The sequence below is a fragment of the Mustela nivalis genome, assembly GCF_964662115.1.
Source record: "Mustela nivalis genome assembly, chromosome: 1".
Taxonomy (NCBI): Eukaryota; Metazoa; Chordata; class Mammalia; order Carnivora; family Mustelidae; genus Mustela; species Mustela nivalis.
The window spans coordinates 19,391,668-19,463,756 of record NC_139020.1 but is presented as its reverse complement, the minus strand read 5'-3'; positions in this window follow the sequence as shown (position 1 = coordinate 19,463,756).

The following is a 72,089-nucleotide window of genomic DNA, read 5'->3' as shown; positions in this document are numbered from 1 at the left end:
CAGAATAGTGTTCGAACATAAATAATATCATTTTTGTGGCACCAGCATTCTAGATCTTCAAGTATTCTAGCATTATAAAATGATTCCTACAAAATTAGAATTGAATTAGTACCAGCAAGGAAGAACTACCTAGGCTCATAATTGTATTTGCATAGATTAACTTGATTTTTTCAAGAATACGTTTATGATGTGTCCCAATCTTTACTTATTTTTATTAAGATATGATTTTTTTTTCTTGCTGAGACTCTCAACATGGATGCACTATAAAGTGTTTGTCAATTGTCTAAGATATTTAATGTCATTTTAGTAATTATTTATTGGGGCAGGGATTTTCTGTAGATTTCTATAATTTTATACAGTTACCATATTTCACTAATTAATACAGCTACTAATGTATCAAACACAGCAGGACTAAAAATGAAAAGAGATAAAGCAAATTTTCTGGCACAGTCAGACAAAGGTTTTTCGATCAAGGAGATAATTTTTTTTTTAAATAAGTTTTCTTGGAATTTATGAAAATAGTCTTTTTGAAACAATTAGGCATAGTTATAAAATATTTGCTTCACACAGGACACATTTGCTTTCAGTGTGCAATAAAGCTCACATTTAAATCTTGCTGGTAAGTTTTGCTTCTATTTATTGCAGTAGTGTTGCCTAATTCTTGATTTCCAATGACTCCCTGCTAAAGATACATGTATACATTATTTAATATACTTTATATATACGTATATGTATATGTGTATATATATGTATATGTATATAAACACATTTCAATGTTGTTTTATGTTCTTTGTCATTTCTTTGTTTTCCTTTTTTCTTTTGTTTTTACCAAGAACTGTGCTCATTTTTTTCTGTTTTTACTCAGCATAAGAAAAAGAAGAGAAACAGAGGAAAAGATCTTAGTTTTTCTACTTTTATGGGTTTTTTTTCTAGATTCACCGTAAAGCCCAGGATTAAAGATCTCTATAATTAACATACTTTGTATTTCATTTTATATCAAAGAAAATACATCATCTTAAATTTCTTAGCTTTTATTCACATCATGGCAGTATTTTCTTTGCAACCATAAGTTGGACAGCTGGAGACCATTTTTCCCCCTTTAAAGAATTTTGAGCAGTATCACTCATCCTGTTGAATACTCACTAGCCAAGCTTCACAGTGAAATCAAAAGAAGACCCCTTGTGCATTAGAGTGGCAGTCCTGATGAGATCATTCAGTTCTTAAAGGATTAAGCATGTTTCCATCTGAGACTATTTCTATAAGAATGATAAAAATTAGCTGTGTGGCATAAAATGTGATATTAAAACTCAATGAATAAAAACAGATTTATACAATATTCTTTTATCCTAAGATGACTAAATAAGGATTTTCTGGCTTGTTAACAAGACTGTTTTGACAATTAAATAATGCTTTAAAAATTTAGCTAGAAATCAAGAATCATTAAATATTTTTAAAATGTGATTTTTGTGGAGAAGTAAAGTTTATAAACAACACAAAATCATTTTTATTTTTAATCCACATAATTTTGAAGTCCCTTTTTTCTAATAATATTAAAAAATAAGGAGAATAACTAAAACAAAGTAGTTTATTTAAGTCCAATAAATCCATACCCTGGGTAATTACTAAATTGTGCTTCTCTATGCAGAGAAACAGGGATTTAAATCTTCTCTGTACTTCTCTACCCAGACCTGAGACTTAAATTCACTTCTCCTTAATTTTGCCTTCTGAAAAACTCAGGAGTGCAATCTTGTGGAATTTTGTGATAATTATGTATAAAGCTGTATCTTGGCACATAGTTGATCCTCAATAAACTACTATTATTTTCACTTGTGTTATAGTATTTCTTAAAATTAATGGAGTTAAAATTTTATTTAAATTGTATTTTATAATATTAGAAATACATTTTGCTGACTAAATTTTAGTACCTATTATTGAATTCATCAGTCATTACTTATTCTATGTTTGATAATTTTGATGACCATTGTATGACATTTAGATCAATTTTTTTTCTTAATAATTACATTTTCTTTTCTTTCCACACTTACTCAAATTTAAATATGGTTAACTTTATTAAAAAGGGGGGTGGGAGGTTGGGGTACCAGGTGGTAGGTATTATGGAGGGCACAGATTGCATGGAGCACTGGGTGTGGTGAAAAAACAATGAATACTATTTTTCTGAAAATAAATAAATTGAAAAAATTAAAAAAAAAGAACATAGTAAAAAAAATATTTTGGGGACATTGAGTGGCATTTCAAAATACTTATGTCAGCAGCTTTTATAGATTTATAGCATTTACACTGTCAAGGATGTTTTCTTAATATTAAAGATTTATAGAATAATTTAGACATAAGATATTATTATGTTTGGCTGCATTTAAAATATCTTAAAAATTAATTTTGATGTCACTATACTATTGCCTATGGCAAAGATGTACCTCCCCTTATCTCTGACATGACACTATAAAATAAATGGAGTGTTTAGGTTGAGTCTTAACCTTTTATCAAATGACAGTAATTATATGCTTGAATTTTTATTTCATTTAAATTTGCATGAACTTTTAAGTGATTACCCATCTACTGTCTCTTGACAGATAAAATTAAAGACAATACATAGAAAACTTGTCTGACCCTCTTGCATGATTGACAGTTAAAGTCAAAATGCAACATTTACTTTCCAAAAGGCAAGTATTTAGACTGCAATATTATCAATTTATAGATTTTGTATCAGTATGGTATTTTTTTTCAGTATGGTATTTTTATAGAAACATTCTCTAAAGCAAAAGTTCAGTACATGTATACATTCAAGAACATATAATTACTTCTAAATTTTCTTTATATATACATTTAGCTCAAGAGAGGGCAACAGTTTTCATTAAATAGTCAAAGGAGTCTGTAGCCCCAATCAAGTTACTGATCACTTTTCTTAAGACAATTTAGAGCACTTGGGAAACAGATGAATAATCAAGTGATTTTGCAATGATGTCACTCCACAGTGAAAATATATGAAAGAATTACAGCAAAAGTATCTAAGGTATTTTCAGAATACCATTTTCTAATTCATGTATCTTAAATGTATTTATCTTAGTTTAGTAGCATGGAATCCTTTTCACATCATTAATGTAATAGCCTGCTGCCCAACTGAGATTTTTTTTTTTAAGACTTTATTTGAGAGAAAGCAAGAGAGATCACAGAGGAAGAGGGAGAGGCAGAAGAAGCAGACTTGCCGCTGAGTGGAGAGCTGAATTTGGGGCTCAATCCCAGGACTACGGCATCCTGCCCTAAGCAGATGCTTAACCGACTGAGCCATACGTGTGCCACTTAAATTCTTCTTGTAAATTAATGTCATTTCCCTTTAACATTCCTGAAGTTTACTTAATACTCAAAGGATGAGAGGTGGACTATTGGGCATTAGTGTAAATTTTTCCCTAGGTCGTCTTCACTGATGGAAGAAATGTGCAAAATATACTGGCATAATCACATCTCCCTCCCACTGCAGACAGAAACACAATTATCAACAGATAGAAATGGTCTGAGGAGTATTCCTTCTGGTTGCAATGGGGGTTTTCAGAGTACATGAAGCCATTTCAGTTTCACTGAAATGTGTAAATACACTACCTCCTAGCTTTCTTTCCACCATTTACAAAAATTCAGCTCTGTATTCTCTCCCACACACAAAAAGTACAGTCATGTATTCCTCATACACCATTCCAACTATCTTCTTTCTGCATTTAGTGTACTGCCATAATGTTCATCACTCAGACTCTGAGTATTTGGAATTAGATGTAAAGCATGTGGTTTTCATTGAGCTTGGTAAAAAACAAAATCGGATGTACAGATTGTGTGTGTCCTTTTTTTAAATCACTATATCCTGCTTTGTCGAAGATTAGTTGACTGTATAGTTGAGGGTCTATTTTTATATCCTAAAAACCTAGAACAATACTGCAGACATTAATAGATATCTGTAGAAGCTCAACAGTTATTTTTTTTAAATGGATGTTAATGATAATGTTAATGAATGAAATACCACAAACATTTAACTCTTTATATCCATTTTTGATTTTGCATTATACCATTAATACATTTAATTATTTATATGGATTTTTCAGTGATTATTGATTACTTATTTTTTCAAATACTAATTTCTTCTCAAGCTCAGAGTAAAAGCAATAAGCAAAGCATCATGCATCCTGGTTCCCAAGATCCATACTCAGAGTTTTAATGACAAATGCACATGCACACACACACACACACACACTCAAAACACCACAGTGCACATACAAATCTCTTTTAGTTGTTATGTCAGTAACTGAAAAAAAAAGTAAAAATACAGAATGTCAGAAATTTAAAAAATAAATAAATGAAGGATGAAAAAAAGTACATATACAAGACATACCTACATTATATGAACTTGATAAGATAGTTACTTGATGTATCAGAGAAGATTTCAATAAGAAGCATTTCCTCCTGATTGTGCAAATAAAGAGAGAAATGAAAGTACACTTTCCTGAGCTGTGTGAAGGGATAAGGGAACTAACAATGGATAGTGAGATGCCCAGATGGTGAGACCCCACAAATTGGGAGAAACCATTCCTATCCCTTGGCTCAAAGCGACAAGGGTGGAGGGTATCAGTAAAAAGTTGTCATCATGGGAAAAAAAAATGAAGTAGTCGTCATGAAAGACAAAACAGGGAAGGGACAGGAAAAACTGCCCTCACCCTCTCCCCTCTTATTCTTCCATTTAGTGCTGGCGCAAAGAGAAGACACCCAGAGGGTCTAGGTAGTGCAAACCAAGGGAGTCAGTCTGCTAGACATAGAGCAGGCCAGAAAAGTGTACTGAATGGATTTGAAGAATAACCAGCACACTTGAGTCTATCCTCTTAAAAGTATGTGTGTGTGCATTATTGCATTCATTCATATCCATTTGTTTTTTTAAAAATCTATTGAGGTTCTACTGATCTATTGATTTACTGATCTATTGATGCAGCCATCTATTGATGACTGCAGTACTGTCTAGGTTTTTAGGATGCAGTGCCAGAAACACACACACGCACACATACACACGGAGGACTATGGACCTACAAAGCCTACATTCCAGTGAGGGTCAGTTTCAGATAACAATGAGCAAATAAACAGATGGAGGGCAATATGTGCTCTGAAGATGATTGCAAAAGGACAATAGAATGTGGTTTTCATTGAGCTATTAATACTGAGGAAGTAACATTTAAGCTGAAGTGTAAAAGGTAAGTAGGAGGCAGCCTGGGAAGTACAGAGAGTAGAACCTTGCAAGCAGAAAGAAAAGGTGGAAGTATAAAGGCTCTGAGAGTTCAGCTTCTGGGCCCAGGAGAAATGAATCAAGATGGCGAACTAGGGAAAGATGGTGGAGGGTAAACAGGGCCAACTGCACAGATGTTAAGTGCAGTTTAGTAACACCATAGGAGAGTTTTAAGCCCTATGGGTTGGTGAGGATGAAATGGTATGGTATGATATGTGGTTCTACATAGATCTCTTTGGCTGTGAAGAACATTACAATTGTCTATAAGAGAGTCCTGGGGACTGGCACTGGAGTTGTTGCCATTGCTGTAGAGAAACAAGGACAGATTGGAGCTGGGTTTGGAGGGTTTCAGGGGGCAGAGAAGAGGAATGAAGGGTGATTTAAATGTGTTCTAATAATTCTTTATATTATGTGGCACTACTTCAAATAAGCCTTATTAAAATCTCCACAGGAGAACCCTGGAAAAAAAATAAAAATAAAAAGTAAAGCACAGATTTATTGTACCATTAAAAGCATTTTTCTGTAAAAGAGGGTATGGTATAAAACATGTCTATCTTTCACTTTCATTTAGCTTCTACAACACCTGAAGGCTCTAAGGATCAGGTTACCTCACTTGTCAGGGGCTGTCATGGCAGAGATTTCAAGTGCAGACACAGGAAGGACAAGAGTATGGAGTGAAGATTGCCATCGATGACCTACTTTCCACCCCCGTTGAGCTGACACAACGCTACTAGATAAAAACACTAAGGTTAATTGTAAGTTTAGCAATCCCCCTCCACCCATATCAGCACACAGCCAGTGGAAGAGAAGGAATTATGAACTAGAAATGGTTATGGATGTGTTAGGTACACTCATTTCTAGTGGCATGCTCTGTCTCTAAAATCCCAGCATCCAGACATTATTACTAATAACATTCTTCTGCCTTTATTTCCAATAGATTTTATGCACACATACGATGTTTTCTCAGTAAAAGAAGAATCATGTTACATTTAATTGCACAGAATTTTAATATATAATATTATATCATGATCACACTCCTATATTAGCAAAGGATTCAAAAATATTTTAATAGCTACAAATGGTGAGACTGTTCTCATTAAAAAATGAGGTTTAATTTACAAATCATAAAATGCACAGATTTCAAGCATTATGTCTGATCAGTGTTAAAAAACATATACACTTAATATCCTGTATTTGTATCCTTGTAGAACGTTCCTTCTGTGCTTCTCTCTGATCTATTTCCATCACCTAGAAAACAACCCCTGTTCTCATTACTATTATCAAAACTGAGCTTTGTCTGTACTACAGGTTCACAAATGGAAATATGCTTATGCACTCTTTTTGTGTCTTCATCTTTCACTCAGAATAATGCTTTGAGTTCTACCTATGTTGTTGTGTGTATTTGTGGGTTGTTCTTTTTTATTGTTGACACATAATTTTATAGTTGACTGATTGATCCACTTTCTACTGGCCCTGTAATGCTATCCCATCTTCCCTTAACTCTTGACCTCTACTCTGGTAGTTAGGACCAGCAGCAATCTTCAAGAAGAGTCCCTTCAGAGGCAGGGAAATCTCTAAGATATAGTTTGTTTTCACCTCTGTCCAGTTCTTAATGCCAATTTCATTTACTGTTTGTTTAAACTCTTCTATCTTATTATTATTCTTGTAATGGTTTACTATGCATACCCCGTCCCTGAATCATAAAAAATCTTATTCTCTTTTCATTAGTGAGGGTACCCCACAGGGGGGAAAAAGAGCGTATGTGAAACAGGTGGTAGATGCTGGACAGAGAGATATTAAAGAATTGGTTCACTTGATTTTAGGGATTGGAATGTCTAAAATGTGTCAGCATGCCTGTAGGCTGGAAACTGCAGCAGGGTTTCTATTTTACAGTTTTGAGGTAACCAACTGATTGGATACGACACATCGACATTACAGAAGGTAGTATTCTTCACTTAAAGTCAAATGATTGTAGATATTAATGATATCTACAAAATACCTTGACATCTAAATCTAACATCTAAGTTAGTATTTAATTGAATAACTGGGTATCATAGCCTAAGTTGAAATATAAGACTAACCATTACAAAACTTTATACTACTGCTGTATAAATTATAAAATCTTAATGTCAAAATATTATGTTTAAATACTTTGCATTTTCACTAAAACCTATAGGTTTAACATTTTCTCATAAATATTATTGCACAGAAGTTCATCATTTAATATACGAATTTGCTAACTTTATTCTCACACACAGACACATACAAAATCCCAGGCCATTTTTTAAAAGATTTATTTATTTATTTGACAGAGAGAGATCACAAGTAGGCAGAGAGGCAAGCAGAGAGTGAGATGGAAGCAGGCTCCCTGCGGAGCAGAGAGCCCCATGCGGGGCTTGATCCCAGGACCCTGAGCCAAAGGCAGAGCCTTAACCCACTGAACCACCCAGGTACCCCAACCCCAGGCCATTTTATAAAAGAATTGGGTGAAGCTTTTAATTAAGAGGACACAATTTTGGTTATATGTAAACTTCTTTCTTTCATGATTTAAAAGGAAAAAAAAAAAAAACTCTCTGGAATTATTAGTAGGGATAACTCTTTAAAAATTTCCTTACTGCGTACTTCCCCATATTTAATTATCTATCTATGTGCATTAGTATCTTTTTAAAGCTAATTGTTACACCTTTATTTTAAGAAGGATAAAATTCAACTTATTTCTGTATTTTCCCTCTTTGTTTCTCTGCTCGTGGATCTCTCTCTGGATATGGACATCTATGTGTTTGAATCTGGGCTTTCAGTGCCCCAACTCCTCTGAGGTCCATTTCTGAGCAACTGCAAATCATTGAGATATTATCCTCTACCAGGGCTTATTGGGACTATGACAATATGAGAGAAAATATTTTGACAGATGTAGCATCAAACCCAGACCAAACAGAGTTCTTTAAGTCAGTGTTACTTTGTAACCGAAAACTAAAATTTGAGGCCATGACTCTCTGCCCAGTTTCACTACCATTAGCTCTGATCATTGTACTTCAGTAGGAGGCAAAGTCTCAGCTCCAAACATGTAGCATGACCGTCCGCATTTAAAATGCTCTCACTCAACATGATGCTGAAATAGTCCTATACAAAGAATGAAAGAAAAGATCCCCAAAGAGTAGTTTTGTGGCGAGTCATAGGCCAATAATTTTGAACAGCAAGAGGAAGATTCTTCTGAGATTCACTAGGACTTAGTTTGTATCTGTATTTGAATGAAAGGGTGGGAGAAATTATAGTTAACAGATGAAGTTGGCATCCAAATTCTGGTTATTGAATTGCCCTAACTGTGCAAAATCTTTTGAAGACTAAACCCAAAGTCTGTGAAGAAATGTCCACTATTCTAATGTAGCTGATATAAACTCACATTTCCAATGTGAAAACTTTGGTCATCATCATGTCAACCAGGAATATGAAGGATATCAGCACTGCCCATGTATGTGTGTATCACTTCTGAATAATGGGTAAGAAGGGTAAGAAGAGAGTGGACTGGTAGGTATTTCTGGATAAACTAACACAGACATAACACAACTTTTGTTCTCCATCTATGGAAAAACATTCTTATATTTTAGTACTGAGAATAATGTTAAAATCAGGTAACAATAGCATTTCAAGTTCTTACTTTATTAAAAAAAATGTGCTGGAATGCCATAAGACTAAATGGGTTATTATTAAAAAGACTGAGAAAACAACTGTGTATTTGACCCCACAAATATGCAAGCACAACTAAATTTGTGTGCTTGTTTATCTTTGTTGTAAATTAGAAGAGATATGTAATATAGAAAGCGATATAATATAATCTCACCTCATGTGAATATTATATTAGATCTTCCAGGACATAGCAATCTTATGGGCTAAGAGAACTACAGACCTGTGACAACATTGATTACTATATGGAAAGTATTTTATCACATCCACGTAGGCCAGTTGGCTATGAAATTTGCTTCTAGTAAATATTTGTCCTATTAGTACTAAACCATTAGTCCACAAATGTCTAAATTGGTTTTGGTAGTCTTTAAAAAGATATGTTGAAAATATTCTTCTAAATTATTTATTTTTATATGATGTTGGCAAATAATAGTTTAAGCAATTTCTCAGAGTAAAAAATAAAATCAAGTTCTAAATTTATTCTAAAATATGGTATATTATTATGAGATCCTTACTGTAGACCTAATTATTAAAAAAGAAAAGAAAGACAACAACTCTATTTCCTGAAAAGAAAGAAAACTAAACAGAATACCTTACTTGTATTTGTATAAACTTTCACTTTCTTCCCCTTTGGCACAATTAGTGTAAATGAGCCTCTATATCTGTGTTGAAAGAATACTAGTAGCCTCTCTGACAACTCACAAAACATAAAATACAGTAAATCAGTCATCATTTTTTTTCTTTCTTTTTTTTTTTTTTTGTATACAGATCTTAGCAATTGTAGCTATGACTCACAGTTCAGGGAAGTGGTAAAAACCTATATATGACACATTTTTGTAAATTTGCTTGATTGAGATTATTGCAATATCAGATCATGCATTCGAAGACAGTTGTCAAAAGAACTATAGGGGAAATGTCTATTGTGTTTAGAATAAATGTGTTTATTTCTATCTGCTGCATCCCTATGATCTTCTGGGAAAAGTTTCTGTTAAATCCTAACTAGCTCCATAACAAGAGTGCCTCTTTAAAAACAAAAGACTGCTCAGATTTTAGAGAGAGCAGCTGGAAAGGAGAGCTTGCCTGCTATTTTAAGATTCAACATCATTTTCTAGAATTTAAATAAAAGCATACATTTGAAAGGGAGGAAGTAGGAACGTCAGTGCCAAAATCTGACAGGTGAAAATGTATATCCTAACAAGAATGTTGCTCTACAATGTCAATTTTGAGAAACATTAGGAACCAAATACAGTAGCCCAAGGAGTGTTTGTGCTTTCCATGCACTGTTTTTAATGAACAGAAAGTGTTATTAGATTCAGTGTAATTGAAAGGACACACTTCTCAGATAATGGTTAAAATGATTTTTTAAAAGAACTGTAATACAGCATGCATTTTTTTATTGAACTAATATTTTTGTTCACATATTTTATTGTTATCTTATACTCTTTGATTTATTTTCATATGATTTACCCACTCTTGCTAAACCCTAACCATGGAAGAAGGCAACACTTTGCCTTGGTAGTTGTGACTACTGCTTGAATAAGTCATTTGGTGGCTTTCAAGCACCAAAATACTGTAAGGTATTTGCCCCATTTGAGAACTCAATACTGTTTCACCTATCCTATTCTCTTTTATCGGAAGCTCATTTTGGTGATCTCCACTACAATATATTCACACATTCTCCTTTCCTAAATCTCGGAATACCACCTTTGCCTTTCCCTCCGAGTCCTACCCCCAACTTACAAACACAGGCTCACTTCTTATTTAAAAACAAGGCATCTCCTCAACTCTATGGTCAACGAATCTTCAACAAAGCAGGAAAGAATATCCAATGGAGAAAAGAAAGTCTCTTCAACAATGGTGTTGGGAAAATTGGACAGCCACAAATGGAAGAATGAAAGTGAAACATTCTCTTACACCCAACACAAAAATAGATTCAAAATGGATGAAAGACCTCAATGTGAGGCAGGAATCTATCATAATCCTAAAGGAAAACACAGGCAGCAGCCTCTGTGACCTTGACCACAGCAACTTCTTGCTAGAAATGTCTCCAAAGGAAAGGGAAACAAAGGCAAAAATGAATGGTTGGGACTTCATGAGGATAAAAAACTGGCACAAAAAATGAAAGAGCCGACAAAACCAAAAGACAATCGACGGAATGGGAGAAGATATTTGCAAATGATGTATAGGATAAAGGGCTAGTATCCAAAATCTATGAAGAATTTATCAAACTCAATACCCAAAAAACAAATAACCCAATAAAAAATGGGCAGAAGACATAAATAGGTATTTCTCTAAAGGAGACATACTGTGTGGTGACTAATATAACATAGTAAAATTTACTAAAATTTAAAAACAGACATTATTTGGCAAAAAACATCAGAGAAAATATATTTCAGAAATGTGTTCCATGTAAACTTATTCTTTACATGTATTTTTAAAGATTATCAGCCACATGTTGCACATATCTGTATAACTAAAAAATAAAATATGTACAAAAAAAGGAGAAGACATACAAATGGCCAACAGACACAGTAACTCTCATTTTGAATAGTAGATCAAGAAATTTAAAAATGAGCTGAGAAGAATGTTTTAATCTCTCAAAATATTTCCCCGTATGCTTTTCAACCATAAGCTATATGCTTCTATGCATCATTCCCAATTACAAGAATATTATTCTCTGCTCCACATATGAGCATACACACACATGTGTGACACATTTGCAAAAACCAATTCTACTCATCTCAAACATAATTAAGAAAAATTCTGCAAAAAATTGCATTGCCTAAGCCTTTGCAACATTAATTTTACATTCCTTCAGAAAAAAATAACAAATATTTCATGGTATCTTAAAGTATTCTATATATTCTCTCACTTTAATTTCTAGTTGGTTTTAGCCTACCTGCCATGTATTCTTACTTGATGCCCACACCTATGAGAAATTATTAAGCTTTTTTGTATCCTTGTTAACTTTCTACTACTTCTATCAGCTGCTGAGGGTGGGGAGTTGAAGTTCTCAATTACAATTTTTTGTTTATCTGCTCGTTTCATCTCCATCAGTTTTTGCTTGATTTATTTTGAGGCTCTGTTTTAGTGCTAGGATAGTTACATTAGGATAGTTACACATTAGGATCTTTGTTGATTATCCATTTTTATTGGCATGTTATGTTCTTCTTTGTTTGTAGTAATTATTTTTTGCTCCAAGGTCTACTTTCTCTGATATTAATAATAATCACTCTTGCTTTTTATCACTGTTTAAATTATGTGTCTTATTCCATTATTTTACTTGCAGCATAACCATATCAATGAGTTTGAAATTTCTCATAAGTTAGAGTTGCTATTGTGTGTGTGTGTGTGTGTGTGTAAATGTGCTGTGCCAAACTCTTTTAATTATTTTACCATTTACATTTAGAGTAATTGTTGGTATCAGAACTTAAGTCTATCCTTAATTAATTGTTGTTGGTTTATGTACTTTAATTATTGTTTCCTTTTTTTTCCTCTACTTTTTTGGTATATTTTATTTTATTTTCAGTGTTCCAAAATTCATTGTTTAGGCACCACACCCAGTGCTCCATGCAATACGTGCCCTCCATAATACCCACCACCAGGCTCACCCAACTTCCTGCCCTCTCCTCCAAAATCCTCAGTTTGTTTCTCAGACCTCATGGTCTCTCATGGTTTGTCTTCCCCTCTGATTTCCCCCAACTCACTTCTCCTCTCCATCTCCCAACGTTCTCCATGCTATTCCTTATGCTCCACAAGTAACTGAAACTATATGATAATTGACTGTCTCTGCTTGACTTATTTCACTCAGCATAATCTCTTCCAGTCTTATCCATGTTGATACAAAAAGTTGGGTATTCACCCTTTCTGAAGGAGGCATAATACTCCATTGTTGCTTTCTTATCATTTACTTGAACATTTAGGATGCAATCTTTATTTCAGTGTGTTTGAGTATATCTTTTTTGCAAAAGTCTGTAGATATTTTCTGGACATAACAATATGTATATGTAACTAATTACAATCTATTCGTATCAACATTTTACCACCTCCCTTAGGTTCCTTTATGTTCCAAGTTTTAAATATAAAATGATTTTATAATTATTTCAAGTATTAAATATGATTTTTAAAATTTGTGAGTAAAATAGTCTATTGACTGTGCCCATATTTCTGTTCATTCTTCCTTCCTGATGTTCCAAGATTGGTTTATCATTTCCTTTTTGTTTGACAATGTTCCTTTAGTCAATCTTTAAGACGGTCTGTTGGAGATTATATATATATATCTATATATATTGCAATAACTATATGTATATATAGTTATTACAAATATAATCTATGTATAGTTTTTCTTTGTCTTCATTTCTTCATCACTTGTAAAGAATATTTTTTTTGCATAGAATTTGGGGTTGATGGTACCCTTTCGGCAACACTTGTAAACATGTTACACCATTTTCTTCTTTACTCCATGATTTCAAATGAAATATATACTGTCATTCATATTGGTATTCCCCCATGACTAATGCATTTGTTTCTGTTTGGTTGCTTCCAAGCTTTTTCTTTATCTTTTAACAGTTAAGTTATGATTCATCTTAGAATGGTTTTCTTCAGATTTATCCTAATTGGGTTTCACTCAGCTTCTTGAATCTATAGTTACATATCTGCTGTCAAATTTGGGAAGTTTCCAGCCATTTAAAAAAAAAATACTTTTTCCATTCCACTCTGCTTTTCCTTTTTTGAGGGGGAAGGGACACTGATGACACAGATATTGGGTACTTTGTTATTATCTTATATGTTTGTGAGGATCTATACATTTTTTTCCCCTGTCCATTTATCCCTCTATTATTCACACTGGAAAAACTATATTGCTCTGTCTTTAAATTCACTGATTATATCCTCTGTCAAATCCTATTTACTACTGAACTTGCATAAGAAGTTTTCATTTTTTCTGTCATATTGTTTGTTGTAGTATTTGTTTGCTTATTGTTATTTTTATAACCTTTATTTCTTTGCTCACATTCTCTGTTTTCATTTGTTTCAAGATAATTTATTATTTAAAGAATTTTTATAACAGCTTTTTAAAAATCTTGTTGGATAATTCCAATGTCTGATTCATTTCAGTATTTGTATCAGTTGATTGTTTTTCTCCATCTAATAGTGATTTTCCTTGTTCTTTATATGGTAGGTGATCTTCAATTGTGCATTTAAAATTTTGTCTGTTAGTACACTTTGAGTCCTATGTAAATGTTTTATTGTAGCATATAGTCATTTTGCTTAGGTTTAGCACACAAGTCTTTGCCTAATGTTGATTGCAGCTCAAATGGCAACTTAATCATCAGAACTTCATTTTGTTTTGTTTGGTCTGCTTTGGTTATCTGCTATTACTAGGATACCTATTAACTCAGGGTGGTCATATCTGAGGAAATAGAAATACTTCCCAGGTGTCTCTAGATGGCAAAAGGTTATTTCCCCATCCTGTGGGGATGAAGAGTGCCTTATTTGCTGGGCATCTCAGAATATGTTTGATGTGGGGTAGAGCGAAGCCTACCTTGGCCACTTCTGTTGCTATATTGGCTTTCAGAAACATCAATCTGTGTCTTCTGTTGAGCAGATAAGATGCCCTGCCATTATATTTTTCTCTCTAGTCCTAGAGTTCCTAACCAGTTCATCTTTTCTTTCTTTATTCAGAATTTCCTTTGGCTGCCTATTATATTATATCCAGAACTTTAACTCACACTTAGGAAAGAGAAGTGGAAAACAAATCTCCACCATCTTGTCTAGACCAGAGGTCAGCCTTTTTTTATATTAACATTTAATATTAGAAAATTTCTGGGGGGAGGAGTCAAGATGGCAGAGAAGTAGCAGGCTGAGACTACTTCAGCTACCAGGAGATCAGCTAGATAGCTTATCTAAAAATTGCAAACACCTGCAAATCCATCGGCAGGTCTAAGAGAAGAACAGCAATTCTGGAAAGAGAAAAACAACCACTTTCTGAAAGGTAGAACTGGCGGAGAAGTGAATCCAAAGCGATGGGAAGATAGACCTGGGGGGGAGGGGCCAGCTCCCGGCAAGCAGCGGAGCAATGGCGCACAAAATCAGGACTTTTAAAAGTCTGTTCCACTGAGGGACATCGCTCCAGAGGCTAAACCGGTGCGAAGCCCACGCGGGGTCAGCATGGCCTCAGGTCCCGCAGGGTCACAGAAGAATCGGGGGTGTCTGAGTGTCGCAGAGCTAGCGGGTACTGGAACGGGAAAGCTGGCTACAGAGAAGGGGCGACAGTAAGATCACAGCTCGGTGTTACCTTGAACCGGTCGCAGGCTCGGTGAGCTCGGAGCGTGGCTGGAGGTCAGGCAGACGGGAGTAACTGGGCGCTGTTCTCTGAGGGCACACTGAGGAGTGGGGCCCCCGGCTCTCGGCTCCTCCGGGCCGGGGACCAGGAGGCCGCCATTTGTATTCCCGTCCTCCGGAACTCTATGGAAAGCTCTCAGGGAACAAAAGCTCCTGAAAGCAAACCCAAAAGGATTAGTCACTCTGGCCCCTGGTAAGGGCGGTGCAATTCCGCCTGGGGCAAAGACACTTGAGAATCACTACACCAGGCCCCTCCCCCAGAAGATCAACAAGAAATCTAGCTGAGACCAAGTTCACCTACCAAGGAGTACGGTTTCAATACCAAGGAGAGAAGCAGAATTCCAAAGGAGGAGAAAGCAAAGCACGGAATTCATGGTTTTATCCCTGTGATTTTTTTTAGTCTTGCAGTTAATTTAATTTTTTTTCTTTTTTATTTTTTGTTTTTTTTCTCGCCTTCTGGTAAATTTTTTTTTTAACTTTTACCCTTTTCTTTTTTAACGTTTTTTAACTAGTTTATCTAATATATATAATTTTTCTTTTTTATATTTTTCTTTATTCATTTTCCTTTTTTTTAATTCTTTTCCTTTTTTATTTCTTTTTTTCTTTTTTTTTTCTTTCTCCCTTTTTGAACCTCTATTTATTCCCTATCTCCCCCCTCATGATTTGGGATCTCTTCTGATTTGGTTAAAGCATATTTTCCTGGGGTTGTTGCCACCCTTTTAGTATTTTACTTACTCCTTCATATACTCTTATCTGAATAAAATGACAAGACAGAAAAATTCACCACAAAAAAAAGAACAAGAAGCAGTACCAAAGGCTAGGGACCTAATCAATACAGACAATGGTAATATGTCAGATCTAGAGTTTAGAATGACAATTCTCAAGGTTCTAGCCGGGCTCGAAAAAGGCATGGAAGATATTAGAGAAACCCTCTCGGGAGATATAAAAGCCCTTTCTGGAGAAATGAAAGAACTAAAATCTAACCAAGTTGAAATCAAAAAAATTATTAATGAGGTGCAATAAAAAATGGAGGCTCTCACAGCTAGGATAAATGAGGCAGAAGAAAGAAATAGTGATATAGAAGACCAAATGACAGAGAATAAAGAAGCTGAGCAAAAGAGGGACAAACAGCTACTGGACCACGAGGGGAGAATTCGAGAGATAAGTGACACCATAAGAAGAAACACCATTAGAATAATTGGGATTCCAGAAGAAGAAGAAAGAGAGAGGGGAGCAGAAGGTATACTGGAGAGAATTATTGGGGAGAATTTCCCCAATATGGCAAAGGGAACGAGCATCAAAATTCAGGAGGTTCAGAGAATGCCCCTCAAAATCAATAAGAATAGGCCCACACCCCGACACCTAATAGTAAAATTTACAAGTCTCAGTGACAAAGAGAAAATCCTGAAAGCCGCCAGGGAAAAGAAGTCTGTAACATACAATGGTAAAAATATTAGATTGGCAGCTGACTTATCCACAGAGACCTGGCATGCCAGAAAGAGCTGGCATGATATTTTCAGAGCACTAAACGAGAAAAACATGCAGCCAAGAATACTATATCCAGCTAGGCTATCATTGAAAATAGAAGGAGAGATTAAAAGCTTCCAGGACAAACAAAAACTGAAAGAATTTGCAAACACCAAATCAGCTCTACAGGAAATCTTGAAAGGGGTCCTCTAAGCAAAAAGAGAGCCTACGAGTGGTAGATCAGAAAGGAACAGAGACCATATACAGTAACAGTCACCTTACAGGCAATACAATGGCACTAAATTCATATCTCTCAATAGTTACCCTGAATGTGAATGGGCTAAATGCCCCTGTCAAAAGACATGGGGGATCAGAATGGATCAAAAAACAAAACCCATTTATATGTTGCCTCCAAGAAACTCTTCTTAAGCCCGAAGACACTTCCAGATTTAAAGTGAGGGGGTGGAAAAGAATTTACCATGCTAATGGACATCAGAAGAAAGCAGGAGTGGCAATCCTTATATCAGATCAATAAGATTTTAAGCCAAAGACTATAATAAGAGATGAGGAAGGACACTATATCATACTCAAAGGGTCTGTCCAACAAGAAGATCTAACAATCTTAAATATCTATGCCCCCAACGTGGGAGCAGCCAACTATATAAACCAATTAATAACAAAATCAAAAAACACATCAACAACAATACAATAATAGTAGGGGACTTTAACACTCCCCTCACTGAAATGGACAGATCATCCAAGCAAAAGATCAGCAAGGAAATAAAGGCCTTAAATGACACACTGGACCAGATGGACATCACAGATATATTCAGAACATTTCATCCCAAAGCAACAGAATACACATTCTTCTCTAGTGCACATGGAACATTCTCCAGAATAGATCACATCCTCGGTCCTAAATCAGGACTCAACTGGTATCAAAAGATTGGGATCATTCCCTGCATATTTTCAGACCACAATGCTCTAAAGCTAGAACTCAACCACAAGAGGAAGTTTGGAAAGAACCCAAATACATGGAGACTAAACAGCATCCTTAAAGAATGAATGGGTCAGGGAAATTAAAGAAGAATTGAAAAAAATCATTGAAACAAATGATAATGAAAATACAACAGTTCAAAATCTGTGGGACACAACAAAGGTAGTCCTGAGAGGAAAATATATAGCGGTACAAGCCTTTCTCAAGAAACAAGAAAGGTCTCAGGTACACAACCTAACCCTACACCTAAAGGAGCTGGAGAAAGAACAAGAAAGAAACCCTAAGCCCAGCAGGAGAAGAGAAATCATAAAGATCAGAGCAGAAATCAATGAAATAGAAACCAAAAAAACAATAGAACAAATCAACAAAACTAGGAGCTGGTCCTTTGAAAAAATTAATAAAATTGATAAACCCCTGGCCCGACTTATCAAAAAGAAAAGAGAAAGGACCCAAATAAATAAAATCATGAATGAAAGAGGAGAGATCACAACTAACACCAAAGAAATACAAACTATTAAAAGAAGATACTATGAGCAACTCTACGCCAACAAATTTGACAATCTGGAAGAAATGGATGCATTCCTAGAAACATATAAACTAACACAACTGAACCAGGAAGAAATAGAAAGCCTGAACAGACCCATAACCAGTAAGGAGATTGAAACATTCATCAAAAATCTCCAAACAAACAAAAGCCCAGGGCCAGACGGCTTCCCGGGGGAATTCTACCAAACATTTAAAGAAGAACTAATTCCTATTCTCCTGAAACTGTTCCAAAAATAGAAATGGAAGGAAACCTTCCAAACTCATATTATGAGGCCAGCATCACCTTGATCCCAAAACGAGACAAGGATCCCACCAAAAAAGAGAGCTATAGACCAATATCCTTGATGAACACAGATGTGAAAATACTCAACAAAATACTAGCCAATAGGATTCAACAGTACATTAAAAGGATAATTCACCACGACCAATTGGGATATATTCCAGGGCTGCAAAGTTGGTTCAACATACACAAATCAGTCAATGTGATACAACACATCAATAAGAGAAAGAACAAGAACCATATGATACTCTCAATAGATGCTGAAAAAGCATTTGACAAAGTACAGCATCCCATCCTGATCAAAACTCTTCAAAGTGTAGGGATAGAGGGCACATACCTCAATATCATCAAAGCCATCTATGAAAAACCCACCGCAAATATCATTCTCAATGGAAAAAAACTGAAAGCTTTTCCACTAAGGTCAGGAACACGGCAGGGATGTCCATTATCACCACTGCTATTCAACATAGTACTAGAGGTCCTAGCCTCAGCAATCAGACAAGAAAAGGAAATTAAAGGCATCCAAATCGGCAAAGAAGAAGTCAAATTATCACTCTTCGCAGATGATATGATACTATATGTGGAAAACCCAAAAGACTCCACTCCAAAACTGCTAGAACTTATACAGGAATTCAGTAAAGTGTCAGGATATAAAATCAATGCACAGAAATCAGTGGCATATCTCTACACCAACAGCAAGACAGAAGAAAGAGAAATTATGGAGTCAATCCCATTTACAATTGCATCCAATACCATAAGATACCTAGGAATAAACCTAACTAAAGAGACACAGAATCTATACTCAGAAAACTATAAAGTACTCACGAAAGAATTTGAGGAAGACACAGAGAAATGGAAAAATGTTCCATGCTCCTGGATTGGAAGAATAAATATTGTGAAAATGTCTATGCTACCTAAAGCAATCTACACATTTAATGCAATTCCTATCAAAGTACCATCCATCTTTTTCAAAGAAATGGAACAAATAATTCTAAAATTTATATGGAACCAGAAAAGACCTCGAATAGCCAATGGGATATTGAAAAAGAAAGCCAAAGTTGGTGGCATCACAATTCCGGACTTCAAGCTCTATTACAAAGCTGTCATCATCAAGACAGCATGGTACTGGCACAAAAACATACACATAGATCAATGGAACAGAATAGAGAGCCCAGAAATAGACCCTCAATTCTACGGTCAACTAATTTTTGACAAAGCAGGAAAGAATGTCCAATGGAAAAAAGACAGCCTCTTCAATAAATGGTGCTGGGAAAATTGGACAGCCACATGCAGAAAAATGAAATTGGACCATTTCCTTACACCACACACAAAAATAGACTCATAATGGATGAAGGACCTCAATGTGAGAAAGGAATCCATCAAAATCCTTGAGGAGAACACAGGCAGCAACCTCTTCGACCTCTGCCACAGCAACATCTTCCTAGGAACAATGCCAAAGGCAAGGGAAGCAAGGGCAAAAATGAACTATTGGGATTTCATCAAGATCAAAAGCTTTTGAACAGCAAAGGAAACAGTTAACAAAATCAAAAGACAACTGACAGAATGGGAGAAGATATTTGCAAACGACATATCAGATAAAGGACTAGTGTCCAGAATCTATAAAAAATTTAGCAAACTCAACACCCAAAGAACAAATAATCCAATCAAGAAATGGGCAGAGGACATGAACAGACATTTCTGCAAAGAAGACATCCAGATGGCCAACAGACACATGAAAAAGTGCTCCATATCACTCGGCATCAGGGAAATACAAATCAAAACCACAATGAGATACCACCTCACACCAGTCAGAATGGCTAAAATCAATAAGTCAGGAAATGACAGATGCTGGAGAGGATGCAGAGAAAGGGGAACACTCCTACACTGTTGGTGGGAATGCAAGCTGGTGCAGCCACTCTGGAAAACAGCAAGGAGGTTCCTCAAAATGTTGAAAATAGAACTGCCCTATGACCCAGCAATTGCACTATTGGGTATTTACCCTAAAGATACAAACTTAGGGATCCAAAGGGGCACGTGCACCCGAATGTTTATAGCAGCAATGTCCACAATAGCCAAACTATGGAAAGAACCTAGATGTCCATCAACAGATGAATGGATCAAGAAGATGTGGTATATATACACAATGGAATACTATGCAGCCATCAAAAGAAATGAAATCTTGCCTTTTGCGACAACATGGATGGAACTAGAGCGTATCATGCTTAGCGAAATAAGTCAAGCAGAGAAAGACAACTATCATATGATATCCCTGATATGAGGAAGTGGTAATGCAACATGGGGGCTTAAGTGTGTAGAAGATGAATCAATGAAACAAGATGGAATTGGGAGGGAGACAAACCATAAGTGACTCTTAATCTCACAAAACAAACTGAGGGTTGCTGGGGGGAGGGGGGTTGGGAGAAGTGGGTGGGATTATGGACATTGGGGAGGGTATGTACTTTGGTGAGTGCTGTGAAGTGCGTAAACCTGGTGATTCACAGACCTATACCTCTGGGGATAAAAATATATGTTTATAAAAAATAAAAAATTAAAAAAAATAAATAAAACTTTATAGATTAAAAAAAAAAAAGAAAAGAAAATTCCTTAGGTTTCCTATAATCACTACTTGAAGAGAGAATCCCATTAAAAAAAAAAGAAAAAAAAATCTCTGTATCATTCATGAAGAAAACAGGATCCACTCAAGTTTTCCAATAAAGGAAATTGGTTACATGGGTTTTTCATAGCTGCAAAGAAATAGTAAAAATTGAGCTGTCAGAAATATATGAAATGAACAAAGTATTTGCTGTCACTAGAAAGGAATGAACAAAGAAAAGAGTCTGAAGTTTTATGATCTAAAATTGTGGAAGATGGGCGCCTGGGTGGCTCAGTGGGTTAAGCCGCTGCCTTCGGCTCAGGTCATGATCTCAGGATCCTGGGATCTGGGATCGAGTCCTGCATCGGGCTCTCTGCTGGGCAGGGAGCCTGCTTCCTCCTCTCTCTCTCTCTCTCTGCCTGCCTCTCTGCCTACTTGTAATCTCTCTCTCTGTCAAATAAATAAATAAAATCTTTAAAAAAATAATAAAAAAAAATAAAATTGTGGAAGGGAGCCCATGGATTTGGGATTCATATTTCTCAGGAGAGTGTTCTGCCTGGTTGTTATTGGTATAATTAGGCTAATCTTGGAAACAGTGAAAAAATGGGTAATGAAAACAACTGCTGCTCTTTTGCTGCTAAGAAAAGCATTGCTAAGACAAAGCTAAAAGAACTTAATGAATGCTTAAAGGAGTAAAGTCTTCTGCCTACTCCTACCTTTTGAATTCCCTCTAGTGCTCCCAGTCCAGCACCTACTAGGAACTCCCTGTTAACAGATAAAAGTAATTTTGCAGGATTCAAGTTCCAGACCAGCAGCACAGAACAAAGAATTATTGGTTTATTACTAAGATACAGTCACATCCTCTGATCATCTCTTAATGATTCAAACACGAATAAGTGACAATTTGTTATGGAAATTCATATCTAAAACTATCCGTCAGAGTTAAGAAATACGAAAGCCTCAAAAAAATCAAATTATGTGCAGCAATTTATTTTATGTGTCATGATAGACTGTATATGAACTAGGAAAGGAGAAGCATATCTTTCTTCACGGTTATTAATAGTTTCTTAGTTATCCAAATATTAAAGAACATATTAAAATAAATAGTAATGTTTTATCTTTTATTTTTCATTTTAAATAAATAATAAATGGATTTATTTATGAATAAACATATTTTATCAGAAGCTACAATATTACCTGAATGTACATTAAGAGGATTTTCTGACCCTGCCTTTTCTAATGTTTGATGTATAATCCTAAATAATAATAAATATCTGAGTGGCATTTTCCATTTTAAAATGCATGCAAGCTGTTTTAACATAAAAACTGATTCTCAAAATTTAATATGTAAATATAACATCCTGAATAACATAAAAACCAAATTTGATGTATTATAAAGTTTTTCAAGAGGATTTATTCAAAGAATCAAAACTTCTGGAGAATTTTCTTAGCCTTGGCTTTCCTACAAACTCAACTAGTTCTCAAGCATTCCTCAAAGAGTAATCAAACAATTGCATAAGTATTATTGGAAAATATGTGGTTCACCCAAGTCTATATTGTTATTTTCATAAAGAACTGAATGTGTTATGAACATTGGGAAGGGTATGTGATATGGTGAATGCTATGAAGTGTGTAAGCCTGATGATTCACAGACTTGTATCACTGGGGCACATAATACTTTATATGTTAATAAAAATAATTAGAAAAAACTGAGTAGTAAACTATATATGTCTCATGTTATAAAATATATGTAAAATTAATTAGTCAAGTTTATATATAGGTAATATAGATAATTGTACATAAGATATATTATCTTTGATTTAGAAAATCTAAATTTCTTAAGGATTGACCAGTCTGTGAATATTAACTAATTTATATATTAATGTTAAAGTCTGACCTTCATTCATTCTTGCAGTATATAAATCACTAGTCTTCCCTACTAAAATGCAAGCTGCATGCTAGTTGTATCCTAATCTTCCTCACTCATCAGGGTTTCCCCTTGGAAGAAGGATGCCAGATCATATATAGTGAATCCTCAGTATTTTATCTGTGGAATGAATAAATGAATAAATGAATGAATGAATCTACTGAAAGTCTTATGAGCCCAGTGAAAGAACACTTGGAAAAGCTATTTAAAAATATCGTCTTTATGAGAGATCTGAGTGGCTCAGTCAGTTAAGCATCTGCTTTTGGCCCAGATCATGATGGATTCTAGGATTGAGTCCCGCATTGGGCTTCTTGCTCAATGGGGAGACTAATTCTCGCTCTGCCTGCTGTGCCTGCCACCCCCCCCTGCTTGTGCTCTCTCTCTCTCTGCTCTCTCTCTCTCTGACAAATAAACTAAAAAAATGTTTAAAAATAAAAATATCTTCTATAAATATGGTACTTTTGTGTTTCATAAATGTTATTTGAACAGCAAATTTACTAAGATTATATTTTATTTAATATAAGCTATGACATATCCTATTTCACAAATGTAATACTGAGAATGTGGGTAGTATAGCTGTTTTTGTGTATGTGACTCATGTTGTCTCCTCTTGGCCCAAATTTACTTTTAGCACAGCGATCATGAACTATCCTTGCACAGTTAACAAGGTCTCATCTAAGACATAAATAAATAAGGGTGCTTATTCCACTCATATTTTGGCTCCAATATCCCCACATCCATTTGTGAACAATCTGCCTTGAATTCCTCCTGGATATTACCCAGAACTGCTTTATAATTTCTGTGCTTCTACTCATTGTCCTGGTTTCCTTCATCTTCCTATCATTTTGATTTAAACACCCAGGATCATCCTAACTTAATGTCATATTTGTGGCTTAAGCTTCCTTCCTGATGTAGAGGAAAAAGTGAGGTAAATGTAAACTGATAGCCACTGGATACATGGATGAGAAAATTGACCTTTAAAACTCTTTTAGATTAACTTTACACTACATGTCACTTATGTGAATACATTTTAATGAATCTTATATTCTCTTTTATACATTTTTATTTATTGTGTTGGTCTCCTCTAGCTGTACTTGGATATTGATATTAAATCAAAGCCCAAAATGTTCAATCACTGTGAAAATATAGCCAATATGACTAATTAAATCTTCCCCTTGTTTTTCAAGATCTTTTTAAATTAAAGACATGTGGACATTTTTTTTAACTTGGTAGTGTAATAAAAATTAATGTACAACCATACCCTTTTCTACTTAGTGTGCAGATAGAGAAGCCAGCATTTTCATAAATATTATAAATTGACTAACTGTTGGCAGACTTATTGTTAGATCAGTATCCTTATTCTCATCGGAAAAATGTTGTGAATGTTTAGGTCATCCTTCATTCTCTGAAAGTCAATATCCATTTCCAACTACAGATACATTTGTCAAACAAATAAGAGAAAAAATAAATTTCACCCACATGGTCTGATTCCAGATGTGTCCTCTCCATGATACCACAAAGATTATTTCTCATTTTGTTTAACATAACGTGAACCACTACTGGATTTTTGTGTTTTTATTGCTACCCTCATTGTGTTTCCACAAGGGAAAAGATAGCAGTAAAATTCATTTCTCCTTTTACTCCTAGAATTATATTCTATAACTTAATCATAAACTTATTACCTGCATATTTTAAGATAACAAAATTAAGCTACAAACAAATTTCTTAAATAGTTATTCTTTCAATTCATACTATTTGTTATACATTCCAAAAATTTCTTTATATATTTGTTGCCTAACATTTAGGACACATCTCCCTCTACTTGTTTGTATGAGAAAACTATAGAATACTCATAGATAATAGGGTGTGAAACCTGAGAGAAATGGGAAATAACCTAACCCAAGGTTCTCTTTTATTGTTATTATTGTTTTGACTGATAATGTGTGTGATACTTATATTAAGTCACCTCTCCAAGGTTAATTAGCACAACCAAATAATGACAGATCAAGGAAAAAAATCAGATCTCCTAATTATCCACTTCTTTTCCAATAACCCCATTTCAATTATCATAATGTGTAACTTCAGCCAATATTATCATCATGCTAATTAATTAATTAATCAATTATACAATAAATAAATTTGCATGCTGACTGATCTTGTTCTAGATCTGATCTTGTTCATGCTGACTGATCATGTGACAGATCTTGTTCTAGGAACTTAGCATAGAACAGTGAACAAAACAGACTAGAATTCCTGCCTTTATTTCCATTAAACATAAAAAAAATAAATTATATAGTGATTTTAAAGGTTCTATGTATTGTGCAGTAAAGAAAAACATCAGGATAAGGAGGATTTAGTGTGAAAATGATGAAGAAAAGCTGGTGGAGTCAGGAGGCTGTTGAAATTTGAAATAGGTGACCTGGATAAATTTTATTGCAAAATTACTTTTAAGCAAAAGTTGAAAGTAGCAGCAGAGTTTATTCCAGTAGATATATTGGATAACAACATTCCAGGGAGAGGAGATATCCAGTGCAGAGCCCCCGACCTATAAAGGAGGAACTCAATATTGAGGTCAATGCAATACTAGAAGAAAATTTAAGAGGAGTAACTTGTGAACCAGTCCATAAATGGGATTTTGTCTGACTTAAGGGTTTCATCTTCTACTCTGAGAAAGATGAAACACCATTGAAAGATGTTGAGTAAAAGACACAGTTCAACTTACATTTAAGAAAATAGTCTGGGGGCACCTGACTGGCTCAGTCTGTTGAGTCTCCGACTCTTGGTTTGGGCTTTGAGATCAGGTCATGATCTTTGGTTTGGGTTTTGAGATCAGGTCCTGATCTCAAGGTCCTGGGATTGAGGCCCCTGCTTTCCCCCGAAACTCCACTCTCAGTGGAGAGTCTGTTGGAGATTCTCTCTCTCTCTCTCCCTCTAGCCTTCCCCCCGGCCTCAAATAAATGATTTTTATTTTTATTTATTTACTTATTTATTTTTTAAGAAAAGAATCTGGTTTCTTCATTGAAAACTGACTGTTAGGGGGCAAATTTGAAAAACAGAAGAATTTCAGGTGCTATTGCTGTCATAGAAGGGCACTCCATGGCACTTCACAGCAAATGCCTTCATAGTTCTAAGGATGCCGGTGGTTTTATTCCAGCACAATGGCTGTGAAAAACTTACTTCCACAATTACAGTAGTAACTTGGGCTTCCATGTATCTTCAACCAATGGGAGAGTAGGAGGGATTTCTGAAAAAGTACACGGTTCTTAAAAAGGTGATTTTTGCTTCCAAAGGTGAAATGGAGGGTATCACTGGCTTCCAGTATGTTTCCCATTCTGGAAGATAGGAAATGTGGGGCATTTAAGATTCCTGAAATCTCCGCCCCAGTTAGATCCAATATACAGTAAAGCTCAAATAGGAAAGAGATAAAGAAACAATCAACTTCTTCATAATTCCTTTCTGTAAAAATGTTTTTCTTTATATATATTTCCAGTCTCTTATCAAGTATTCATTAATGGTATGAATTTTGGAATTCTGTTTTTTGTTGTTTTAATTTCAGAAATAATATGTAACATACAGCATAAAATATAGCATCATTGACAGATTCTGGAATGCAGAAGACATACTATGTAATCAAATGTGTTTGTATTTCTGCAGTAAAACATATAAATATTAACATTAAATAAAATACAGAAATTCTTTACATAACTTCTTATTGCTTAGTGTTAATTTTCCTATAAACTAATTTAATCAGGTCAGGTATTGGTGTCCAATATACAGAAAGATATTTTACATTTCAGAAGTATTCTTAAGGGCTTGCAAACCTATATTTTATCAGTATGGTCTATCTTGGTTTTTGCTAATATATGTTTATTTTAACCTAAAAAATTTTTCTTTAGGTCTAGAGAAAATAATACAAATGAAAGGAAAGGAACACGTCAAGCATAATCCTGGATCTATATTCACTGTCATCTCATCCCATGTTTTGTTGTTGTTTCATTTTGTTTTCTTTTAACAAGCAAAAATAAAATTCAAGCAGAATTTTTAGATTAAAAATATTATATTTTAAAATTAAATTTATTGTTTTGGAAAATTCAAGCATTATCTCCTGAGGGTGGTGTATGTAATTTTTTTCCAGCTTTTTTAGGATATTATTGACATATAATGTATGTAACTTTATGGTATACAATATAGTTATTTGATACATGTACATATTGCAAAATGACAACCACAATAATGTTAGTTAACATGTCTATTCCCTCACATCATTACCTTTTTCTGAGTGTGTGGTGACAACATTTAAGATCTACTTTATTAACAACTTTCAAGTATATAACACAATATTGTTATAGTGACCTGCTTGCTGTACACTAGATTTGCCAGAACTTACTCATCTTACAAAGCTTAGCATTCATACCCTTCAACCAATCTCTCTCCACCTACCTCATGCCTTTAGTCTCTGGCAAAAACCATGCTACTCTATTTCTATGAGTTTTTTTTTTTTTTTTTGATTATACATATAAGTGAGAAAAATGTATTTGTCATTCTTTGTCTGGCTTATTTCACATAACACAATGCCCTAGTAGTCAGCAAACTACAGACTGCAGACTTAACCTTGACCACTGCCTGTTTATGCAAATAAAGTATTATTAGAACATGACATATATTCATTTATTTGCATATTGCCTACAGTCATTTTCATTATATAACAGCAGAGCTGAGTAGTTGTGATACAGAGTGAATGGCACGCACAGTCTAAGATATTTACCCTCTGGCTTTTTGTAGAACTATTTCCAGATCTATCCCCAGGAACATCTATTATCCCTTGATAATTCATGTTCTGGTAAGTTCATAATATGTGAAATTCATCAAAACTAGTATATGTTCATCTTTGTCTTTGCATATGCCATTGCTTCTTCCTGAATATTCTTTCATTTTCTTGGATAACTTGACAGGGTCTATTCCTTATACAATGTCCAGCCATAATACCCCCTCTTATTTATTTTTTAAAATATTTTATTTATTCATTTATTTTAGAGAGAGACAAAGAGCAGAGAAGGAGCAAAGGGAGGGGACAAGCAGATTTCACCCTGAGCACTGAGCCTGATGTGAGGGTTGATCCCAGGACCCTGAGATCATGATCTGAGCCAAAATCAAGAGTCAGATGCTCAACCAACTGAGCTACCAGGTGCCCCCCCTTCTTTTATAATAATCTTCCCATTCTCTAACTCTACCAGAAAGAATAATCACTTATTTTTTTGTAATGTAATCATGTGTTCTTTCTTGAGTGCAATCTTATTTTTGTAGTCATCTCATTGTACTGCAATCCAGGTCCTTAGTTCTAGACCAGAATCCTCCTGAAGACAAGAATAGTGTCTCATTCACCAGAATTTTTTGTTTTTTAATTTTTTTTTTTTTTAATTCTAAAGGTCTAGTTTTATGCATGCCATGCAATGGGTTAGCAATACACAGTTTTGAGTTTAACTGAATGGAGCTATTTTAATGTTATCACTGGAGGCCTTTGGCGGGTGGGCAAAAGGAACGTAAAGGACATTCATTCTGGGACACCTGAGTGGCTCAGTGGGTTAAACATCTGTCTTTGGCTCAGGTTAATCCCAGGGTCCTGAGTCCCACATTGGGTTCCTTGCTCAGAGGGGAGGCTGTTGTTCCCTCTTGCCCTTCCCCTGCTTGTTCGCTCTCTCCAACAAATAAATAAATAAAATCTTAAAAAAAAAAAAAAAGAGAGAGAGAGAGAGAGACGGTTTATTCGTTAGTGGGGGCAGTGGAAGATGGGCTACAGACAGTATCTCCCCACACCCAGTAACAACAGTAACAATACCAGGAGCCAAATATTAAACTTCCTCAGCGATTTCTATTTCTGAAGACTTCACTTTCATTGCTTATAGACTTCATCAAAGAGTTACAAAATAATTCTAATCCTCCTAGAATAGAAATGAGACTAACTTTATGTAAAACTTTGAGCTCTCAGATAAGCATCAATCTAAATTTCAATATTGACAAATTTAAGAAGATATGGCCTATCCTTAATTTGCTTCTCCATATCAGCTGAAAAATAAAAAGCATGCAAAATATAAAGCATACTTAATTGGAGCTGTTCACAGTTTGGAAGTTTATAGAAGAAAGTGTTTCTGACAGAATGGAACTATAAAACCATACAGATATTTTGACACATTTTTATTCATTTTTATTGGTGACTTCACAATGCATATTATTCTGTCATAATTTTATGGTACTTGAGACATTTGGTTTCCATTACCTTCCTAATGAATTATTTAAAAGTTTCTGAAGAAGAAACAATTTAGTTTCTTCCAAAAAATAATTATAATTCACTGCCTTTAAATTTACTGAGGGGGAAGAAGCTGCTTATTACATGATCTTCTATTTTTTTTATGATCTATGTCATGATGTTATTAAATTTAATAAAATATCTTATAGCTAAAATGTAAAAATGAGTGAGAAAAATTTATTTATTTAATGATTAATATTTTAAGTTTAATTTGATAAATGTCATTTTTTTCTTTTCCAGTTTCAATTGACTAGTTTAATTTAATGACAAAACATTTACATTATTTATCTTCATATATTAATATAAGACAAAGTTTAAAAAGAAGAAAAAAAAGAAGAAGATGGTATTTTCCTATGAAATTTGAACAATGAGCAGCTTTATTTCAGTTTCATTACATGCTTAAGAAATTTCCCAGAGCTTTAGCTTTTCAAGAGGAAATTTTATGTTAAGGGTTTGATGCTCTTTGCAACACTACTTACATGCCAGGAAAGAAAGGGCAATACTGAATATTACAAAGGTGCACATTAGCAAGAAAGCTTAGATGTACCTATTATTTCATTGGACTCTGCCATCACATTTTTTTTCTTTTTTTCTTTTTTTTTTTTTTAAAGATTTTATTTATTTATTTGACAGACAGAGATCACAAGTAGGCAGAGAAAGAAGAGGAAGCAGGCTCCCTGCTGAGCAGAGAGCCCAAGGCTGGGCTCAATCCCAGGACCCTGAGATCATGACCTGAGCTGAAGGCAGAGGCTTTAACCCACTGAGCCACCCAGGTGCCCCTGCCATTGTATTTCTATTTAGGTATCTGGAGAGTGACTGGGGTGGAATTCCTGGGCATTTCTTTCACACATTGTGGATCTATTCATATTTATTGAGTTTGACTTTGAGTTTTTCAGACTTTCTCTTCCCTTCTATCCAACTTCTGCCCTCTAGTTAAAATTGCTTTTAGAACAGTTTACATAGGTATATAACATTGTGTATGTAAATCTATATGGATTCTGTCAGCTTTATTTTGTCAATACCTCAGTCTCAGACTTCTGGCTTTTAAAACTGTGAAAAAATAAATTTCTGTTGTTTGAGTCACTCAGCCTGTGGTACTTTGTTATGCAGCTTAGCAAACCAATACAGTAAATTTTACTGTTTTTCTCTGAACACTGAAGTTCTGCAATAGTTTTATTAAGATGTCTCTTAAGTGCAACGCTCCCGTTAGATGTACATGAGCTTTTTTACCCTATTCTGCATGGATCCTAATTTGTCTCATACCTATGCTACATGTATTATCTCTCTGTACTAGCTTCCCCGAGGTGTCCTTATATTCATCTTCTAATTGACCGACTTTCTCTTTTGGTATAACCAATACTGATTGGACTTGTCTGCTTAAGAGTTTTATTTTAGTGGTTACATTTTGTCTTCTAGAATGGTTATATTGGTTGTTCTTTTTCAAATTTAACTTCCTTTTTAATGATATCTGTTTTTCTCTATGAATTACATGTTTTCCTCCATCATTTTGAGCCCTTCAGATGAACATATTTTAAATTGCCATTTGGATCGCTCGACTGAGTCCTTGAGGTGTACATTCTGCAGTTTGTTACATCTGCAGCTCTCACAGTGATTGTGTCCCTTCTGTTTATCTACATATGTGTGCATGTGTGCCCATGTGTAGTTTTTACTTTGAACTTTTCTCAAGAGGGCACTGTTTTTCTCTAGGTATCTACAAGTGTCAGGATTGTGTACTCACGGAGTAGTATTTGTTGTGGACTATAGGAAACCCATGTCATTTTGTAATTATAGAGTAGTATATTAACTTTTCAGCTGATCAATCTCACAGGTAACAAGATTTTTGCCCAACACCCACTGTGGATACAGACATAAGGTTTGGATTTTAATGGAAATCCCTTTTCGATTCACTATCGCAAATAGATGGCCAGTTTATGTGATGATTCCTTGTCCCGATATTCTAGTCTCCATTTTCCAGATAGGACTCACTTCATAGATTTGTGAAAGAAATGCAGTTCTCTGCTGGGCCTGGGAATGATGTCATTGTCACCCCTGGGTGGACATTAGCATCCTAGTACCCAGGCCCAAGGTCAAAATCTAGTTTGAGATTTCCAAGGTTAAGTGTCTTTTGTGTCCTTCATGCCTTTCATTTAAAGGGTTCTTAACTCTGACATCTATATACTTCCTTTAGTTTGCTTTGTATGAAAAGCTTTCCCCTACACAATCTGAAATACTATCTTGTGTGAATTCTTATATGCTTAAAGCTGAAAGGATAACTTCACATATCCGCTCAGTCTGCCATAGAGATGACAAGTTTCCTTTCAAACCATGAAAAAGGAAATGTGTTTCAGTTAATTACACTTAGAGGTAGGAACTAAGAAGACCATCTACTATCACTGAATATTTATTAAATGAAAGGATTAGGTTAGAATAATAACTTGAAAAAGCGTTACGTATTTTATAAAAAATCATGGTCTACCACTATTTATTATTAAAGTTTCTTATGAATATTATAAACTTCTCCTCAAAAGAATATCAGAAAAAAATATTTGGAAACTACTAGTGAAATATCACAAGGTTACAACAGAAAATGTTTCTCCTAAAAATATAAATAATGGAGGAGGTTGGGGCACCTGAGTGGCTCAGTCGGTTAAGTGACCAACTCTTGATTTTGGCTCAGGTCATTTTCTTAAGGTCCTGGGAGGAACACTGCCTTGGGCTCTGTGCTCAGCAGGGGGTCTACTTGAGATTCTCTCTCTCCCTTTTCCTCTGCCCCTCCCGTCAACTTGTTCCCTCTCTCTCTCAAATAAATAAGTAAATCTTTAAAAATATATATAAATTATGTGAAAGTCAACCCAGAATATCAACTTATGGTTTATAATAATAAAACCCACCATCTATAAATTTATACTAGGGAGAAAAATGAAGCCTCTCTTTCTGTATTAAGTTTCTATATTAATATCCTTTTACCACTTTGTTATTCTGTATATTTTTTATTGAAGAATTTTTTTATCATTATGTTTTATTTTGAGCCAAAATCAAAATTGCCCCTAAAGTCATAGTGTAAAATGGTAAGGTTTTGGAAAACTTTCAAAAATTTCTATGTCACTTTACTAATTTTATCATAATTACATTTATGCCTTTAAATTTTCTTATCTTTCAGATTTTTATTTGAGCTGGATGGGTAGCAGGAACAAAGAAAAATAAGATGTCAGACTTCTACTCTAGAGACAGCATGTGCCTCAAATGATTCCAGTAAACTTGGAATTGATAGTATCTGTATCTTTGCTACACACCTGAAACTACTACAACATTGTATGTCAACTATATATCCATTTAAACAGGAATGAAAGAAAAAAAAAAAAAAAGAACCATGAGTTAAAACAGAGAACTTGTTATAGAAGTTGTGTTTAGTCCTCTATAACTTAGGCTTTTATCTCTTTAATTATTGTGCAGATATGACAAATATTAGAGAAATCAGCTGAGGATCAGCTGATATTAAAGACACAATATCAAAACTTAGATGACCCAGAAAAATGTATTCTTGTCTCCAATGATAAACACACGAATGAATAAATCTGCCCTTTATATTTTCTAAAAGTGGGAAGGGAGGAAGTAATATCCTATGAAAATTATAATTCCTTCAAAAGCAAAAGCAAATGGTGCTGCCCTGATGAGTTAATTTTGTGAGTCAGTTTGGCTGCGTGACAGTGCACAGACATTTGGTCAACTGTTACTCTGTGAGGGTGTTTTTGAATGAGATTTCCGTGTAAATGGTGAACTTTGAGTAAAGAATTTAAGCCTCCAATCAGTTGAAGGCCTAACTAGAACAAAAAGTGACCTTTCTTGAGCTTGAGGGAATTCAGTCTACAGATTGCTGTGGGCTTCACGGGCAATGTTGATTCTTCTTGGCTCAATAGCTGACTGGCTGTGGACAAGACCTGTCATCATTTCCTGAGTCTCCAAATTCTCTTTCTTCCATTAGATTTTGGACTCAAAATGCCTCTGCAATCATGACCTGAGCCAATTCTTTAAATCCCAGTCTCTCCCTCTCCATGTGTGTGTATGTGTGTGTGTATCTCCTATTTTTTTATTTTTTAATGTTTCTCTGGAGAACCTTGACTAGTACAGTTCTCATAACTGATTATTTCACTTTTATTATTTTCAGGGCTCAGGTCTGTCCCTGGTCTCTCATGCCATTTATCTAAGTTGTAAAGAGTGAAACTAAGATTTTTTCCATGCAGTCTTTTCACATTAATAAAAAAAAGAAACAAATAAATGTATCTAAGACATTCTAGGAGCAAGGTTCTGTTTCACAATCATCTTTGCTTTCTTTGAAGAACTCATATATCTTTAGATTTAACAGATTTGTTTTTGTTATTTTGAAATGGTAGACATAAACTATTCTAAGCTACTATGTTGCTTTACAATTTTAAGACACCATTCTTCAATTCCTCCTCACTCCCTCCCACCTTCCTTCCCTCTATTTCTTTTGCTCCTTCTCTTTTTCTCTCCACCTCTTTCTTTCTTTCTCTCCCTTTCATTCTTTCTCTCCCTTTCTTTATCTTTTGCTTCTTTTTTTTTTCTTTTCATTATCTGAGTGAAATTCTGTTTAACAGAATTAACAAATGTCTGTCCTCCTTCCCTTACCATTCACACACTATCATAATTGTAAAAGGTATGTTTTATAAATTGTAAAAACCACACAAATTATTAGCACACAGGAAAACTAATGTGATACTAAGATATTTTATATGATATAATGTTCAAATGAAGAGATCAGTATAACTACCAAATTCAAAATCGTTAAAAGTATATTCTTCTGTTTATATAGATTTCTTTGTATTTTCCAGCCTGTCTTGTATTTCCTCCAATGTGTTACCTATAATAGTCTTTAAATGAATGTTTATGACACAACAACCATATACATGGCTCTGGGGGAATAGTGGGGAAAATAAACCACTACTCAAAACTGAATATTGTTTGTGGTAGAGAACATGGGTTTTAGTGTCAGACAAGCATGAGTTTAAATAACACACCTTAGTTCTAAGTCTGTGTGTTTGCTGCTTCATCTAATAAACCTCAGTTTCCACACTGTAAACTGGGAGGTGATCATGTCACCTACACATGAAGTCACTAAGTAAATGAACAAAGTCAAGGCAGTCAGTGCACTCAGCCTGGCATCCAGTGCACCATGGATTCATTACAGCTAACTCCTCCCAGTCCGGGTCTTAAAATTTGTTGCTTTTTGTGCTGGACCATATCTGACTCTGTGTTATCCACTATCTGGCTTTGTCCACACTGTTATCATTTGCAGTTTTTATAAAGATCTATCCTGGAGATTACTGCTTTTTTAGCAGCTTGTCAAAATCAATGCTAAAATAATAGCATCCACATTACTATGAAGATTAAGAGTAAATTGAAGGCAATTTAGTCTAGCCTCAGTTAGATGGGACTTTATTTAAGTTGTTCAAAGAAAATCAATTTTAATCTTTATCTTTGTAGTATCTCCTGCTAGTGTTTTACCAGCTCTTAGAAATTTCCACCGTATCTTGCCTACATGTAAAACCTGCTCTACCCTCTGCATTACCATCTGTCTTCTCTCCATGTTGTCTTTCTTTGCCTTTTCTTTCTGATTTATATTTCAACACCATTGCATTCTTCTAAACTCTCCTTACGTTTCCCACAATAGCATTAATTTTGATTATGAAAACAAGTCAAGTCAGTGCTGAATAGAATATGAGAATCACCTTATGGTTTCTTGGTGCATGGCTCCTACTTAAGAATTCCACACTGTGTTTGCTTTCCTGAGGGCTGCATCACTGATCATGGTTAGTTTATTATCTATTACGACACTTAGCTATTCTTCTGCCACCCTTGCATTTCTTGTATTTCTTGCATTGAAAATTATTTTTCTCTTCAGATATGCCTACCCACATCTTATTTTGACTGCATTTTTTCCCATGTGTTTTTCTATTCAACAAGGTCACTTTGGTGATTTTATCTTCTACCTTCCTCTTCCCTTTGATTTAACATTATGTGCCAAGTTAATGAGTGCAGAGAATATTCCATCATTCTGATTTCATAGTGTCTTCTGTTAAATAATTCAGGGATTAGTACTAACCACACATTTCTACTAAGAATATCATTAATGTGATGGTCATTTCATTTTAATTGACTAGACTGACTGTGGGACTGAAGCTCATGGCTCTGGTATCTTTTTAGTAATGACTACTTAAAGTGCCCATACACTCTCCATTTACTAACAAATTGAGTTTAAGATGCTTTCCCTAATATTTAAAACTATTCGATTCTAATGTCTTTTGAGATTTATCTTCCACTATCTCTATAGCCTAAAAGATTAATCATAAGAATGAAGACTCAATTGTGGCATGCATGTGGAAAGGGAGAAAAATGAGTATGAATAAATAGAGGACTATGTGACATTACTTATCCTTTTATTTTTCAGATTCAAAAATATTTTGTTCAATGGGCTGACCATTCAATGATAAACAATACAGATTAGATGATGATGTTATAAAAATCACATTTCAGAGGCAAATAATTAAGAATCTAACTAAATAAAAATGTGTTATACACACTGATAAGGCAGATAATGCATTCAGATAAGGTCCATAGAAGTGGCTTCTGTTGCAGAGACAATTGTGGAGAGCATGATTAGGATGGTATTTGGAGGCAAGGACTTTAAAAAGGAATTAGGTCATGAAGGATCTCTCTTGAATGAGATTAGTGACTTACAAGAAGAGTCCAGAGATAGCTAGCCTTCTTTCAGCAAGTCTGCAGCCTGGAAAGGGGCTTTCATCAGAACCTGACTATGCAGACACTCTGATCTTAGATCTTTTGTAAGAAAAGTCTGAGAAAAGGTGGAATAATAAATGGAAATAAGAACAAAGGAATCATGGAAAAAATTATCGTGTCATCTTGAGGCCTCCATTAAATACATGGGGAGGTAACCAATTACTGTAAGACACCTTCCAATAGAAATATAAAAATTTTCAAGGGAACAACCGCAAGTCTCTAAGTTATACTGCATCTATCACCAGATAAAAGGAGTCGTATGTGCCCAGGGGTTCCAGGATGTTTGAAACAAGATTGCAGAGACTAAAGGAGAGATTAGGAAGAGTTAATATTAAGTCTTGAGAAGGGGCATCCTCCAGAGCTGCACCATGGGCCCTCAGGTCTGGTAGGAATAAGAATAACTATAATAATGACAATAATAATCATAAAATAATAGCTAATACATATATATCTCACACATTCCTGTAAATTATCTGACATAATCCTCTCTATAAAGCTATAAAAAGATATCATTATTTTCTTCATTATGCCAGTGTGTGTGTGTAGGTGGGGGACACCAGTAATAAGGACTCTAAGATAAGATAAGACACTGTGGGATCACTTTGCTGGGTATACTTGGGATATTTATGTTAATGTAAGGGCTTTAAGCTTGCCCTTCATGTCCTACCTCCCACACATAAAACCCAATCATCCCTCCTCACAAGAGACATCTCAAGAGACCCTTCCAGTCACATTTCTAGCTTGAAATTCAAAATCAGTCATTTTATCACATCCGTGCAATTTCCTTGCAAACTGACAACTAAGAAACCAAAATTCAAGTTATCATATCCAGTGACATCAGATATATAATAAGAGAAATGGAACTGGAAACCCAGCATTAAAACTCCCATTTGGGCATAAAAAAAGAAAAAATAAAGAAAAATAATAGGAAATATATGGCTGTTATTGATCCAGGCAAATTCTCAAACCCTGCAGGTAAAAATAGTGACAATTTTCTTCTCTGGCTCTTAAGTAAATCTTTGACTATGCCATCTGCTAGACTCTTATTCTATGCTGGTAGAACTGCCTTGACCAAGGTAACTCACGGTCCCTGACTTTGTTCCTGGAGGATTCTTGCCTATAGCCTCCATTAGGAGACTATGTAAAAATAAAGCTTGGGAAAACCTTAAAAAAGAGATTGTACTAAACTAGGCATAATGGTGAGAGCAGGTCTTTAAAAGAAGAATTGTAGGTCTTTTATGAAAGTGTTGAGGGGCACCTGGGTGGCTCAGTGGGTTAAGCCGCTGCCTTCGGCTCAGGTCATGATCTCAGGGTCCTGGGATCGAGTCCCGCATCGGGCTCTCTGCTCGGCAGGGAGCCTGCTTTCTCTCTCTCTCTACCTGCCTCTCCATCTACTTGTGATTTCTCTCTGTCAAATAAATAAATAAAATCTTAAAAAAAAAAAAAAAGAAAGTGTTGATTGACAGATCATAAAGATCTATTGGAAATCATCTCCAAAGAACACTGAATTAAAAGTAGCTTCCAGGGGAACTTGGGTGGCTCAGTGGAGTAAGCGACCAACTCTTGAGTTAGGCTCAGGTCATGATCTCATGGATTATGAGATCGACCCCAGGTGAGTTCCTTGCTCTATAGGGATCTGCTTGAAGATTCTTTCTCTCTGTCCCTAGTTCTGCCACCACTCATGTGCACATGGGCTAGTCCCCTCTATCTCTCTCAAATAAATAAATAATCTTTTAAAAATAGCTTTCAGATTTAAGCAAAATATGTGTGAAGATGGCAATGCCACGGACAGCAACAGAGTTCTCTACCTTTACTCTGAAGCAATTGGTCTGCATTACACCACAGTATGAGAAAGTAACTTCACTATAGGTAAATCTGACATCCAGTTCTCAAATGATTAATGCACCTAAACAATCAAAGCTACTTTGGTGGAAAATGTATTATATTCATGTATCAGTAAAATAAAGTGTGTGCATATATGTGTGCACATTCATGCATACATACCACTGTTTAAACCAATGAAAGAGTTCTAGAAGTTAAGACTTTGGGTGGATGGTGTCTCAAATTTAATTTCCCAAGTGATTAAATTATCAGTCTGAACTTCATTTAAGAGATTTCCTAATTCCTTCTCAACAAGATTAGTATTCTTGATTCTCTTTCCTTTTTGCATACGGTTAATGTTGCTTCCCTCTGCATGTTTGAGATCCATTCATTTTCGCTGTGAACCACTACGCCCCTCCTCTTTTTCTGTATCAGTACACTCTAAGTTTTTATGTTTGCCTAGGCTGTTACAAATATTAGACATTTGTATGCTTCATGGTCCAGTGAATTTAATTTAATTAGGTTTTCAGCTGGTTGGTTTACTTATCCCTTTGTATGATAGAGCTTTGGTGACTATATTTGGCTGCTGTCACAAGGGGACATCACCTGAAGGAAGTTAAGAATGACATGTGATTTAATCATTGCAATTTTATGGATTGTCAGTTCTGTTTGTTTGGGAGGCTAGATTTTTTTTCCCCCTTCTCCCAGTAGTTCTCTTTGGGTCCTATTTAAGCACTAAAGCCATTCCATTTTCACTGCTTCTGGGAATGTTTGTGACACAGAAGAAGATAAGAGCCATCAATAGCCTCACGCCTTTCCCATGACAAAGAATCTACCCAGTTTTGCTCCGGCCTTAAACCCTGGAGTGAAAATAACTGTATGTTTCTTCTGGAAGAAACAGCAGAGGTAAAAAAAGGATCAGATAGATCAGGGGCTATCTACACAGATGAGTGACAGAAGTCTCAGAGGATTTCCATATGGACGGATTATTTGAAAGATGAATGGACCTTAGCAAACCCTAATCATCTCCCAAACTATTGAAAAATGTTGGAGTAAAGAAAGGGACCCCAAATTGAGTGACCTGAGAAGAATGGAGGTTTAAATTAAAAATTAATTTTAGCTATTAAAAATGTATCTTAAATACTTAAATGTATGTCTAGTTTCTTATCCATTTTGTGTGTGTGTGTTTGTGAGAGAGAGAAAGAGAGAGTGATATAAGAAGCCCCACGGTTATTCAACTTATTTTCGTTCTCCTATTTTAGTCTATATATTTGATTTGTTGATTCACTGTTCATTGAGAAAATAATAACCTAGCAATGACCAAATTCAGTTGCATACAAGAGATTAATAAGTGAGGCTGGAAGGCATGAAGAATTTAAAGTGATAGCAGTGCTTCCATGTTTGTAGGTGTGGGGAGGGCTTAAGAATGAAAATTCCTTCTAATCCGGTTTACTTTACAGTGGTAACTTTGCTCCCGCCGGTTATTGCATTATGAGAATGCAAGCCATGTATGGCTTTTGCTTGCTTGCTTCCTTCCTTTTTTGAGAAGCTGGAAATGCAGCCTCTTTCTGTCTAAATTGACAATATTAGAAAAAAAAAAAAAAAAACCAGAACTATCATGTTTGTAGTTTACCCTTGCTTTTGCATGCCCTTTTGTGTCCTCTGCCTCAAATTTTCAAACTTATAAATGACATGGGAAATTTTCACAAATCTTGTAAGGAAGCCAAATAAGAATAACCAAGAATGTGTCTCCTTTAAGTGTGAAAGGGGAGGTCAATGGTCCAAATTCCCCATAGCTTTCCTGACACGACTGCGAATCTCCAAGGAACAAAGATGGAGGGTCACTAGCTAAAAGAATTTCATGTCGTTTTTTGAGAAGCCAAACTACTAAGTCTTTAGACTGAACAGCTCTCCAATCAAGGGATGGGAAAAGTAGTCTAGAAACGCTTGAACATTCAATAGCTTCAATGAATGCTCAGCTGAAAAATTAGTTTGAGAAATGTGACTATTCACTGAATACAAACTAGCTACTTGTGAAATATCAAATTTCTTTAAGATTGAAACAAAAATAAGTAAATATATACACTTTAGCAAATATCAGTACTAAGAAATTCTATCAAAACCCTTAAAAATTACTAAGTGTGAAAGAAAAATGAAATTCTGCTTTATTCTCTAATACTTGTTTTCATTATTTTTGACAGATCTTGCACTTGATTTTTTTTATCATTTCAAAAAAAAATTTTCTTGGCTTATGCTGTTTAATCCTCATCACATCTTGAGTGAAAAGACAAAAATCTGTATTTCCATTTCATTTTTAGTTTTCCTTTTCTTCTTTGCCTCTGTCCAGGGACATGAGAAACTTCATCATTTCCTGAATTGATTAAGAATCTCAGTTTCCTCACTATGAGGAAACTTCACACTCAAAACAGTCTGTTTTGTTCCTATATACTTTTTCTCCTTTGAAAATTGGTCATTGTTGATCTAATTCTATTACAAATTAATATAAAAATTAACTAATATTTTTAATCAATTGAAATAAATGAATCACTGTGATCTCAGAAGCTATTGTCCCAGGAGCTATTTGGAGGCCATGTCCTTCAAGCAACACCAATGAAAGGAATTTCAAGCTGTGACATATGAACAAATCATCTAGCATTTTAGCTTTGGTAGTACATAGATCACCCATACCCAGTATATGCTTGATCAGAGCTCTGAATTCAAGACCATTTCATTAGAAAAGAGCAGGAGTTCTTGCCATAACAAATCAAAAACTACACCCTTTGAAGTACCACATTGCCATGGTAATAGAACACTACGGGTCATGAGATGAAGTATTCTCTCTGTTCACCTAACTGATATAATTTGCTTAACTCAAGTAATGTAAAATCTACATGATTAGAATAGAAAAAAAATGATTTTTTCACTGTGATCTCATTTTATAGCATATGTAAAACAATGTCAAAATTTAACCTCTCATTTGTTTCTCTTGTATTGTCAACTGTATGGATGGTTCACTGGTTTAATTCATTCATCATGCTGTAACAAAATACCACAAAATAGGTCACCTATAATCAATAGGAGTTTGTTTTTCATAGTTACAAAGGCTAGGAAATACAAGGTCAAGATACCAGCAGATTCAGTGCCTGGTGAGATCTCATTTCCTGGTTCATAGATGGTCATCTTTTCATTGTATCTTCACATGGTAGAAGGATAAGAGAGCTCTTTGGAGTCTCTTTCCTAAGCACACTAATCTTATTCATAAGGGTTCTGCATTCATGACCTACTTCCCACAGTCCCTATTTCCAAATACCACTACATGGGAGATTATGTTTCAACATATTAATTTTGAGGAGATAAAAATATCCCATCAATGGTATTCACCATAACATAATTGATTTGCAAACCTATCTAATCTTTTGTAAACCTGTTTAGTCTTTTGAATTGCATCAAATATATATCTCTTAAAAACATAGTGATTCAGCTGTTTTATGAGTATTATGTTAGAAAGCATTATAAAAGGCAGAGAAAAAATATTTTTTTAAGATTTTATTTATTTATTTGACAGACAGAGACAAGTAGACAGAGAGGCAGGCAGAGAGAGAGGGGGAAGCAGGCTCCCTGCTGAGCAGAGAGCCTGATGCGGGGCTTGATCCCAGGACCCTGGGATCATGACCTGAGCCGAAGGCAGAGGCTTAACCCACTGAGCCATCCAGGCACCCCCAGAAGAGAATATTCTAATTTGGATAATAACTGAAATCTTTTTGTTTAAAATTAATTTTTTATTATGGCATTCTTCAATTATCTAAGTTCTCACTCTAGACATAGTTTAGCTTTACTAATTATTTTACTTAATCATTATCAAAGAAAATGCTTTTTTTCTGCAGAAATATTTGATTTTGTGAAAGCATAATAAAAATTTAACACATTCTTCCTTTCTTTTTATTTTTAAGATTTTATTTATTTATTTGTCAGAGAGAGGGAGGGCACAAGCCGAGGGAGTGGCAAGCAGAGGGAGAAGCAGGCTCCCCACTGAACAAGAAACAGGATGCGGACTTGATCCCAGGACTCTGGGATCATGACCTGAGCCAAATATAGACACTTAACTGACTGAGCTACTCAGGCGTCCCTACATTCCTCCTCTTATTCATTGGTTGAAAAGTAATTATTGAGCTCTTACTATGTGCAAGGCATTAAATATTGACAGCCCCTCTCCATAGAAAGAAGAATAAGTCACTGTCCCTAACCTGAAGAAAATCATTACCTAGTGAAGGAGGCAAATATGTGTGTCAATAGATAACAGCGCAGGCTCTTAGTGAGAAGAGGGGGTAATTGCAGTGACATGATTGCTCCGTGAAAGAAAGGCTGATACATACCTGGGAAATCACTCTTAATGGGATAATAACATCAACAAATAAAAAAAGTGGTGAAGGGCATTCAAAGTAAAGTAGATCAAAGACACACAAAAGGTTAAATATCATCATGCGTTCAGAGAACTGTGAGCACTTTGACATCACTCTGGGGCAGCCTATGGGCTTAGAAATCTAAGTAGAATCACATTTTCAAGAGCCTTGTATGTCAAATCACATTTTACCTTGTAGCTAATAGCAAACCATTAAGCTAGTGGCTCCCCATGTGGGATATGCACTGATTCACCTTCAGGAAGTAATGTAATTAGATATTCATTTTAGGAAGTTTATTCTAGTATCTATATCAACAATGTATTGTAAGAGAATCAACATTAAAGGCCAGAAGACCAAATAAAAGCTCTTTTAATTGACCAGGCCCGAAGTAAGAAGTATTAACCAAAGCCTGGGAATTGGAATTGCAAAATAAAGAGACTTATAAAGATAGTATCTATAAAACATATGCTTCTTTAAATGTCAGAAATCCATGGAAGTACTAATTTAAGATAGTCTACATTTCTGACCTGGGCAACTGGAAAATTAAATATGCAAAAATTAATATAATTTGGAAATAATTAATTAATTGGAAACTGGCATGTTTTAAAGACTTCATTTCTGTTACTTAATTAGATGTGTATGTTTGCCGCAAGTGATAAATGGGAATTACTAATTAGGGGCTTTCTTCAAAAGAAAACTTAGATTTCCAAAACAACTAATAATTATCAAATATTAATTTACATTGTCTAATTAGTGAAATCTAGATTTGTAAGTCCGTGGGCTCAATGAACTGAGTGTGCATTTGATTAAGACAACACAGGGGCCAACACAGAAGATCATACAGAAATATAGGTAACAGTGTCTCTCTTAAATACTTGAAGAGAAAAGATGTAGATTCACAAACTATTAACAACATATAGTCTATAACGAAGAAGGAAAGAATTTGGTGAGGCAGCCATTTCCATTTGAGGCAAAGAGTGCTTTGGAATTCCATTACCCATAGACAGTGGTATCTAAGTAACGATTTTCACCATAAACAATTTCTGGGCACTCGCTTGCACAACAAGAGTCAGATTTGTCTCAATATCTGAAATGTTTTCTAAGTCTCTGCAACTGGCTTTTCATGGTTTGAAATATACATATATATTTCAAGTGTATACATTTCACTTCAATAAAGATTTATCCTGATACTAATCGAAATCGGTGGAGAAATGACTCCCTAGTTAATTCTTACTTGCTCTACCCCAAGGGGATAAATGTTATTTAAAATATCACAAAGTTCAGACTAAGAAAAGCAGCTCAAAAATATTTCTATATGTCCGCACTGTCTTTTCTAACACTTTATTTCACTTTCTTAGGACACCATTCTTTTACAGATAAGAAGCATTCTTCCTTTTCTTTTTCTAGCTTGCTACTAAATATTTAAATTAGGTCACAGAATATAGAGTGAAATAATTTTTCCATCAATTATCTTCCATAAAATTATAATATTTTATCTCACCTAAAAGTCATTTTAAAATGGTCGATATTATATAAGGTTTAGATATATTGAATGAATACCTAAGTTGATGCATATATTAATATAGAGAATTTAAAAGCAAATCATGTCTAAATTCTTTAGAATTTTCCATTTTTGCAACATTTTGGATGAAAATACAAAAAAAGGTATTTCCAAAATGAATTAATGGTAAGTATTTTTAATCCAAAAACTATATTCATTAAAATGTTAGGACAAGGATAAAAAAGAAACTTTCTGTATTAGGTTAACAGGAGTTAATAAGGAAGAAAGGGAATTCTACTATCAATTAAATATAATATCCTCCATAAATCACATCTACATTATTTTTCTCTAAGAGATTGCATGTATATATGGAATCTTACATAGCTTTATTTGAAAAATATGCAGAACATGCACATTTTTTCTAATGCCTAAAGGCACTGAGATAGAAACCTCATATTTTCTACCGACTGGTCTTTCTCTGTAAATTGTAGCTATCACAGGTTTGCATTAAACATAAAAAAATCCAAAATAAGATCCATAATGAGTTAAAATAGTGCATTTTCAGTATAATAGTTTTAATGGATTAATCTCAAACTCCCTGTAGGAGGGCAAGTGTTTTTTCCCCTTCAAGTCTTTCTGAAATGGTTTAATCTCAGTGGTACATTCACGGGCACATCTGGCAGCAAACTGCCCATGCACTGAATCCCTCAATATGCTTTCCCTGCACACTGAGCAATGGAGCAGGTCAGGGGATGATGACAAATCTCTCTGCCAGGCTTCAGGATAGTCAGTGGTTGTTACCAGAATTAGGTATCTTTGGACTAACAGGGTTCTGCATCAGAAGAAACATTTAGTGCTAACTTTCACTGGAAGGACATTATCTGCAAAAACTAACTGGCAAGTTTAAGCTGTTCATACCTCTCCCACAAGTACACATTTTACAAGTACAATTCTGTGTGCCAGGATTCCAATCTCATGTGCACCATGGTGATTGTATGAATGGTAATTTTTGACAGATTTCCATTCTTTATGCAAATAATTAATGAAAATAATTTCTCCAGTATTATGGTTAGTATCACATGGCTCTTTTTATTTATGTAAAGGGAAGCAACTGGGAAGCAACAAAACCAAAAATAATATGTAGCATTTTGTGGATTTAAGAAATGTACCTTTATTTCTTATGTCTAATCCCTTTATTTTTCATGTGCCATATATCTATACTGAATAAATGTTACTAACCTGCCTTAATATTTGACTCTAATCTCCCAAACATTTCATGCTTGGGAGATTATCTTCATCCTAAAGACAAATGAACAAACAAAAACCAAAACAAAACTCTAACATTCACATGATACAAACAAGATGTTTAAAGTGAAGTATAAGGCACCTGGATGGCTCAGTTGGTTAAGCAACTGCCTTTGGCTCAGGTCACAATCCCGGAGTTCTCGGATCTAGTTCCACATCAGGCTCCCAGCTCCATGGGGAGTCTGCTTCTTTCTCTGACCTCTCCTCTCATGCTCTCTCTCACTCTGCCTCTATGTCTTAAATTAATAAATATAATCTTAAAAAAGTAAAGTGCGATATGAACTGACTGGAGGTATTCCCAAATTATGATCAATTTCTTATCAGTGTCACTATTTTTAAAACAGTATTCACACGTGGTATATTTACAAGAACATTAAAAAGCAGAGTGTGGTGATTAGATCTCCATAGTTTGTTTTAAGATTGATTTATTTGGCACAGAAAGAGAGAGAGAGCACAAACAGGGGAAGCAGTAAGGAGAGGGAGAAGTAGACTCCCTTCTGAGTAGAGAGTCAGACATGGAGCTCAATCCCAGGGCCCTGAGATCATGACCTGACCTGAGGGCACATACTTAATTGACTGAGCCACCCAGTCACCTCTTAATAATTTTTTCTTTTTAATGACTTTACTTATTTAATCTTCAGAGAGAAAGAGAGTACAAGCAGGGTGAGGGACAGAAGGAGAAGCAGGCTCCCCCCTGAGCAGGGAGCCCCAATGCTGAACTCAGTCCCAGGACCATGGGATCATGACCTGAGATGAAGGCACCCAGGTGTCCCTAGATATTCAATACTTTTTTAAAAAATTGTTTTTATGCTTAATAGGCAGACCAGAACACAAGTCCTTTGATCAAATATATAACAGGACAGACCTAATTACTTAATTAAATTGTGCTTTACAAATAAATATATTGTGTGTGTGTGTGTGTGTGTGTGTGTGTTTCTTTTGTAGATAGTTCCTGAATTCAGTGTCTGAAAACCTGGAAGAAATTTTCTGATTTTACAAAGTATACTTAAAAATACACTTGTAAATTCTTATAATAAACTCCTAAGGTTAGTTTCCCATTGTTGTATTTGTGATAATCACTTTCTAACATTGTGATGGTCCTTATGAAGAATACAATATAGGTTTCCTTTCTTCTTTATTATTCCTATATTTAACACTAAAGAGTTGTGAACGAGACATGAAGTAGGATCTTGAAAAGAATGAAAATATAATAGAACATATATTTTAAATACAAACTTCATAGTCAAGCTAGACATTGCATTCTTTATATCTTGTCTATTCGTATTACCTTCTAAGGGAAACTACTGACTTATTGCCTCTTTACCACTCTGTTTTCCCACATGGCTGGTTTCCTCAAAGGCCAGATTATACATCATTTAACCCAGACCTTCACATTCATAATCACAGGACTCAAACCAGAAGGCAGATACATTACTAAGGGTGTATGGTCCTTAGAGATTACAACTAATCCATTGTACTCCAATGAGGTTTTCACCCATGTAGATTTTCTTAATCAGGAATTTTCACTAATAACAGATGAAAAACTTGTCTCCCAGTGGTGAAGAAGCTTCTGGAAACTTCTTCAGTTAGCATAAAGGAGACAATTATGAGACACATGCCCCTGAAAATTGGGAGATTACTTTGCTCCCTGGTAGGATCCTGAGTGGTATTGGCATTTTGAAGTCAAGGATAGGCAAATGTGGATGGACTGGACAACAAAAGAAGGGTTTCAGATATGATTACTGAAATGGTTAGCTAGGTAGTCTATAATCCTGGTCAGAATGTTCTGACTCACTCTGAAGAATTTATAAAGTCAAATCTAGTTAAATTTTGTGGCCATTAGTCTGTGGCACAATCAAGCCAAACTTACCCATTGCTCATCCAATAAGAAACAATGTCTCACAGAGGAACTTCTCCACTATATAGAATTCCAAAGAGTCAGGTGTGTTATCCAAGGCATTCATTCTATCATAAAACAGAAAGAGGGGGTGGAAGAAGGAAGAAAGGAAAAGGAGGGAAAGCCCCTTATAATTAAATGACCTATTAGAAACTCGATCTTGACCAATGGCTGCTTTAGTGGTAGTTGAGCTCTCTAAGGTTTTTCTGGATGTCTCTTTCTCTCCTTTCTCAAATGAGTTCCGCTACAGCAGTCTTGCTCTTCTTCCCCAATTATTACATGTGTATGCTGTTGGTGTTCATATTTGCCATTTGTTTCATGGGTTTCCAAAGTAACTAAAAAATCTGTTTAAATATGAGTGAACTGGGCACCTGGGTTGCTCAGTCATTGGGGTGTCTACCTTCGGCTCAGGTCATGATCCCAGAGTTTTGGGATTGAGTGCCACATCAGGCTCCCTGCTTGGTGGGAAACCTCCTTCTCCCTCTCCCACTCCCCCTGTTTGTGTTCTCTCTCTCTCTCTCTGTCAAATAAATAAATAAATAAAATCTTTATTATAAACAAACAAAAAATAAATAAATATGAGTGAACTGTGAAAATGGTGAATCTCAGAGAATTTTGGGTTCCTCACATTAATAAACAATTTTATATCTGTGTTCATTTATATCAGGTTGTGTTTCTGATTTTTTTTTTAAATTTTGTTTCAGTTTTTTGTGGGGACAGAAAATTGTCTCATGAATGGAAGGCATGGATGTCTGGCAGAATACAAGATAGTTAGGTCAGTGTATGTAAAAGTATATTAGAACCAGAAAAGGTAAAGTTCATACCATAATAGTTAAAGATTGAAATGGGTTCGATTAATCTCAGTCTCATTAATATACTTCCCTAACAAAACTTTGGAGACCTTGTCCTTTCTGCCTAGGTAGTAACAATCTTTTATGTATTGCTCTACATCATGGTTGGTGATAAAGAACAATCGATGTGATCTAGGTGGACTTTGTGGCCTGAATATAAAAAGACTGGCTGAATCATTCATAATGCCCTTCAACTGTTAAACAAAGAGACACATATGGCAGTGGATCATGGAAGCTATGGAGAAGACACCATGACAAAGCCATGAGACTGGAAGGCCAGGATGAATGAGGTACAAATTAAAGTCACATGGGGAAAGTGGTGTGCAGTAAGGTGCTCATGCTCAGAGTAAGTTACAAAAAGAAATAAGAATTGAGAATATATTTAGGCCATACAATCCATTGGAAAATGAAGAGTTAGAGAGTCTGTCTGTAAGGTGGCCACAGTCAACTTGAAGCCAAAATTCACTGCTCTACTAATCTCCATGAGATCTCATTCTCTGTAACTCATGTCCTAAAATATATGTAAGACCTGCTTCCTCTTTATTTACCACTGCATACGTATAATACCATAACCCATTAGTAACTACACTTGAAACTAAAAAATAGCAAAGTGAAACAAGTGTGTTGTAAGGAAAGTAGATTCACGATGCTAATCTGACCAATAGGATGTATGAAAGAAATCAATGAGGGAGTGATACTTGAATCAGAAAAGTGAAGACTACAAATGGGATATTCAAGGCAAAGAAAACAGCCTAAGTAAATTTGTATAGTGTCCAGAAGTTTAGGGAATTAAAATAACTTTAGTATGCCTCAAGCATGAAGCTCTCTCTATAAAGCCATATGAGAGATGTAGTTGGAAGTAGAACAAGAGCCAGATGACCAAAGGGATTTTTTTCCATTCCATGGGGTTTATATTTATACACAAAATAGTGATTATTCGTGGTTCATGCAGACAAATGACCTGCCTAAATCTGTATTGATGGAAGGCCCTTTGAAGAGTCTAATAAAGAAACCAGAGAGGCCAGTTTGTAATCTGTTGTGGTGCTCCAGGTTCCAGATGCATGTGGCAGGAGGAACAGGTGCAAAAACCATAAGATGTTAGAATTAGTGGGGCTATGAAGCTGACTAGATGTAGCAAGTGGAGGAAACACCCAAGCTTCTTAGTTGACTGAACAAAATGGACTGTCATTCTCTAAGGCTGTTAGGAAAAAGCATAAGGATCAGCAATAGCAGGTTTAGGTTTGGCTACACTCTACCTATGGTGACAATGGATGAACCAAGTGGAATTAAGCTTTGTGCTACCAAGTGAGGTGCTTAAAATTTTTACTGAGAGGTCGGATTAATATCTCCACCACACCTTTTCCAAAGTTGCAATCCTTATTCTGCTTGTATATCCTCTAAAAATCTCCAAATGAATGTAATGAACAGGGAATGAATTTTCTTTGTTGACCACCATATTATCTGCTAAGTATTGTGCAAAGCCCCAAATATGTAAATATAGCAAATATGTAAATTATAAATGAAGAAGATATATATAAGCTGAATTTAAAATTTGGTTATCAGCCTCAAAATGGCAGCTAAAACCCTAGGTATAAATGAGATTATTGTAGGGAATAGCTAGTTTTACCTATGAGACAAAAGGGACAATATTGTTACATTAACATTTTCTTTTCATAGAATACTATAAAAATCTGAATCAAAGTTAAGAATTAAGGAGGATAGAGCATTGAAAAAACATATCAAAAAAAAAAACATTAGACACTGTGCTGACACTATAATATATACCATTTCATATAAGTTGCCAATAATCTTACCATGTTTTCTTTGATTAATTCAGAGGAATTTTAATTCAGAGTATGAAGATTGAATGTGGTATAAGTAAATATAGCACAGTAGAAACATACTGCATAAAATATGCAGTGTGTACCAAACAATAAAATATCTGTATCTATTTCAGCAAAATAAATAAAATAATTTGTTCTTGGAAAAGTATTTTGGATTAGTCACTAAAACGTAAATCATGGTTGATATAAGTTTATGTGCATTGCATAAACCTGGCTTTGACTAGCAATAAAAAACAAAATCCCACAGTTAAAATGCCTGAAGAAACATTGTTCACGTGAAATTATAACTGATACTCATACTAGCATTGCTGGGACATCAATTACAGAATTCTGAATTGATAGCACTGTCATGCTTTGTACTCAGTATTGTTTGTGATATATTAAGCTACCTCTCTGTATCTCCTACTCTGATCCAGACATTACCTATGAGACTACTGTTCTTTTTCTAGAATGCAAGGTGTTATTGTCTCCAAATGCTACAGTATGCATATCTGACTAAAAAAGCAAAAAATATTAGGAGTGGCAATTTCAGTTATTTATTGAAATTCTTCATGGTTTCCCAGTAAGTAAACCCTAACATAATTTTATAAAACTAATAAATCAACATAAAAAATAAAATGCCATAAATAAATGAGATTATGGATTTATTGTTTTAATAAAACATTGTGTAACAGTGTTCAAGTTATTTTCTACTCATGTTCCTCAGACTTAGAAAGAAAAAGGGCAAAATTTCTCTTTCAAAGTTTCCCAATGGTATAAGTTACATAATTATATTCCTTGAGTTTAAAACTTGTTTTCAATAGGTAAAATTATTATATTAAATAATTGGAATTTGCATTTAAAGAAACAGGGAGATTTCACCTCAGAGGAGGTGCTGTTATTTTTTTGTTTAGTCTTAGGTTATTGTGCTTGTGTGCACACACATATGCACACTCACATTAAAATGCCTGAAAACATTATTAAATATATCATTTATACCACACAAAAGTAAATAATTGCATATGGTCTTTCTGTAACTCTAACCCATATAATTTTAATTAAAACTTTTTTTAAAGATTTTATTTATTTATTTGAGAGAGCGCACACAGGAGAGAAGGAGGGCGGAGGGAGAAGCAGACTCCCTGATGCGCAGGGAGCCCACCATAGAGCTCATCCCAGGATCCTGAGATCATAACTTGAAGGCAGATGCTCAACCAACTGCCATCCAAGGGATCGCCGTATAATTTTTTTTTAAACTTTATTCTCTAGAACTGAGACCATTTTGCAATGCTCATCAAAGTTTACAGCAGGAATAGTGAACAGAGAAAGATATGCTATATCCTGATTTTATAACTACTTAGTTATGAAAATTTGTACAACCAATTCATTGTCCTGGATTTTAAATTTTTCATTTATAAATGATCATTTTGATTCATGGAGAATTACTGTTCCTCATCCAGAAAATGCCATCCATTGTAAGTGACATTGTTTCCAAGACCTCTCAGCTGAGAGGATGAGGAAATAAATGTGTATACCAGGGCATATATAACTACACATCAATAAATATTTCTAAATATAACTATATACATTCATGTAAAGTTAAACTTTAGTTCATACTGATGTATCCAACTCTAATCCATTAACATGGACTATTCCACCAGATATTTTCCTTGCTTATATGTATATTCTCACTCCACCAGTGAGAAACTGGTCTCCTACCATCTGCCATCCATTTATTCAGTTGTTCAGTTTCTGTATATATGTATGTGGACGTTGGACTTGTTAACCCATCCTTCCATGGGAAAAACTTATTGACCAGAGTACAGTTTTTATGTGCAGTTAGTTCCCTTTGCTTTTAGTGTTACAGATTCCACTCACTTCTAAAGTTACATTGTACAATTTCCACCACCACTCCCTTCAGTGAGATTGCTTTATACATTTGTAATACAGTTATATTTTCTTCTTCCAATCTGCATTTCTTAGAAAATCCCCTGAATAAAAAAAAATATATGGTATGAAGTTCTGTGGGTTTTGGCAATTCATAAGTTCATGTCCAATTAACGTAATATCAATAAGAGAACATATTCACTGCCTCCAAAATTCTTTGTGCTTCCTCTAGTAAGCCCCTCCCCCTTCTCCTGAACCCCTGCAACTACTTATTCTTTTATTTGTCTCTATATTTTTACTTTTTGCAGGACATCATATAATTGTAATAGTATAGTATGTAGTATTTGCGGACATGCTTTTTTCACTTGGTAATGTGCAATTAAGTTTCTTTCCTCTCTTTTCTTGGTTCATGTCTTTTTATTATTGAAAATCTTTCCATTGAACAGATGAAGCTTCTGCAGTTTGATTATCCATTCACATATTGAAGACATCTTGATTGCTCTGAATTTTGGGTTATTATGAATAAAACTGCTGAAGACATTCATATGCAGGTGTTTCATTGGGTTTCAGTAGTGAATGTCCTGGGTTTTCAAGTCAGTTGAGCAAATACCTGGAAGTGAAATTATTGGCTACTCTGGTAATACTATGTTTAACTTTGGAGAAGACTGCCAAACTGTCTTCCAGCATGGTTGCACCATTTTCTATCACCCCAGAAGTGGATGAGCATTCTTGTTGCTCCACATCCTTGACAGCATTTGGTATTGTCAGAATTCCAGATTTTGGTCATTCTAATAGGTATTTTATTTTCGTTGTATCCATGTCTTTTTACTGCTCCTTTTAACTGTTCTTTCTGATAAATTTGTCAGTTTGCCTCATTGTGTTTCACTCTTGATGAGTTCCAGTTCACTAATGGTCACTCTGTGTGCAGCCTAGAATTTATCCCATCAATTCTTTTATTATATTTCAGTGATGATATTTTTCCCATTTTAGGGAATTTTCAACAAGTGATTTACATAAAAACATGGCATTTCCTTAATTTTCTCTTTATTCAATAATTTGTTTGCTTGTCTTTCCTAACATATTTCAAAGTTTGAACTTGTTGGTTGTACTGAATGGGGGGGGGTATTTTGTGTTTTTATTTATTCTCTCTCTTTCCCTTCCTTTATCTAATCTTTATATATCTCTTTATCTAACCATTCTGATTAGAATTATATAGTGGTTCAGAATTCCTTTCCTTTGGTGATATTGTTATATTCTATATTGAGTAGGCAAGTTGGACTATAGCTGTTTGTGTTCTTCAGCCTGTTCTATTGCATCTCATTAGGAATATAAATTTATCTGTGCCCATCTAATGCCTATGACCTACATACCCTATCCTACCATTAGATTATAAGTTTACCTAATCATGTTCTCCAGGACAAAGTCTACCAGATTTTTTCTTCTCTTTTTTCCAACCTCTTTGAAGGACAAGAATGAGAGAGAGAGAGAGAGAAAGTATGATCTCAGTTTCTGAGTTTCTGATTCCAAGGACCCAGCAGCATGTTCGTATCTTTTCTAAAACCCTGTTACTCCAAATAAATAAAACCTCTTCTGCTTCCTTTCTAACTCAGAACCCATCATAACTATATATCCACATGCTGTTTTATGTTTATCCTGAACTTACTATGTTTCTTTTATATTCTCTCTTTCAATATTTTGTTTTTTATAACTTTGTGTTTGGAGTAAGACAGGAGGTCAGGATAATAAAATCATTCCTGAGTTCTTTTATAGAAAGATGAGGTAATTATCTTGCTGTTAAATACGTGAATTAGAAAATAAATGAGATATATCTGCTATAAGGTATAAGATGTTAATTATGGAGATTTAGAGTTAAAATACAAGAAAATGTACTGCATTTGGCAAAATAATCCCAATGATAGATACATAGAATAATTTACTATATGGTATAATTGTCCTAAGTATTACCTTAGAGTTCTTAAGAAATTATGGTCAGGTAAAAACTATTGAGTCAACTGGGACGTCACTTTGGCATGCACAACTCTTCTCTAGAGTATATTTCCTAGGAATCTGTCCAGTTTTTAATGATCTAAACTATTAGGTCTTGCTAAGTGAGTTCATAACTGAGTAAAGCATTTTATAATGACACTGAAGATGAAAATAGTAGCTAAAATAAGCTGATCTTAGTGTCTTCTCGCCATTTTGCATATGTTAGCATAATAATTGTAGCCATTAGCACACGATCCATCCTTCTGATAACATCATATATGGACTAGATCCATAAGATCACAAGTTCTAACATTCCAATATGCCTTGCATCCTCTAAACATCCCCAATACAATCTCAACTCTAATTCTTTTCAAGACTATTTTGTTCGACCCTGAAAGGCAGATCACTAGACTCCACTTACATGGAATTAGTACTTATTTTCTTTCTTGATAGAGTCGTGTCAAATATTCCCAATTCATTTTTCCATTTATCATAGTCTTTTAAATACTTCCTCTTCCTAGATAACCTTTTTCCATCCCCTCCATTACTTCCAAAATTTTATGGCTACAATTGCTCCCATGACCTTTAAACCAATTCAGCTTTCCAGGTGAAAATAATCTGTATAGAGCATAGTTAAAAGCAATCCATGGTTATTCCAACAATTTCTCATTATTAGACACTTAGAATGTGATTTTCATTTCTAAATGCCCACAGATCATCTTTTGAGAGTAAATTCAGTTTATTGTTTTCCAACTGAACCAAATCTATAGTATCATATAATTCCGACCATACAGATGACATTAGCTTAATATCATCTACAGGATCTTTCAGTCCACTAAAGGGCAAGTGGTCTGAGCTATTTGTGTTAGATTTATTTAGAAACTAAGTTTGCTTTTAAAATTTTCCTCAAATGCCCTTGAATGTTTTTTCTTATCAATTCTGATAGATCACTTTTTAAGATAATATAATTGACAGAAAAAAAAGAGAAGGACATGAAATAGTTTTGAGGACTTTCTCAATCTATATTTCATTAACATTTTTCCATCTATTCTAAGCAGCAGACCTCAGTTTGCATTGCTCTTCTTTCTTCCCCCACGAAAGCCAAGGAAATCTCTTTCTATCCTTTGCAGTTCTTTTTTTTTTTTTTTAAGATTTTATTTATTTATTTGACACAGAGAGAAATTACAAGTAGGCAGAGCAGCAGGCAGAGAGAGAAGGGGAAGTAGGCTCCCTGCTGAGCAGAGAGCCAGATGTGGGGCTCAATCCCAGACCCTGGGATCATGACCTGAGCAGAGGCTTAACACACTGAACCACCCAGGTGACCCTATCCTTTACATTTCTGCAAGTACTATTTTTATCTGGGTTTCCATCCTGTTATGGTATTCTGAAGAGTTTATAATATTCTTTTTCATTATTTACACTTTGTCTATCTTCATTAACTTTTAAGTATGTATTTATTCCAGAGCTTTATGTTAGATGTGATACCTTGAAATAGTTGTTTTCTTCCTTATTTCCTTATTCAGAATTATATTTTCAGAATATCATTTTGATGAGCTTTATAATTTTAATTTTTAATTTTAGTTTTAAAACTGCATTTTCCCTTTCTTAAATCTAGAATATATGCTGGACTTCTCAGTTTTCTTTCTGGGTGTTATTAATGCTACTTTATTATAAATTTTTCTTCTATTTATTGTTAGAAACTTGTTGTTAATTAATAGTGAATGTTGTGCCTTGTAGAGGAATTACCCTCTTTACATTTTCAACTTTCCAGCAAATACAATTTTCCACAAGGCAGGTTAAGAATATGTCACCTTCTATCAGAGCATCAATGCAAAGAGCTACCTGTTTGATATCTCTTGAATTTAGTGTGGTTACCTGCTTGGTGTCTCTTAAATTTCATATGCTTTTTGGAATCAATTACAGAATAGATGTCAAAACATTGTAAACTTATCTTTTATTCTTGGAGTGCCACAGTCCCCCTGTGAAATTTGTAGGTGTGGATTTAATTTCACTTATCTTGCTTGGGGATTTATTTTTCCTTTCACTTTGTTTCTTTTATAAATTTGATATAAATTTCTGTTGTTATCACTTAGAATATTGTTTTCTTCTCTCTCACTGATTTTTAATACTATAGTATGTTAAAAATATTTCATCAATCATCTATATGTATGTCTTGTGATATCTGTTCTTTCTAGGAACATCACCAAAGGCAAGGGAAGCAAGGGCAAAAATGAACTATTGGGATTTCATCAAGATCAAAAGCTTCTGCACAGCAAAGGAAACAGTTAATGAAATCAAAAGACAACTGACAGAATGGGAGAAGATATTTGCAAACGACATATCAGATAAAGGACTAGTGTCCAGAATCTATAAAGAACTTAGCAAACTCAACACCCAAAGAACAAATAATCCAATCAAGAAATGGGCAGAGGACATGAACAGATATTTCTGCAAAGAAGACATCCAGATGGCCAACAGACACATGAAAAAGTGCTCCATATCACTCTGCATCAAAACCACAATGAGATATCACCTCACACCAGTCAGAATGGCTAAAATCAACAAGTCAGGAAATGACAGATGCTGGCGAGGATGCAGAGAAAGGGGAACCCTCTTATACTGTTGGTGGGAATGCAAGCTGGTGCAGCCACTCTGGAAAACAGCATGGAGGTTCCTCAAGATGTTGAAAGTAGAACTGCCCTATGACCCAGCAATTGCACTATTGGGTATTTACCCTAAAGATACAAACGTGGTGATCTGAAGGGGCATGTGCACCCGAATGTTCTTTTCTTTCTCTTTATCTCTTTCTGCTGAATCTGGAAACAATTTTAATTTTATATCTCTGTTGAGAAATATTTTAGTTCCAGATAATGCACTGTTTAACTCATCATAGTTGCTGGGAAAATGAGGATGCAAAATAGATACAAGAAAAAAATAGAAGCAAACTAAAAGAAATAGTGACAGATTTACTTTGACTGTGAGTTTGAGGTGTTGCTTGGCCATCCAATGAAGATTATCATCACGCATTTGGAAATACAGGACTGAAGTTAAAACAGGTTGTAAGTGTTAGATCATGTTAAAATATAATTCCAAGTGTTAGATCATGTGAGTTTGAGGTGTTGCTTGGCCATCCAATGAAGATTATCATCACGCATTTGGAAATACAGGACTGAAGTTAAAACAGGTTGCAAGTGTTAGATCATGTTAAAATATAATTCCAAGTGTTAGATCATGTTAAAATATACCATACAAACTTATTGAGTTGTAGTTTCTACTTGTTTATAATGTAATGACAATTAATTTAATAATGTATAGTGATAATAATTTAATACCAATGATAATTTAATATGATACAGGAAAACTTTATCAAGGTCAAAGGTTGTGGGTTAACTATCCAAGAATATTTCAGAATCATTGCTTAGAGAAATTGGGAGAGAGAGCAAATGGTAATATCTTCATGATTAACTGCACAGAGGGCACACTTTATTAGAACACAACATTATTCATCAACTCCAAGGCCATGGACACTAGGATCTACTAGGTTGCTTATAGTAAAAATTATGATGTCTGACTTGTGTTTTTTTTTTTCTTTACCTTTCACCCAATTTTATTATCTCAGGAAGTACATTCTATTTTTTTTAAACTATTTTTGGCTGACTTTAACTTTGTCTTCACTTCGTAAAAGCATATCTATTTACTTTCTAAGTATAACATCTAAATCATGTTTTATATACTATTTCTTAGGATCTATTCTGAGGCATTAACCAACTAAGAACTAACTTGAGGGAATATGTTTAAATGATACAAATTCTATCAGAGTAAATGAAACCCCATCAAGGAATTAAAATGGATTAAAATGGTCACCATTCCTGTAGGGTTGGATAGACTAACATAAAAAAAAAAAAAAAGATGTGAAAGAAGAATAATCTATTAGAAAGAAATTTGGTAGTTTAGAAAAAAAAAAAGGAAAGAAAAGATTCACATGGGAAATGGTTTTGGAAGCCATCTGCAATGGATTATATTCTTATAGAGCTGATATCCACTTTCCTTTTCCTCCTGCATGGAAGAAGTGTTCTTTCCAATCCTATTGATGGTAGGCTTAGTTTCTTTTATTCCTGCCATCTACATTTGGCAACTAATGTCCTGTCAGATTGAGTGCTGAGTGAGTAGTCTGGTGGACAGAGCTAAATCCAACTCATAATCTGGACCAGAATTCTAAAGTTATCTGCAGGGGCACCTGGGTGGCTCAGTGGTTTAAAGCCTCTGCCTTCAGCTCAGGTCATGATCCTAGGGTCCTGGGATCGAGCCCCGCATCGTGCTCTCTGGTTAGCGGGGAGCCTGCTTCCTTCTCTCTCTCTCTGCCTGCCTCTCTGCCTACTTGTGATCTCTGTCTGTCAAATAAATAAATAAAATCTTTAAAATAAAAAAAAAATAAAGTTATCTGCAGATTCAATACTAGGAAAAATTATCAATTGTTACTAATCACTGAGATTATAACATATTTGTATGTAGCATTATTGCAGCTAAGGATGACTAATACAATATTTAAAACGATGGCTAATACACTAGGAGAAGTAATTTCTTTTTAGAGAGAGAAAGAGAGAGAGGAGGGACAGAAGGAGAGGGAGAGAGAGACCCAAGCAGACTCTGGGTTGAGAGCAGAGCCCAATAGGGGCCTGTATTGTTCAGCACTGAGCTTATGACCTGAGCCAATATGAGAGTCATATGCTTAGTTTGACTGACTAAGCCATCCAAGTGTTGCTAGGGAAAATGACTTCTTAACTACAGGAACTGAAATATTCTGTTCTTACTGACAATGACCTCCTTTGGGCTGAGAGATATACATCAAACTGTCTAATCTTGATACAATTAAACATTGAATATTTTTTATTGTTCTGGTCACACAGTTTTTTTTAAAGATCTTGCTGCAATCACTTGGATACTTATGCTTAGAGGAAAATGCTATCTTTTATGCTAACATTAGAAAATACATTGTTACATGTAATTTGTCTTTTTTATTTGAAATGAATAAAAATTTGTCACTATCATGCTCTCTGCAAATGTTTCTGCTCTCAATATAGATTTATTTTTTCTGAAATCATATTTAGTTTCTGAGTTTATAGGACAAGAACCAGATTTGAAACTGGTTAGTTCTTTAAGGTAACTAATGATCAACTGCAGATGCTTTTAATGTTGTTTCTGTGCCAAGGGGGGGAAAAAAATCTCTTCTTTCTATGCCATATAAATGTGAGTTATAACTAACACAATATAAACTGAGGAAAGCAAATTATCTTAGTCAAGGTACTACTATTTTCCCTTTTCTAATCTAAAAACGTGTAAAACATTGTTTATTGAGGTTTTAAGAAAGGTAGAGAAATTTTTGTGGTTCACTAATAAAATTCATGCTTCGTAATCTGCGTCAGGAATTTTAAACACAAAGAAAGTAGTAACAGCTTTGCCTAAGACTTGGTTAAAAGAAAATATCTCTATAGATAGCAATTTGCTATCCTGCCAAGTTTGTTTGCTTTTTAAGATAATATATACTATTTTAAAATCAGATAAAACCTTATCTTTTTCTTTTTAAAAGATATTTGGAGGTAAGATTTTGCAGGAAGCTGAAGGGGACATTAGAAACAAAAGTATCTTTAACTGAAAGAGGACTTTAAGATCTTTCTGCTCTCTGTCAATTATCAAATTACCAAAAAAAAAAAAAAAAAAGACAAATTTACGGAAGGACCCAGTTATAATAAATCCTATGAAAGGGAGAACACAAAAAAGAAACTTGAAGGTGAGTAAAGGAAGAATGTCAGTGAATGTGAGACCACAGGTACAGAATTGCACTTAACATGAATCCTGTGTTTTGGGGCACCTGGGCGGCTCAGTCAGTTAAGCCTCCAATTGGTGTGATTTCAGTTTAGTCCATGATCTCCTGGGTTGTGAGATCAAGCCTCACAGGGAGTCTGCTTGAGAGTCTCTTCCTCTGCTCGTCCTCCTATTCTTTCTCTATCTGTCACTGTAGAATAAGTAAAAAAAAAAAAAATCACGTGTGCACTGTCCAGAAACTGCTTGAAAGGGGGTCAGTCAATACTGCCACCTTCCAAGACAGATGGATATAAACTTAATTGGAACAGATAAGTAATAAGTCCACACATTATTTTCAATACTTTACTTAGACTACCTCATTGAATCTCACAAAAACTTTACGAGTATGATAGTTTAGATGCATTTTCAAATGAAGTGACTGAGGGCCACAGTGATGAATAATCCTTTTTAAGACTGCATCATTGTTCTCAGAGCCCAGATTTAAATGTATTCACTTTTAAATACAACCTAGGGTGGTAACTTGGTTGTAGAAAATATACCTAAACAGGCCAGTGTTAGATGCCTGGATCCAGCTTTAAATGTCAGAATTGAGTGCATTCTGGGATAATCCATAAGAGACTCTAACTATAGAAAACAAACAGGGTGGCTGGAAGGGAGATGGGTGGGGGGATGGGGTAACTGGGAATGGAGATTAAGCAGGGCATGTGATGTAATGAGCACTGGGTGTTATAGGCAACTGATGAATCACTAGATTCTACCCTAAAATTAATAATACACTATATGTTAACTAACTTGAGTTTAAATAAAACAAGGAAACAAAGAACTGAATGCATTCTGTCATAATTCAGATATATTTTAAATATTTAGGGAAATGACAATTCTAATTTTCCTAAATTAAAATTATTTTTCTAAATAAAGTATTTATATAACTTGATTTTGACATTGACTAAATATCATCCTAAGTTGCTGAATGTACCAAGTTAATCATTTAAGATTGAGGTAATACTAAATAATTGGAGGAATTGGGAAATCTCCTTTTTTCTCTCTGGATGTGCTCTTATCTTTGCAAGTTAAAGGTAAATAAAATATTTAATTATGCCAGATAGTTTAGGCGTTACTAAATTAAAGCTAGACTTATTTATTATGTTTCACATTTTCCTAGAAGTGTTCAGAATCTCCTAGGTATAATTTCTAATTATGTACGTTATAAATTTCACTGTTTACAAATAAGGAAGGGAAGATAATACCTAATTCTTCATAGACATAACTGTATCACTCAGCCACATGATCAGTTGTACAGAGGAAGAGCAGTATTGACCACCAGTAATTGTTTTTGATAAAATTGAATCATTCAGTCACCAGCTGAACTTACTACAAACCATAGCAATGATTTTGCTACTGTTCTAGTAGGATAGTCTTTATGGCTTATATGATTTGCAGAATTTAGTACATGCATTTGAAACTTGCCAAGAAATTGGTTAGCACTTTCTCTTTGTTGTTGTTATTTATTTGTTTGCTTTCCAAGCTAATATTTAGAAGGTTGTTTGGCCTCTGGGATATCAAACATACGTAACTAATACTCCCTCTAGCTTGAGGCAGATAAGGAATCAGAAATATGACAATCTTTGATTTTTCTATCCTTCCAAGTAAAATTGAACTATTGCCCTCAATATATAACATGTAGGAGATCACAGTGACTCCCATGCTTTCAGGGCAAAGAGATAAACCTTATTGCTAATTCTCAGAATTGTAGTTTGCAATTCAATCAACACATTTCCTCATTAAAAGCTGAAGAAGCTAGTTATTTCATCAAGTGTATTTGCTTTGACCCGTAGTGTAAAAATCAGTAACTCAGAGATTTAACATTGAGATTTTAAAAATCCCAAATTGTAGAATAATATATAATAGAAAGAAAACTACAGTGCTTGATATAGTATAACAAAATATAGAGAAACATATAATTTTACAAACCAACATGAAAGGATGTGCTAAAAAAGATGTCTACAAGGTTCAGGGACACTTTAGTGTTGACTTTAAGTTAATTAATGACAACTGGAAATTTAATTATGTACATTGTTAATGCATCTATTATAAATGATTAAAGAAAATGATTAATTGTTTAAAAATACCAATTTCAATAATAAGGTATCATACAATTAAAAATTTAAGAGAATAGATCTGTCTTAAGTGTTCTCACAGCAATAGAATTCCTTTTAAACCCATAACACAATTGACATGTATTTAATGTCAACTTAATCTTTAATACCAGAAACATTTAAATTATTTCTTTTTCATTGAAATTGACATATAATAATAGTTTAAGGTTTACAACACACTGTTTCCATAATTATATACATTACAGAATGTTACCATAAGTGTAGTTACCTTCTGTCACTATACAAAGTTATTACAGTATATTTGACTATATTTCTTATGCTGGACATTACATCCCTATGACTTATTTATTTTATAACTGGAAGTTTGCGTCTCTTAATCCTATTTTACCTATCCTACCCCTGTCTCCCAGGCAACCACTAGTCTGGTCTTTATGGTTTGTTGTTATTTATTAGCTCATTTGTTTTATTTTTTAGATTCCACATATAAGTGATATCATAAGGTATTTGTCTTTCTCTATCTTACTTATTTCACATAGCATAATATCCTCTAAGTCCACTCATCTTTATTTTTTTTTTAAGAAATACACTGTAACTACATCAACCTAAAGTGCTTCTTCAGTGAAGAAACCATTAATAAAATGAAGAAGCAGACTACAGTATGGAAGAAGGTATTTGCAAACCGTATATCTAACACAACTCTAATAAACAGTTTGATTAAATATTAATCTGATTTAAAGATCTGATTAAAAAAATGGGAAAAGGATATGAATAGTCATTTTTCCAAAGATGACTTCCAGATGGCCCACAGGTACATTCAAAGGTACTCAGAATCACTAATCATCAGAAAAATGTCAAAAATCTCTAAAACAGAATGTGACATTAGCTCACACCTGTTATGATGGCTATTACTAAAAATACAAAAAATAACAAGTATTGCTGAAGATATAGAGAAAAGGGAACACTTGTGCACTGTTGGTGGGAATGTAAATTGATAACAGCTTCTGTGAAAAACAGTATGGATGTTTCTCACAAACATAAATAAATAAATAGAACTACCATATGATCCAGCAATTTCACATCTAGGTATTAATCCAAAGGAAATAGGGAAAATACACCTGCAGCACTATGCTCACTGCAACACTACTTACAATAACAAAGACATGGAAACAAACCTGAGTGTCCATTGACAGATTAATGGATAAAGAACATACGGTGTATACATATGATAGGGTATTATTCAGCAAAAAAAGGATAAAAGGAAGGGAGGAAGGAAGGAAGGGGAAAAAACAAAAGAAAACTTACTATATTCAATATAGATGGCTCTTGAGGACATTAAGCTAAGTGAAATTAAAGTCAGACAGAAAAAGATACACTGCATGACCTTACTTACATGTGGAATCTAAAAGAAAAGAAAACAAAACCAAACCAAAACCTAACTTGTAGATACAAAGAACCATGTTCACCAGAGTTGGGGAGAAGGAGGTGGGAGAAATATAAACTCCCAGTTAAATAAGTCTTAGTGATATAATGTACAGCATGGTACCTACAGTTAATACTGTATTTTATATTTGAAAGTTGCTAAGAGAATAGATCTTAAAAGTTCTCATCACAAGAAAAAAATATTGTAGCTATTTGTGGTGATGGATGCTAACTAAGCTAATTATGACAATCATTTTGTGTTTATATATATATATTTATATATATATATATATACCCACACATATATATATAATGCCTGAAGCTAATGTAATGTTAAGTGCCAATTATATTTTAATAAAAATTTGGTTTAAAATATATTATGCCTATAATAAATCCTATTTAAAAAATAAATGCAATGGTGAATTTTAGTAACACTTTGTCATACCACAATATTTTTAATTAACAATATTTCTATTCAATAACAGAATAAATTTCTCATTAACTTACTTTTGTAGTCATACTGATATTGTCAGTGACATATCAGTATCTGAAATATGGATATTTTCCATCTGTGAATAGAAGTTAACATAGTTCTTAATTAGCTACCTTTAACCGATTTAATATGTCTTAAATTATTTAATAATTTTATAATTTCATGTATTTTATGATTTTCATAACATTTTATGTTCCACTTCTTTTTGCTATTTGCCAAATGATTTCACTAATTATGCAGATAAATTATTGAATAAAATAATGCAGCATCATAATCAACTTACTTATTTTTTAAGTTTGACCACATTTTAAAAATACACGAGAAAAATATATGATAAAATGTTCTTATATTTTAACAAAGAGTATCTTTTTCTTGTAGGTAGATTAAAGATGTCTTAGAAATTTGTTAAAATTTTATGTACATAAAAATCTTTTTTTTTCTTTTTTTCTAATCTTTATGTATTTTATTTCCTTTTAATGCTTCATTGCACTGGCTAGGACCCACCAGTACAACCCTGAATAAAAATGGTAAGTGTTTTTATATGAACTCAGATCAACCTAGCATTTGAGATTAAATTGAATTTGGTTTCGGTTTCTAGCCCACAGGCATTGGGTATTCCTGATGTAGCTCCCAATCTTGCTGGGGGTCTCAGCTATATTGATATTCCCCTTACTTACTAGTGACTTTTGATCCCAGGATAGTAGAGGTTCATTTAGCTCAGTCCAGCCAGACATGATCCAGCTAATTCAACTCACTCACGGACCCTATATGACTTGTGCAAGTAATTAGTATTTAATGTCATTTTCTCAGATTCTGGCAACTTGTTGGCATAGCAAAAGCTAAGACAGGACATGAAACACTGGAAGAAGTGGAAACACAGAGATGCTTCTCCCAGATATTTGTCCAGGACAGTGCATAAATAATCAGAACATCTAGTTGAGATAAAAAATGATATTATCTGTGGCTAGAATTCAGAGAAACATCTACTTCAGTATTTGATGTATATGAACATTGAAACCTTCTAAAATTAAAGACAGATCTCCAGTTAAGATTAAAAAAAAAAAAAAACCTGAGAACAGAGAACCTGTACCTGAGAACAGAGAGAAACTAGAGGGTAAATTTCATTCAATATCCAGAACTTTCTAAATGGGATGTCTTGCCTAATTAACACCATGGTCTAAACTATGTATGTAATCAATGCATACTGAGAGTTTGATAATCAGTGATTTAGTATGTTATTTGAGAAAAATATTAAATAAACATAAAATGTTATGGTCTCCATTTCCTAATATGTGAATTTGGGGAAATATTATTGGCCTCATGATTTTTCATAAGAATCAAACCACTGAATATCCTTATAACCAGATGTTAGAACATTTCTATTACTATCTTGATGGAACAAAGAGGCCAGGACCAAAACTTTGTTATTAGATCATCTGTTGCTGCTCTCCAGACTTGGATAACTCATGCATACACAGGACTAAGCTCTTTAGTACAGCCATTATCTCCTGAACCCTCCATCCCCTTCTGGATCTCTTTCATTTCAACTAATGACAACTCTTTTTCCAGTTGCTCATTTGCAAAAAGTTGCTGATTGCTTTATTTCTGTTATAACCCACATCTTGTCTGAAGTCATTATGTTTGCTCTACTTTTAGTATGTTTTCAGAATGTGATCACTTCTTTCCACTTGATAAGACACCATCCTGGTCCACCATCACCAGCACTTCTCATCTAGATTAATGCAACAGCCTTCTAACCGGTCTCTACTCCCTCCTTTGCCTTCCATTGCCCTTCTCTGTCTACACTCAAAATATAGCAATCAAAGTCAGACCATTTCTTTGCTCAAAACCATCTATCACTTTCACTCCATTCACTGACAGGCTTCTCCGTTGTTCCTTGAACAAACTAGATATGGACTTAGTTCTGGGCCTTTTGCAAATACCCTTCATAATCTGAAATGCTTCCCCCTTTCCCATGTAGTCCCAAGACTGGCTCTCTTTCTTTATCTCAACTCTTCTTCCCAATGAGGCCTTTCCTAGATGCCCATATCTAAAATCCCTACACTTTTACACACATAAATTTAAATTTCATATTCCCTTCAGTTTTTATTTTTCTACTAAGTAATTAGCACACTATTAACATAGTATATTTGTTAGGGCACTCCACATAAAGAGAATCAATAGGAGATATATATATATATCTTCTAAATATATATTATAAGATTTATTTTAAGAAATTGCCTCGCATGACTGTGAGGGATAGTAAGTCTGAAATTAACAGAGGAGGCTGATGGGCTGAAAATTCAGACAGGAGTTGATGTTGCTATCTTGAGTCTAAAAAGTAAAGGGCAAGTCATAAATCTGGAAATTCAGGCAGCAATTCTCTATCACCATCTCTAGGCAATCAACTGATTGACAAAACCCTATGTAATGTCCTTCAAGTCAACTGATTGTGGACGTTAGTCACAGCCACAAAACACTTCCCAGCAAAACCAAAGCTAATATTTGACCAAACAATTGAGCAACCTAGCCAGTTAACACCTAGAGTTTAATGATCATATATAGTATGTATTGTTCTTCTTAAAAAGTCATATTTATTGTTTGCCTCCCCCAATAAAATTTGAGCTCTATGAGAACTGATTGCTGTCTGCCTATTTATAAATAATTTTCCACTGCTCAGAACAGTACATGGGAACTCAATAAATATCTGATTTAATGAATGTACTGATGTTGGATTGTTGGGGGATGTTTAAAACTAATTAGGGAATCTTACCTACCCCATCATTCACATCAAAATTACATGAGAATCAAGAGACTGAAATGGGGGGAAGTATTCTTTGGGGATGTAGTTAGCGTGCTGTGCAGAAGGAGTCAGTGTGGGTGAGGCAAGGGCCACACATTTGATGGGGAGATAATTGTGAGCAGTAGCCACACAGAATCAAGACTCGAGGCAATGTCAATAAGAGGTTCTGAGCAGAGGGAGGAAAACAAACAAACAAACAAACAAAAACCTTGAAATTTCCCATAGAAGAAAGATCCAGCTCTAACTGCTTACTATATCCTGTTACCCAATCCCAAGGATACAAAGAACTAACAAGCAAACAACCTCTCCAAAACAAACAAAACAAAACAAAATGAACAACACCAACAACAAAACACCTCGTTTCCAGTAATGACTGTTTTCTTGGCTCAAAGCCTGGAAGGGTAGAGTAGCTCAGAAATGGTGGGGAGAGAGGAAATAAAGGTAAGACAGAAATCACAAACTGGTTGGTTACAAGCACTCTGTCAGTCCTCATTCCTAAGCTTGAAGCAATAGCTAGCTGGAGGAGGAAAGGAGTTCTAAATGAGATAAGAAAACTATTTTTGTTTTACACTGGAATGAGTATTTTATTTTACACTGGAATTTTACAATGAAACTATAAAAATGGACTGCTTGGGCTTAAAATGCCTAGAGGGATGTTTATTTTTGAGCAGTGATTGAGAATATTATTGGTCAGCTTAATTATTCGTCTAGTGGCTTGGCAGAAACAATGAATCTTCAGATTACGTTTACAGGATAGTGAGAAAAATTTTCTTTAAAAAGTTGTCTAATGATTACACCCTTTTGAATGTAGTCCATGTAGAAAAATAAAACATACATAACATTCTTAAGGTAGTATTAGACATATAATAGGAACTTAATAACTATCAGTACCATTAGAAATGGATGTTGACTTCTAATTGATGGCTAGCATTCTATAAAATATTAGAAAAACGAACAAATTAAACACCACATACTGTTAAAAACCTCTCTTCATATGTTTATAGCCATCATCTCTAACTCATAACAGATGTTCACTTGATATTTTTTGAAGGGATGGTAGTCAGAGCAAGAATACGTAGCTTTCAAAATGCATAAAAACTGTATACACTACAGGAATTCAAATCAAACGGATCAGCATTGGCTAACATGTGAGAGAGGATTCATGGGTAAGTGAAGCCATCGATCATCGGAGGTTTAGTAAACTCTGGATAGAAGGACAGAGGTTTAGTGGAGCCACGTGAAGATGGGGGAGGCAGGGCGGGTAATTGGAAAGAGCACAAAGAACTGGTAATCCAAGTTATACTAATGTTTGTGGTAAACTGAGATCTTCGATATATTTTAGTTTGAATTTCTGGTGATTATATTATCCTCTCAGTGAATAGGATCCCTATGTGTTTATCATGGCCACTCTTTAATTTTATTTTATTATTTTAATTTTATTTTAATTTTTTAATTTTTATTTTTTTAAATTTATTTGACAGAGAGAGATCACAATTAGGCAGAGAGGCAGGCAGAGAGAGAGGAAGGGAAGCAGGCTCTCTGCTCAGCAGAGAGCCCGATGCGGGGCTTGATCCCAGGACCGTGGGATCATGACCTGAGCCAAAAGCAGAGGCTTTAACCCACTGAGCCACCCAGGTGCCCCCAATTTTTTTTTTTTAATTTTTAAAGATTTTGTTTATTTGATAGAGAGAGAGAGTGAGCATACAAGAAAGTGGAGCAGCAGGCAGGAGAAGGAGAAGCAAGCTCTCTGCTAAGCAAAGAGCCCGATGTAGGGCTAGATTCCAGGACTCTGGGATCATGACCTGAGACAAAGGCAGATGCTTAACTGACCGAGCCACCTAGGCATCCCCCACCTTTTTTTTTTTTTTTTAATACAACAAAATATTTTTGGCCCATAATATCCCTGTTTCTGGTAACCATAGTCCATTCTGATTATGAATTGGTCTGTGCATTTTAACGGTTTAACAAATGAGCCTGTCAATAATAAGAGGACTGGCATGTAGAGTAATTAAATGTTAACATATCTTTAAGTTGTCTATAAACTAAAGATAGTTTAACTTAAAATGCTTCAAATATTAAAGAGTTTCTGAATTAAAACTATGGAAAGAATATTACCATGTCATTAACCTAGAAACTGGGAACAAAATTAAGTGCTACTTTTTTTGACCACTGAAAGAACTAAATATTTCTTTGAATTTTGTTTGTTTGCTTGCTTTTTTTAATGCCACTATTTGCCAATGTGTAATAGTGCCTGTATTCCTAGTGGACATACATAAATGCTCTCATTCATTTTACTCAAAAAGCATGTAACACACACTAGAGAAAGCAAAATACATCTCTGTTATAAGACATAAAGCAAATACACTCATTTGGTAAAACAAAAAGTTCTTATTTTACCTTTCCAGTTCAAATAATTCCTTTGTAAATGCTAATTATTAGAGAAATTTTCTGGCAGAAATAATTAGGTACTAGAAATCTTTTGACCCCATGAAGATTCTTATCCCTAAAACTTAAACAAAATTGTCAATATAAATTAAATAATAATTCTATAATATGTTTATAGAAGAAGTCTTTTTAGACTCTTAATTTTCATGATAAGTGGCTAAATATGTACTATACGTTAAAAAAATCCTGATGCAGGGGTGCCTGGGTGGCTCAGTGTGTTAAAGCTTCTGCCTTCAGCTCAGATAATGATCCCAGGGTCCTAGAATGGAGCCCCGCATCAGACTCTGCTCAGCAGGGAACCTGCTTCCTCCACTCTCTCTGCCTGCCTCTCTGCCTACTTGTGATCTCTGTCTGTCAAGTAAATAAATAAAACCTTTAAAAAAAATCCTGTTGCAAAAAGTTTAATTACACATTAATTAAAATGTGCTTCCTCAGAAAGTCCACTGCGTTAGTCAAGTCAATTGAAAACAAGCTTGTCTCTTTTGTCAGGGAAAAAATGTCCTTCTTCAAATCAAAAAGCTGATGGTATTGAATCTCCAGATAACTTCTCTCTTGTTTATATTATATTATATTATATTATATTATATTATATTATATATTTATATATTTATATTTATTGCTTTTATATATTAAAAGCAAAAATGTAAATTATAAATGTATAAATATAATCTGAATAATAATAAGTTTAAACATGAACACATTGTGATGCATGCATATTTAACAATAAGTTTGTGAAGTACTGTATTCCCAATCATTCTGGGTTTACTCACATATTCCTTTTCAGAACCAGTTCAGCAAAAACATCACGAGGTAAAACAAAGCAACTCACTCCACATAAGTCATATTGATTCAGAATATCTTGCCAGAGAGGGTGATTGATAATTTAAGTTTCCAGATACTTGTGTCTCCAGTAATTATCTTTCAGTAAGTGCTCCAACAATGAAGATGGCTTGTTCACCAGTACCAATAGCAGTATGCTATTAGTGATACGTTTTCAAACTCACTCTGGAGTTGCATTAGGACAGAATGCAAATAAACTCACAGGTACATTGAAAGCAATGAGTTACTTTCCTTATTTGTTCTTGGAATTAGCAGGCAGATGCTACAGCTTTGTTACTGGGAACAACTCCCAGCAGGCAGTATGTATCTTTGGTCCATGCTGAATCCACTAGTTATCTCCATGAGTATTGCTAAACTAAAGGAAGAACATCTGCTGTGCTGGTCATTTAGACAACAGACTTGCCGAACCAATTGTGATCATTCAAATCTTTACTAAACTAACATCCATTAGAATAAAGTTGATTTACTTATGCTTACTGTACAGTGATTCTACAAATTATAGAACTTGCACAGGTACCTAACAATCTCTTTACAATTCTAAATTTTTAAATGGGGTTTATTTATTAATATAAAGTTAATAAAACCCCAATAATTTTCTGTTTAGGAATATGCTGAAATTGACCAAAATCATCAAAAGTAATGCTGCATAAATTCTTAGGGATTGCATTTGCTGATGTTAAGCATCTTTATGATTTTAAGTATGCTAAACAAGTTCTGTGGGGTTGAATACTAGAAAATATTCCAACTCAAGTAACAAGAAGGCTATAAATTTTGGTGAATTAGCCATTTTAGTAATAGTAAACAAATTGGGATTGCATACCTTATTGTAAAAGCGCAAAGAACTAAAGACATCACATGCCCATTAGCAGTCCATCTAAGATCCAGTTGAATGATTCACTAAATTTTCAGATTCTAGGTAATCACCCACCAGAGATGCTGATTTAAGAAGTTAGGGAAGGAGTCCAAGAAATCAGGGAAAAACTCCCAGGAAGAAGAGTGATGCATTTTTGAAACTTAATAATTACGAGAAAAGCTATTCTTAATTCAATCCTAAAGAAACGGTGATAAAAAGTTTACTTCATACTGTTCTACCTGCCCACTAAAATCATAGAATAAAAGGTATGTTCATTCTACAGGAAAAAAAAAAATACAAACAACATTAACAAGAAATTTCTAATTCTTCTAAAAGCCTACAGGATAGTAGGCTTTTATTTTTTTTTTAATATTTTTATTTATTTATTTGACAGAGAGAGATCACAAGTAGACGGAGAGGCAGGCAGAGAGAGGGGGAAGCAGGCTCCCTGCTGAGCAGAGAGCCTGATGCAGGGCTCGATCCCAGGACCCTGAGATCATGACCTGAGCCGAAGGCAGAGGCTTAACCCACTGAGCCACCCAGGCGCCTCGGATAGTAGGCTTTTCGTATCTATTGATTTAGTTGATACACACTTTGTACATCAATTGGTTTTGGATGAAAGTCACAGAAGACTACTTACTCACCTACTGTCAGTAGAAACAAGTTATCATGTCACATAACAGAGTATGGAAGCGAAGAAACTTTAGTTTTTAAATTCAGCAACTCAATGATGTCTTTAAGGACTTAGATTCTTTTCAAAGCTTTGTTCTGCTTTCTAAACCTATTGTCTTTATCATGGGCTCTTCTTGTGGATAGGAGAAAGTTACAGCAGCCATAGGCCAAAACCAGATTTGACATAAGGGAGTTTCTGTTACCTTCTTCCTTTGTCCCTTCCTTCCTTTCTTCCTCGACTCCTCCCCCTCCCCCTTTTCATTTTCCCAGTCATGCTTGGCCGCCTCCTCTTCCTATCATCCCTCCTTTTTCCCTCCCTCCCTGTCTCGAGAGTAAACACAACTTCTATACAGATTTCAGGCAGCTATCCCTGATGGCCTTATTGGTTAAAATAAGTCTACAAGTTAATACAAGTTTATGACTAACTACAACACTGGAGAGGGTAATGAGACCTGGTAACAGGTTTAAACTCATTAGGGTTTGGTAACTGGAGTTAAGGAGGAGATGACCTTACCTAAGTCCTATGGTAAAGAGTTGAACACCTTTATAAAATTTGGGTTCTACTGAAATGAAGAGGGGTGTAGCTCATGGATATGTCATCAAAGTTTCTTAGTATTTATTAAGCATTTTACCAAACCTTTTATGCAGTTATATACTGTTTTACCCAGGAGCACTATGAAGTGTTAAAAGCAGAGTAGATTCCTGCTTTGTTGTGTTCTTTTTTTTCCTACTTTTCTAAATGGTTAAGACAGATACAGTTAGAATACAAGTTGGATATTTAAAATTGTTCTCTATTCTTTCTTTTCACTTTACAATATTAAAAAATGTAAAATATAAGGCAAACTTTAGTGAATGTGGGCAATATTCTTTCTTCTTCATTGATCAAATAAGAGAGAAGAGATTTTATGCAACAGGTTTGCCACCAGAA